The sequence below is a fragment of the Amblyraja radiata genome, chromosome 19 (genome assembly GCF_010909765.2).
Source record: "Amblyraja radiata isolate CabotCenter1 chromosome 19, sAmbRad1.1.pri, whole genome shotgun sequence".
NCBI lineage: Eukaryota > Metazoa > Chordata > Chondrichthyes > Rajiformes > Rajidae > Amblyraja > Amblyraja radiata.
Window position 1 is genome coordinate 32,698,238 of NC_045974.1, and position 72,089 is coordinate 32,770,326.

Genomic DNA, 72,089 nt, shown 5'->3' on the forward strand with positions numbered 1-72,089 from the left:
GAAGAGGATGTGAAGAGCTTTTCAAAAATTCAGTTTTCTTTCATGTCCAAGCATCAAAGTGGTATAAGATTAAAGAAGACAGATTGCCTTCTTAAAGCAATCCATGTCCACTCCTATTTGGAGAGTTATGGAAAGAGGAAATCTTGTGTCAGACTGACTTCCCCTCACCTAAGTATAGAGAAGCGATTACCTTCAACCCTTTACACGCCCCATGATTTAGACATCAACTTCTGATGGAAGAGTGGGGCAGTTCAGTTTAGTTTATTGTCACGTATACCGAGGTACAGTGGAAAGCTTTCAGAAGCTCCATTCGGGTTCCGTCAGGAGGATGACATCCTGAGGGAGCACTGATAAAGAATCTCAGATCTGAAACATTTGGTCTGTTTCTCTCTGCTCAGATGCTGACTAACCTGCTGAGGTATTTCCAGCATTTTCTGCTTTTATAATGGAAGTTAAAGTTGACTTCTTTCAGGAAGTCAAGTTAAGTGCAAGTAAAAGCAGGACAGCCTAATGGTGCAGTGAGTAGAGTTGCTCCCTCGCAGTGCCTGACCTCTGGTGCTGTCCCTGTAAACATTGCATGTTCTCCCTCAGACTACATTGCTTTCCTCTGGGTGCTTTGGTTTCCTCCCACATCCATAAAGGTTGTTAGGCCAATTGGCCAATCTTAATTGCTCTCAGTATGTAGGTGAGTGATGGAACGATGAGGAGAATAAAATGAAAATAGTGTAGGGTTAGGGTAAGTGATTGCTTGATGACTGACACGGACCCAGTGGGCTGAAGGACCCATTTCCATGTTGGATAACTCTGCGAAACCCATGCACATTATACCATGCTCACACGCCCTCAATATGCCCCACATTCCTATCTCTTTCATCTGTTATCAACCTCTAACTGTCTCCATTAACACATTTGGCTGTACAACTGGACCCTACGCTACCCATCACCATAGCAACCCTGGCCACACTAAAACACCAACATTCCCAATGCCTCAGCCAAACCTCAGTGATCTAAAACAACCTTTGCTTTCTCTTTTTCCCAGTTCTGATAAAGGGTTTACAGACTGAAACATTAACTCTGTGTCTGTTTCTACAGATGAAGGTTCAATGGCTGTGTGGTTCTAACATCTTCTGTTTTTATTTAGATTTCAGCATTCTTTTCAACATTTAAAATGTTCAACATGTTTCATGATTGTTGGCAGAAGGATGGGAATTTGATGCTCTGCTTGACCCCCACCCACCACCTGTGGAGGCAAAGGGCATTAGTCAAGATCCTGCGTCAGGTCCTCACAGATGCTGCTTGACCCGCTGAGTTCTTCCAACGTTCCGTTTTTGTTCTAGATTCCTGTATTTGTGGTGAGCTTAAGTAGACACAAAATGCTGGAGTAACTCAGTGGGTCAGGCAACATTTCTGGAGAAAGTGACGTTTCGGGTCGGGACCCTTCTTCAGAGAGTGCGGAAAAAACTGGAAGAGAAAACAAGGATAAATGAGGGCTGGCAGATAACTTTAGGCAAGGAGGTTTGCTGATAGGCTAATTGATGGCCAGAGACAGGTGTGAGCACAGGAAGGATGCACAGTTGTGAACTGTCGAGCTGGTTAGCAGACTTTTAGTGGAGGAAGGGAGAAAGGGGAGGGTGGGGGGTGGAGGGTGGGGGGGAGGGAAGTGGTGAGGCAGGTGTTTGCAGAAGTTCCATAACATTGGAGAATTCAATGCCGTGGCCTTTGGCTCTTCATAGAGTTATACGGCATGGAAACAGGCCCTTAGGTCCAACTTGCCCATGCCGGCCAACATGCCCCATCTACACCAGTCTCAGCAGCCCATGTTTGGCCCATATCCCTCTATACCTTTCCTAACCATGTACCTATCCGAATGTCTTTTTGAAAGTTGTTATATTGTTGGAAGGAACTGCAGATGAAATGTGTAAGAAGGAACTGCAGATGCTGGTTTAAACCGAAGATAGACACAAAAAGCTGGAGTAACTCAGCAGGATAGGCAGCATCTCTGGAGAGAGAGAATGGGTGATGTTTCGGGTCTGGACATGCTGGTTTACACCGAAGACAGACACAAAATGCTGGAGCAACTCAAGGGGACAGGCAGCATCTCCAGAGAGAAGGAATGGGTGAAGTTTCAGGGTGAGTTCCTTCTTCAGAGTGTGATGAAAGACACAAAACATCACCCATTTCTTCTCTCCAGAGATGCTGCCTAAGCTGCTGAGTTGTTCCAGCATTATGTGTCCATCTCTGTTATAGTACCTGTCTCAACTACCTCCTCCAACATCTCGTTCCATATACCCTCTTTGCCCCTTGTCACTTATTTGTCTTATGGATTATTGGGTAAGCATCATTGTGAGAATTGTACATTATCACCAACTGCTGTCCTAATATATTACAGCAAGGCTTGGGGAATAATCTCCAAAATCAATCTCTCTTTGTTTAACCATTTTCTGCTTATCACTGTGGTGTAGGCAAACTGTGGTTCTCTCCCTCTCCCTCTCCCTCTCCCTCTCCCTCTCCCTCTCCCTCTCCCTCTCACTCTCTCTCTCCCTCCCTCTCTCTCTCTCTCTCTCTCTCTCTCCCTCTCCCTCTCTCCCTCTCTCCCTCTCTCTCTCCCTCTCTCCCTCTCTCCCTCTCTCCCCCTCTCCCTTTCGCTCTCGCTCCCTCCCTCTCTCCCTCTCTCCCTCTCTCCCTCTCTCCCTCTCTCCCTCTCTCCCCCTGAGTCACTGTCCCACCCTCAGTACTGCAAGCACAGAGGCAGGAATCCAACTCTCAGATAGACTCAAAATGCTGGAGTAACTCAGCAGGGCAGGCGGCATGGATAGAAGGAATGGGTGGCGTTTTGGGTCGAGACCTGTCTTCTGACTGAGGGTCGAGGGAGACGGAGATAAGGAAGTGTAAGGTGTGAAAACCAGACATCAAAAGGGATGCATCTCAAGTAAAATGTAGAATGGATCATTGTTAGCTGGGAGAAGGTGACAACGAAGCATACAGATAAAATTTAATCAGGGGGACAGTCGGACTGGTCAGAGAACTAGGAAGGGGAGGGATAGAGAGCGAGGGAAAGCAAAGGTAAGTTAGAGAAGTCAATATTCATACTGCTGGATAGACACAACATGCTGGAGTAGCTCAGTGGAACAGGCAGCATCTCTGGAGAAAACAAAATGGTGGCGTTTCTGGTCGAGACCCTTCTACAGGCTGTTTATCTCATTGGATGTTGAATATTTGAAATAAGGATATATTCAGTGGGACGCAGTATCTGTGGAGAGGGGACAATCAACTTCACGTTGATCATCTCTCATTAGAACTCCCATAGTTTATGTACGTTTCAGTTCCATTTGATTTCATTCTGTTTCATTTCATTTCATTTTTTTTTTTTTTTTTTGTCTAGTTAAATGTAGTGTTTGGTGTTTTTTAATACTAGTTTTAAATGTGTATATATGGGGGGCGGTGTGGGGGGGGGAGGGGGAAACTAATTTAAATCTCTTCCCTGTCTGGGAGACCCGACCTTTTCCCTGTCGGGTCTCCGTTGTCGTTGGGGCCTAGCACCGTGGAGCGGCCTCCAACCTGAAAGACCCGGGGGCTCGGGAGAATGCGGAGCTGCGGACTACTCACCATCGTGGGGCTGGCCGGCCTCGGAGCGTGGGGAGCGGTGGTGACTCGCTGCTGCGACTCGACTCCTGGGGCTCGGAGGCTCCAGTAACGCAGCCGCAGGTCCGGTGGACTGGGACATCGGGAGCTCACGGGTCCGGGTGGGGAGAGAGAGACCGCTTCCCGGAGCTCCCGCAACGCGACTTCTCCAGCCCGTGTCGCGGGGTTGGAACGACCCGGACCGGGACCGTACATCACCTGGCGCGGCTTCATGGCCGTGACACTCACCATCGCCCGCCGGGGGCTCCAACTTTGTACTTTCAGACCGGGAGCGGGGCTGTAAATCGCCCCGCGCGGCCTAAAATGGCTGTGGGACTTATCATCACCCGCCTGGGGCTTGGACATCGGGAGAGACATTGAGAGCAGGGGAGAGAAAAGATTTTGCCTTCCATCACAGTGGGTTCACTGTGATGGATGTTTGTGTGAATTTAATTGTGTGTATGTCTGTAGGACATTGTCTTTGTTTGTATGGCTGTGGAAACGAAATTTCGTTTGAGTCTCACTGAGGCTCAAATGACAATAAATTTGTATTGTATTGTATTGTTGTTTTGCCCATTAAAAAACTGTTAAAAGTACAAATTATAGAATTAGTTGAAATAAAACAATTAATAATCAATGTGTTCAATTAATATTTTAATAATATCCACAAAGTGAATGAAGTATGTTTTTAAAAACAGACACACAGAGAGAATATTGAATTTAATTCTTTCGTAATTTGATCGTAATCTTCATATAAAAAGGGTCTTCATATCAAAACGATGCTTATCTAGAATCATAGAGTGATACGGTGTGGAAACAGGCTCTTTGGCCCAACTTAGAAACATAGAAAATATGTGCAGGAGTTGGCCATTCGACCCTTCCAGCCAGCACTGTCATTCAATATGATTATGGCTGATCATTCAGAATCTGTACCCCATTCCTGCTTTATCCCCATATCTCTTGATTCAGTTAGCCCTAAAGAGCTATATCTAACTCTCTCTTGAATACATCGGTCGAGATCCTTCTTCAGAAAGCTGGGGTGTAAACTGCCCAAGTGCCCAACTCTAACGGTAGGACTGCGAAGAGCCTGTTACCTAGGTCCACCCGCCGGCATCTTCCAGCAGAGGTCACTGCAAGCGATCCGAAGCAAAAACTTCCCGCTGCCAAATCTCCTTCTGGTAACCAACAACAAACGCGCAGTATTCGCTTCCCACTGATTTTCACAGCGAGCCACGTCTCAAACTGAGGTTCCCCAATAAACCGAAATCATCCCAAAACAATCTCAATACAGTCTCAAAGATAAAATCGAACGCACTAGGGGTAACCTTTCGATCGATTTATCAGCATCATTCATACATTCCACGCTCTGTTGCTCACTTGGTTTGCGAGTTTTTCCCAACTATTAAAGCTGACTATTTCGGCCCAATGTTCGAGATTCAACATCGTGCACATTGATCGAGGTCGCTTTGAGCTGAAAGTTTCTGGTCTGCTCGTTAAAGGGCGATGCTGTTGTTTTGTATCTTAAGCAGGTGGGAGGTTTTCAGGCGTGGGACCGTGCCAAACCGCCCACCAAGCATCCCCGGCATCCACACAGGGTCACAATTAATGAGTAAACCATCAGTGCAATGGAATTCATTATTTGAAGGAGGCTTTCCGGGAATGTTGGACACAGAAGCCGCATACACGCCGCGTGAAAGAGTTACCGGTCAGTCGAAAGCAACAAGGTAAGTTTACGAGAGAACTTGTCGAACTACCAAATGCTAATTCAGCGCCAAAGAAAGTTGGTGTGATACATGGATGCGGCTCTGAACAAATAATTTAATTTCTATAATGGTTATCTATTGAAAATACGCTATTCCAACCAGCGGGAATTTCAACAAAAATTGTCCTAACAGGTTGGTACATGGAAGTATTATTGTCAGTAACATTTGGCTGTTGTTATTGCTTGTAATGTTGAAAATGTTACTTTGACAATTAAGGTCAATGCGGACTAGGTGGCGAGCGGTGAGTAGCACGGCCCTGCCCATAATTATTAGCATGTGGAGAATGCATACATTTGCAGGTATGCGTACAAACATGTCTGTTTAACATCACCCTCCAAAGCAATCAGATGTGAATTCCAGCGCCTGTAATTTCGCAGTGGCTAAAACAAAAAAGCGAGCTCACACACACACACACACACACACAGTGAGCTCCACAGTTCTTGGCGTTTGCATTGCAAACGTTTCGTGAAGTGGTTTCGACAGATGGCCAGTTGTGTGGGCAAAGAAAGTACCAACAAGCGAATGGCAGGTTCTCTGTGCTCGCTGTGGCAGATACGCGAAACCGCAGCGGTTTGTGGCAACCCAGAGATACACTTCATATAAATTCCACACCATGCCAGCTGGCCTTGGCAAAGCCAAAAGAAAGACCACTTTGCCCTCAGTTTTACAATGATCGGAGATCTGTGCTGTTTGTAACAGATGAAGTGAACCGTTCAATGCTATGCAATCGGGTGGTGTTGGTAACAATGGCCCTGACATTCAACTTTAACCCAGAGAGAGGACAATGAAATTGTGCAATCTCATTCTCCCTACTAATAAATTATTCCCAGGCATTTGCTGAACTTTACATTTGAAATATTTTCTTTTTTTCTTACCTTTTTAACCTTTCCCTTGGCCTGTTTTATTTATGTATCTAATTTTACTATAATTCACTGTATTCCTTCCATTAACCTTAATTGACTGAACCCAATGTTCTGGAGCACCCTTTGCCATTTCAGTTCAAACAAGTTGGATCAAAAGGGAAACAACAAGTGCTTGGAGAGACTCAGCGGGTCGGGCAACATCTCTGGTAGACATGGATAAGCGATGGTTCAGTTATTCCAGCACTCTGTGTTTTCTTTTAGTAAACAGGCATCTGCAGTACCTTGTGTTCTGGATTAAAAGAGTTGCAGTCACAGTGTGGGAATGAATTGTGCAAAACACAATGTGCTGGAGGAACTCAGCAGCTCAGGCTGCATATGTGGAGGGAATATTCAGGCAACGTTTCGGGTTGTGAGCCTTCTTCAGATTGATTGTAGTAGGGGGGTGGGCAGCTGGACAAAAGAGGTGGGTAAGTGATGGGTGGATACAGTGAGAGGGGGGAGGGGGGTTGATTGACCGATGGGTGGAGTAAATTCCAGAAACTAGAGATGAAAAGGAGATAAAAGGGTCAGATAAGGAGAGAGAGGAGGAGTGATATGGAAAGCCAGAGCTAGGGGTATAGGTGGAAGGGGATGGGAGGAAGGCAAGGGGGGAGATAACAGGAAAGTGAGGGACTCCAGGAAGGGAGATAAGTGAACAAACGTGCGGATAGGAGTGGGGTGGCTCAGGCAAGATCGAGGGAGAAATGGGTGCGCACTGAGTTGGGTGGGGGTTAGTGGAAAGTGAGAGCGGGTTGGCAGGCGAGGGATGGCTACTTACTTGTCACTTCCATACAAAGTTACTGATGTAGAGGGCCCCACTAAGGCAAATATATAGAAATATTTTTTAATCTGGAAGTGCTAATGTGATGTACTTTTGAAAATTCTACACTGCAGAAAGATATTGTGAAAAAACTCAATGAACCTACAACATAGTAACTATCAAAAACCAGATAAGATTATATATGACAGACTAGAAATACACCAGTGTGTTGTATCTATTAGTGCCAGGGAAACTAATGTTTAATTTTGAGATAAGACAAAAAGAAAACATGTACAGACCTGTTGAAATGGGCTGCATATTAACATTATTCCTTTAAAGTAATTGCATGGTCAACAAAGAAGGTTAACATTTGCTTTTAATACAATATACACCTCCTTCCTGATGCCAATTAGTGAATTTAAAGAACAGAACATTACTGTTAATATTTGCACTACTCGAACGGTTAACAGTACCTTTGCATTGCAACCCTAGCAAGTAGACAGATCAGGTAGTAGATAAATGTCAATTGGAATTAAAGGGAAAGTAAGGTCCATCAAGTTGGGATGGGGAAGTGAGGCAAGACAAAACAAAACAAAAACAATATATGGTGTGATATTGGGAAGAGTGCCAGAGCCCACAGATCCTTGAAGGTTGGAGTATAAGCAAAAAGGTCGTCCAAGGGGTTAACAGGGTCATAGAGTTATTGCACAGAAACTGATCATTTGGCCCACTGAGTCCATGAAACACACTTATCCCACTTTATTATGATCACCTTTTCACCAATTCCCTCTAGATTTCACCGCTTACCTCCAAATTAGATACAATTTATAGCGGACAATTATTCTACCAAGTTGCAGATTTTTGGGATGTGAGATGGTTTACTTTAGTTTATTGTCACATGTACCGAGGTACAGTGAAACGCTTTTGTTAACTGGAGCACTTGCAAGAAGCCCATGCAGGTACAAGGGGAATGTGCAAACTCCACATGGACAGCACCGGATTTCAGGATTGAACCTGGGCTGCTGGAACTGTGAGGTAGCTCCTAGCTAGATCATCTGCACCACTCTACTGGCCATCACTCCTTCCCTATTCCAAATGCCTTATTTTATTCTCCGAATGATGGAGAATAGACTATGAGAGCAGGGAGTTCATGGTGAGGGTGTGTTAAACATTGGTTAGGCCAGAGCTAGAATTCTGCTCACCACCTTACAGAAAGGATGTAGTACCAGGAATTTTAATGCAAAAAGTTGCAGATGCTGGGAGTGTGAACAAAAATGGAATATGCTGGAAAAACTCAGGAGGTCAGTTGAGGGAGAAACAGACTTAATGCTTCAAGTTTGTCATAAGGAATAGGAGTTGAATTAGGCCATTTGGCCCAAGTCTACTCCACCATTCAATCATGGCTGATCTATCTCCCCCTCCTAACCCCATTCTCCAACCTTCTCCCAATGACCACTGACACCTCTACTAATCAAGAATCTGTCTATTTCTGCCATAAAAATATCCACTGACTGCCTCCACAGTCTTCTGTGGCAAAGAATTCCACAAATTCACCACCCTCTAATAATCTTTAATCTGAATTAGGAAAAGGTAGAAACGAAACATGTCAAATTGCAAATAAGCTGACGGTGGAGAGAATAAAGGGAATGTCTGTGATCAATTGGAGTTGGCAGAAATGATCAAAGTTTAATCAAGCACAGTATTATTGAAATGGCAGAGAGATGACATTTGCCATGGCTCTCTGGCATAAGACCTGTCTACTAATAAAGCAGCTGCCTTTGAACACTTCTGGATAATATTCTTCATTATAAAAACTTTCCATCAGAAATGTAAGTCAGATTTTCCACTTCCAGATGATCTGTGATATGTTGGGCATTTCTGACAATATTATTTCTAATTAATTTTGTTGACATTTTCTTTTTTTCATGAAGTTAACTGGATTCCACTTCCTACATTCCTTTTAACTCATGATTTTTTTTTAAAATTTGCTGAATCTAATTTAGAAAACCGGGAATATCAAGATTTGTTCACATTTACAAACAGGCGAAAATGCTTTATTCCAACTCTCTGTTATTGCTATGTCATATCAAGATGGCGAGACCATCAGTATAAGCCTTAGCAAGCCATCTCAAAGAGTGCACCTTGAAGAATGTACTTATGAGTAACTTTTCTGGTTGCAACTCGTGCTTCTCTCAAGCACAATTCCTTATTGGATGGGTGGCACAATGAACAAGGCACAGGTGGCTTTTAAATGTGAGAATGAAAATCAATTGATTGATCTGTAGCTTCATGGAAGTGAAACCTTTATTGTTTAGGGACTGATATTTGCTCTTTGGTTATTCAAATACCAACATTTGCAATCAATTCAAAGTGTCAATATGTAATACTGAACAATAGATGTTAACGTTATTAGATTTGGATTGTTTATTTGTAATGGATTGGCCACAGATCGAGTATTTGATTTGATGGTTAATTGTCTCGTTAATCTCATTTTAACCATAAGGCTTGAAGTGGCATAGTGGCCTTGCTCAGTGGCACAGCGGTTAGTTCTGCTGCTGCACAGCTCCAGCAATTCAGGTTCAATTCTGACTTCAGACGTGGTGGTGTTGGTCATATTGATTCTCTTCACGAAGTTTCAATCCGAAGTTTCAAGCTGGTTTTAGAAGGCTAATTTGCTGTTGTCATTTATGACTGGTGTAGGCGAGAGGAAAGAGAATTGTGGGGAAGAGTTGGCTGTGTGAAAGGCAGCATGGAGGTGCAGCAATAGAGTTGCTCCCTTACAGTCCCAGAGACTCTGGTTCGATCCTGACATCGGGTGCTATCTGCATGCAGTTTGTACGTTCTCCCCGTGACCTGCGTGGGTTTTCTCCGGGAGCTCTGGTTTCCTCCCATACTCCAAAGACGTACAGGTTTTTAGGTTAATCGGCGTGGTATAATTGTAAATTGTCCCTAGTATGTGTAGGATAGTGTAAGTGTATGGTGGGCCAAAAGTATCATAGCTGGCTTTTGAGTGTTTGAGATTCATACATTTTTGAGCCATATAGTGCGGAGACAGGCCCTTTGGCCCAACTTGCCCATGCCAACCAGTATGCCCCATCTACACTAGTACCACCTGCCTGCATTTGGCTCATGTCCTTCTAAACCTGTCCTATCCAAGTACCTGTCCAAATATCTTTAAAGCATTGTGATAGTACCTGCCTCAATGACCTCCTTTGGCAGCTAACTCTAAGTACCTGCCACCAGTTATGTAAAAAAAGTCTGGTAACATCCTCGTAAATTGTCTCTGCATCCTTTTCAGCTTAACATATTTCCTATAACAGGGTAACCAACTCTGAACACAATACTCTAAATGTGGCCTCACCAACGTCTTGTAGAACTAGTTGCTCATACCCATTAAATATTGCATTATTTATATACATTTTTTAATGATGGAAGGCTGGTAGGTTTGGACATGCATTGTTTCTGCAATTTTGCCCATTTACAGTAATCCTGTTTCCCCACTGCAGGAACGTATCCTTCTAAACCTTGTCTATGTACTGTAAGTGTTTGCCTTGTAGATGCGGTAACTCTGCATGAGTTCATGACTTCCTCTGGAAGCATGTTCCCGATATCAACTATTCTCTATGCAGAAACCTCAACCCTCAGTTCTCCTTAACCACTGTCACCTTACCTTATACCTATGCCCTCTTGTTTGTATTGGGAAATTGCTGGTGGTTTTACATCATTGAGAGAAATAATATTAATTTGTGGTAAAAATGGAAGAAACTCTTTAGGCTTAGAAACATAGAAACATAGAAAATAGATGCAGGAGTAGGTCATTCGGCCCTTTAAGTCAGCACCACCATTCAATATGATCATAGCTAATCATCCAAAATCAGTACCCTGTTCCTGCTTTTTCCCCATATCCCTTGATTCCGTTTGCCCAAAGAGTTATATCTAACTCTCTCTTAAATACATCCAGTGAATTGGCTTCCACTGCCTTCTGTGACAGAGAATTCCACAGATTCACAACTTTGAAAATGTTTATCCTCATTTCAGTCCAAAATAGCATACCCCTTATTCTTAAACTGTGACCCATGGTTCTGGACTCCCCCAACATCAGGACCATTTTTCCTGCATCTAGCCTGTCCAATCCCTTAAGAATTTTATATGTTTCTATAAGGTTCCCTCTCATCCTTCTAAATTCCAGTGAATATAAGCCCAGTCAATCGATTATTAGATCATATGTTAGTCCCGCCATCCCAGGAATTAACCTGGTGAACCTACGCTGCACTCCCTCAATAGCTAGAATGTCCTTCCTCAAACTAGAAGACCAAAACTGCACACAATACTCAAGATGCAGTCTCTCCAGGGCCCTGTACAACTGCAGTAGGACCTCCGTGCTCTTATACTCGAATTCCCTCGCAATGAAGGCCAACGTGCCATTTGGTTTCTTTGGACTTTAGAGATGCAGCGTGGAAACAGGTCTCTTCATCCAACGAGCCCGTGCCGCCCAGCGATCACCCCGTACACTAACACGATCCGACTCACTAGGGACAGTTTACAATTTTGTTACCGAAGTCAATTAACTTACAAAGTTGTACATCTTTGCAATATGGATGGAAACCAAAGCTCGCAGAGAAACTCAGGTAGTCATGGGGAGAACATACATACTCTATACAGATAACACCTGTAGTCAAGGTCTCTGGCACTGTAAAGCAACAACTCTAATGCTGCCCCACTGTGCTGCCCCTTAAATAGCAAAATAAAATGTGGTTAGAACTATGTCTGCTCCTGCATGGACCAGATCAGTAATCATCCAAAAACCAGGACAGTCATTTCTGGCTCTGGTTTCAACACCAGTTGAAAACAATAAAAGGAAAAGTGAATGAGAAATGAGGCAGAAATATTATTTATTCATGGCAATGCTATACCTGTGACACCTCCTTTCAAGAATGTCATGAATTAATAAACTCCACAATTAACTATAAAAAAACATCTTATGAAAGCAGGAGCAGAAATAATTTTCGATCTGATCATCTGTAAATGTTCCTCATTGATATAAAACTGCTTGAACAGTGAGGGTAGTGTATAATGGTCTGCTAATGAGCGGGGTCATTGACCTGAAACATTGAACCCGTTTTCTCTCTCCGCAGATGCTGCCCGATCGTCTGAGTATCCACAGGACTCTCTGTTTTATTTCAGATTTTCAGCATCAATCTTTTTTTCACTTTTCATCTATCATTCCAGCTGAGGCATCATAATGAAGTAAAGTAGACCTACATCCTTATTTTAGAAAATATTCAATAACTGATTCTGCAGGTGAGGTGACTGAGGTGGTGAATCTGTGGAATTCATTGCAACAGAACTACAGAAGGTCGTGGTGGCCAAGTCAATGGATATTTATAAGGCGGAGATTGACAGATTTTTGATTAGTATGGGTGTCAGGGATTATGGGGAGAAGGCAGGAGAATGGGGTTAAGAGGGGAAGATGGATCAGCCATGATTGAATGGCAGAGTAGACATGATGGGCTGAAAGACCTAATTCTGCTCCTAGAACCTAGGAACATGAACATTAATTAAATGTCTGGTTGTAGCTCCATTGACATTCCTCTTCTCATCAAAACAACCTTGCAATGTAGTGTCCCCACCCTGTGTATCTCCATTGCCCTTTCTGGGTCCCAGGTTTGCCAAAGGTCTCACTGAAGAAGAGTTCTCTGCTACCCACTGGTTCCAATATGGATCCTGGTGGATTCTGCATCATTACCAACAAAGGATGGCACAGTGACGCAGCTAGTAGACCTGCTGCCTCACAGCCCAGAGACCCGGATTCAATCCTACGCTCGTATGTTATCTGTGAGAAGTTTACACATTCTTCCTGTGATTGCATGAGTTTCTTCTGGGTGCTCTGGTTTCCTCCCCTATCCCAAAGATGTGCAGGTTTGTAGGTTAATTGGCCTCTGTAAATTGCCCAAGGAGTGAAGGGGCACTAGCCGTATAAAGATGTGATGGATAAACGTCACATTACAGGGCACCTCCTGTCTTCAGGGCAAACCTGATTTCCTTTCTAAAATGAGAACTTTTCTATTCACATAACAACCATATGATATATCTACACTAAATATGAATAAAGCAAACATTATTAATCTGATTCATAATTTATCATGACTGTTTTGATGAACACTTGCACTCAGTTCACCACTGCCTGCTGGATCTCTCAGTTGCTAATCATTTTAATTTCCCTTCCTATTTCCATCCAGACCTGTCTGTCCATGGTCTCCTCACCAGAGTGAGGCCACAAACAAAGTAGAACCTTATGTCCCTGTCCCACTTAGGAAACTTGAACGGAAACCTCTGGAGACTTTGCGCCCCACCCAAGGTTTCCGTGCGGTTCCCGGAGGTTTTTGTCAGTCTCCCTACCTGCTTTCACTACCTGCATCCTCCGGCAACCACCTGCAACCTCCGGGAACCGCACGGAAACCTTGGGTGGGGCACAAAGTCTCCAGAGGTTTCCGTTCAGGTTTCCTAAGTGGGACAGGGGCATTAGCACCTCATATTTCATTTGGGTAGGTTACAACCCAATAATATAAGCATTGAATTCTCCAAGTTCAAGTAATACAACCTCCTACCTCCTAGCTCTTTCTCCTGCCTCTCAACCCAGTGTGCACTTATCTCTCCCACCAGCACCCACAACCCCAGTCACCCTGCTCCTCCCACATCCCCCTGCACACACCTCTCCCATCCCCTCATCCCATTTATCCCCTCTTTCCCCATCCTCTGTAACCTTTCATTGATAACTCTCCCTCGGACTTTATATTTCATTTTAATTCTTTCCACAACTGAGACCATTTTGTCTCATTTTTACCTCTAGCCTTTGTCAATATCCCCCCCCCCCCTGTCTCCACCTACCACTTGCCAAGCTTTGACCCATCCCCACCTCTTTTTCCAGCTTTTTCCTCCCGCCTTCATTAGTCTGAAGAAGGGTCCAACTCAAAAAGTAGTCTGTAGGATCTACTGAATCCCACGACAGAAACCAAAGAGCAAACAACACTTACGTAGCTGAGTCAGACACCTTGTGTCACGTTTATTCCAGAAGCCCCTTTTACCCACATTCTCACCAATCATAACCCGTGTGTAGATTAGGCCAATTAGTGCATCTGATCTTGGATTTGTTATTGAGCTCTTGCGGTTGGACCTTCCCGTGAGACTGCTGGCGAGTCACCGCTTACAGGCTGTATGCAAAACCAACATGGGCGTGAAGGCGCCATAAGCCTGTCCATTCTCTCCACTTAGCACATCTGTCCAGCTGGCTGTCAAGTACCTATCTACGTTAATTCTATTTCCCAGTACTCCGTGTATAGCATTTCTAGTGCTCATCTAAATACATCTTAGACAATATTTCTAAGCCAATTTGTACACACTATTCTTCCCCAAATCTCCTCTGAATCGCCAAACTTTTAAATGAATCCCATACCCTCTGATTATAAGCACTTCTGCTGCGGGGAAAGCTTTTTGCCGTCTTCCCTATCTGTGCTTCTCACAATGTTGCGTACATCACTCAGCTTCATCTCTAGCCTCCTTTGCTTCATGGAAAATAAATCCTGTCTATCCTAACTGTAACTTATCCCACGTCAAATCCTTGTGAATCTACTCTGCACCATTTCTGGTGCAATCACATCCTTTTGGAACATGTTGACCAGAAGTGCACTAAGTGCCTCCTGCTGTGGCCGTATGAATATTTTATATAGTTGTTACATAACTTTCTGGTCTTAAAGTCCGGGCCTCATTTAATGAAGGCAAGTATCCTAGGTGACTTTTTAATTATCTTATTTACCAGTGTTACTGTCTTCATGGATTCTTGGACATGTAAACCAAGGTCCTGCTCCTCAGTATGTTATGGTCCTACCATTTATTGTAGATATCTTAGCCATATTAGTCTTCTCAAAACGCAACAACTCACATTTTTGCTGTATTAAATTCCACCTGCCATTGCTGAGTCCTCACTAACTTATTATTAACATATGTAGTTAAAGACTCTCCTGACGAATAATATCACCAATTTTTATCTTTGAGTTATACTAATCATGTCCCCTATATTCACACATCCAGATCAGTAATGCATTGAATAAATAGTAAGGGTCCTTGTGCCAATCCCTGTATACACCACCAGTGACAAGTTTCCATTTGTAAATGCAGCTCTCGACCATTAAATTCCACGTCCTATCACCAAGCTAATTTTCTTTCCAATTTGTCAAATTGACATGGTTCCCATGGGCTCTTACCTTTCGGACCAGCTCCTCGTGGGACTTTGCCAAAGTTCCTACTAAACTCTATGTAGGCTTCATTAACTGAGCTACTCTAATTGACGCATTTAGAAATCTCCTTGAAAAATTCAATGAAATTAGTCAAACAAAATCTCCCCTTTAAGAAAAAGCCACATTTACTATCCTTGATTAATCACTGAGTCCCCAGTACAGATTAATTCCACCTTCAGAAAATGTTCCAATAATTTCCTTACTCCTGGAGCTAGACTCACTGACCCATTATTATCTTGTTTATCCTTGCTGGCCCTCTTGAATAATGGTACCACATTCTGTCCTTTAGTCAGCTGGCATTTCACCTGTGGCCAGAGGAGATATGTGTAGGAATGAACTGCAGATGCCGGTTGAAACCAAAGATGGACACAAAAAACTGGAGTAACTCGGTGGGACAGGCAGCATCTCTGGATAGAAGGAATGGGTGACGTTTCGGGTCGTGATCCTTCTTCAGAGTTCTTCGTCAGAGGAGATATAAAATCTCTATTTGAACTCCAGTAATATCTCATCAGTTCCTTCAAATCCATCCTGTACGGAGTTCGTATGTTCTCCCCGTGACCGCGTGGGTTTTCTCTGGGTGCTCCAGTCACCTCCCATATTCCAAAGACATGCAGGCTTGTGGATTAATGGGCTTCTGTAAATTATCCCTAGTGTCAGTGCTAGTGTACGGGGTGATCGCTGGTCAGCCAGACTCAGTGGGCCGAAGGGCCTGTTTCCGCGCTGTATCTCTAAACTAAATTAAACTAAATTTTCCTCTTTAAACCCACTAAAACATCTAATACATCCTAATTTTTAGTGTTAATCTGTTCTAGAATTTTACCATCCTGCCCTCCCTAAATTCTCCAACTGTAATATCCATCTCCATAGTGAATGCAGGTGTGAATCATTAACTCAAGATCTCACGCTATTCCTACTGGGTAACACAACAATTCTAAATTTGGCCTCTCTATCTGGGGAATTTTAACACCGAGACAGCATCCAGTTCCATGGCCCAAGGTCTCCTTTGCAAACAGGCAGTGCCTGCTGATACTGTATATTTATATTTGACTTTGCCAAAGCAAGATTACTTTGTGCAGCATATGTGATGGATCTTGTTACAAGTACACTAATAAATTTGACTGGGTAAAGGAGGTACGACCTTTGATCCATTCATTAGGATTACTGATGTTTTTAAATCGGAACTCCAACCTTTACTGAGGTATACTAGCTCATCAATACCTAATAGGTTTTAGGAGTAGGTAAATTGAAAGGTTTACAAGTATGCACATAAATATAGCTCACAGGCTGACCTCGCTGCCCATGTCTTCACAGGTAGCTTGTAATCCATCACTCTTCCTATTACAGTAGTCACTCTCAAGTGAGTGACAGAAGATTAGCAGGTACACAAAAATGCTGGAGAAACTCAGCGGGTGCAGCAGCATCTATGGAGCGAAGGAAATAGGCGACGTTTCGGCCCGAAACGTCGCCTATTTCCTTCGCTCCATAGATGCTGCTGCACCCGCTGAGTTTCTCCAGCATTTTTGTGTACCTTCGATCTTCCAGCATCTGCAGTTCCTTCTTGGACAGAAGATTAGCTGTGGATTGAGATGACCAGGACTACGGTGAAGCTAGAGGAACAGTGCTTCTGTTCTATCATTTAATAAACGGACATGTAATAATTTCAAGAGATTAGCACATGTGGGTGGCACAGCAATAGAGATGCTGCCCTACAGCGCTTGCAGTGCCGGAGACCCGGGTTCGATCCCGACTATGGATGCTGTCTGTACAGAGTTTGTACGTTCTCCCGTGACCATGTGGGTTTTCTCTGAGATCTTCGATTTCCTTTCCTCCAAAGACGTAGAGGTATGTAGGTAAATTGGCTTGGCATAAGTGTAAATTGTCCCTAGTGCGTGTAGGATAGTGTTAATGTGCGGGGATGGGCGAGGACTCGATGTGCCGAAGGGCCTGTTTCTGCACTGTATTTCTAAACTAAAACTAAACTAAAGAATCTAAAGTTCATTATTTTTTCAGTGGGATTTTCAACACCTATCGGCTTGAAGTATATTATGAACATGCATCTGAGACAGCTGAAAATACGGTTACACAAATTTAGCAATGGGAACAATATTTTGCATGATTCCAATATTGTAGGTAAGAAATCTGCTCCAAGCAAAATACCGCAGATGCTGAATATTTAAAATAAAAAAGAGAAAATAAGGATATATCCAGCAGTATCTGTGGAGCGAGGACAAGCAGTTCATGTAGATCACCTCTCATTAGAACTCCCATCAGTTTATGTACGTTTCAGTTCCATTCGATCTAATTCTGTTTGTTTTGCCCATTAAAAAAAGACTATTAAAAGTACAAATTATAGAATTAGGTGAAATAAAACAATTAATATTCACTATGCTCAATTAATATTTTAATAATAGCCACAGAGTAAGTGGATGAAGTATGTTTGTAAAAACATTCAGACACATGACAGAGAGAATATACCGTAGTTCGTAAATAAGTTGAATTCTTCTTATGAAAAGGATCCCGACTCAAAACGATGTTTATCTAGAGTCATAGAGTCATAGTGACAGAGTGGAAACAGGCCTTTCAACCCAACTTGCCCACACCGGCCAACATGTTCCAGCTACACTAGTCCCAACTGCCCGTGTTTAGCCATATCCCTCCAAACCTGTCCTATCCATGTACCTGTCTATCTGTTTCTTAAAAGTTGGGATAGTGTCAACTATCTTCACTGGCAGCTTGTTCTTCCCACCACCCTTTGTGTGAAAAAGTTACCCCTCAGATCCCTATTAAACCTTTTCCCCTTCACCTTAAACCTATGTCCTCTTGTCCTCCATTCACCTATTCTGGGCAGGAGACTCTGTGCATCTATTCCATCTACGTCCTCCACAGGTTATGCCTGACCCGTGGAATTAATCTCGCTATTTGTGTTTTTTTTCCCTCACGATTCCAGCATCTGCAAATCCTTTTGTCTCCGTAATTGTTTTTATGATGACTGCATTTCACACTCTATGATTTAATTCTTAAAAATACATATAAATAACCAATCTTCAATGAAATGCTGAAAGTAGCCCAGTCAGCTGCAAACAGGAGAGTTGTGTGTAAACCCCGGACAAAGTTTCCCAGCAAGGCTGATTCCTTTCTTAGCTGGGTCTTCAATTATAGGGCTGGGCGTTGTTCGATGTTATTTTTCTGCAAATAGCTTTGTTCCTCCCTGGTGCTGGCTGCCCTCATAAATCACAGCAAATCCTTTCTTCACTTTGGCTCCACCCACCATGATTGCTAAACTTTCCTGCATGCTCGGCTTTCTGCAATCCACCACTCATTCCTCTACATCCTATTCAATCTGTCATAGCCAATTCGAACCCACCCAGCACTGTTCGGACCCCACCTAGTTCACTTCCATCCTGCTTCGACACTGTCCCAGACCAGCCCCAGATCCAAGTCTCCAGTCCCCACAGCATAGCTTCCTGAAAGTCTTTCCTCACTTTTAGTTTTCTTATCAGCAGCTGCAATGTGTCACTTTTTGCCTAAAGCTTCCAGCTGTACTCTGAGCCGAAGAAGAATAACAAAAGCAAACAGGGTATGATTTAAGAGAGGGAGGCACGATTGTAACCAGAGGATAAGATTGAAATGACACCTGAGAGGAAAATGGAGGGCAGAGATGAGAAATATAGCAGCAAACATAGATGAACAGAATTGGGAGCATTTAGAAAAAAAAAAGAGAGGAGTCATGGTAAAAGGCAGAACAAGGAAAATGTTTGCACGACTTTACATTCGAAGCTAGAGAATGGAAATAATTTGGTTCAGCTCAGCACAAAATGAACTGAGAAGCATTACATTTGATAGTTTCTGGTAATGACAGACACTTGAATCTGTGGAAGTTGAAATATTGTGCAAAACACAGTGCTGGGGGAACTGAGCAAGTCAGGCAGCATATGTGGAAGGGCTAGATAGAAAATATTTTGAGTTGGGACTGTTTTGTAGACACTTTGTGTTTAGTTTCTCATTATATTTAGCATAAAGAATGGAGATCATTGTCAGAGCAAGCCTCAATGGGGAGATGAGGAGTATTTGGAGTGCATACTGTTGTTGTGTCCTTGGGCAAGACACTTCACCCACCTTTGCCTGTGTGTGTGGATGTAATTATGTGAAGCACTTTGGGGTCAATGCAAGTTGACTAAAAATGTGCTATATAAATAAAGAAATTTAAAAAAAAATTTTTTAAATATTTCTTAAGCGTTGAGTTGTCATGATTTGGAATTCAATTCTCCTGGAAATAGATTGAAAAAATCTGTCAATCGACAGTGGTAAGTGCATTTCAAAAGGCAATATAATCAGGGTTATAGCCTCCTCCAGTCCTGCAGGGGCAGGAGTGTAGAACTACCTGCAAAACCCTTTCAAAGTTTTAGTCCAGGTACAATGTGCCACATGCCATCCCTCAAAATTCCTTGAGGCCTAAATATGTCAAGAATGGGTGGAAAATCATGCTAAATTACCCAAAATTACCACAAAAAATTTGGTGTAGCCACAGCATCACAGGATCATGGGTTCCATTGATCTGAAGAAGGATCTCGACCCAAAACGCCACCCATTCCTTCTCTCCAGAGATGCTGCCTGTTCCGCTGCCTTACTGTTGCATTTTTGTGTCTATCTTTGGCTTAAATAGACCTACGTTTAAGCTTTGGAGTGAAATGCACAGCAGCTGATGGTCAAGAATGTGATGCAAGCTGCACAATGATGATGTAGTGAACCAACTGTTAGATGCAGTGCACCGGTTAACATGTTCCAGACTTCTGCACCAGGTCACAGGGAATGTACTGGACATAAGATGAGATTGTATTTGATCCCTCACTCCACCCCTAAAATCACCTTTGAGAGCTCAAGGCGGCACAGTGGCGCAGCGGTAGAGTTGCTGCCTTGCAGTGCCATAGACCCAGGTTTGATCCTGACTACAGATGCTGTCTTGTACGGAGTTTGTACTTTCTCACTGTGAATGTGTGGGTTTTCTCCGGGTGCTCTGGTTTCCTCCCATACTCCAAAGATGTGCAGGTTTGTAGGTTAATTGGCTTCTGTAAAATTGGTCCTGGTGTATGGTCGGCATGGACTCAGTGAGCTGAAGACCCGTTTCCCTACTGTATCTCAACAGTCTAAATGTCTCTGCAATGTTCCTACTCCAGGGGCTGGATGTTCTTTGTATCTGGTATATCACTTTGATTCCAGGCAGGGCTGACACCGAGCGTTTTGATTGGGTTCATCCTCAATTAAATCGCTAAACTTTACAGAAGATCTTAGCATTTTTCTTTATTTCACTCCATATTTATGTTCCAATTAGATAATCGTTTAATATCCTGTTAAGCAAAAGTACTTTCTACTATTTTTTTCAATTATTTTAATGTGCTTCCACTGTTTTGAAATGCCTCTGGTTGCCAGAGATATTTATACACAGTGGGCAGGCCCTTAACAACACAGCCATTGTTTGCATTTCTGAGCCCTTGTTCAGAGACACAGTATGATTGTGGGGGTAGGTGAGTGGGGTGGGGGGCGGAGGAGAACTTCTAGCACATTGTGACAACTAACCAAGGACAAATGTTTATGATATACTTTGCTTCCAGGCTATGTGCCAGGTGCAGACAAGAGGGACTTGCTTTGTTAGCCAACTTGGTCTGCATGGAGAGGTTAGACTGAGGGGCTGTTTGTGTGCTGTTTAGCGCTGTATGCTGCTGTATAGCAGTATTGTGAGCAGTTTTGGGCCCCATATCTGAGGAAGGACGTGCTGACGTTAGAGAGGGTCCAGAGGAGGTTGGCGAGAATGATCCCAGGAATGATTGGGTTAACATATGATGAGTGTTTGACGGCACTGGGCCTGTACTCGCTGGAGTTTAGAAGGATGAGGGGACACCTCATTGAAACTTACCAAATAGCAAAAGGCCTGGATAGAGTGGATGTAGAGAGGATATTTCTACTAGAGGGAGAGTCTAGGACTAAAGGCCATAGTCTCAAAATAAAAGGACGTACCTTTAGAAATGAGGTGAAGAGGAATTTCTTGAGGGTAGGTGAATCTGTAGAATTCATTGCCGCAGAAGGCGGTGGAGGCCAAGTCAAAGGATATTTTTAAGGAGGAGATTGATAGATTCTTGTATGGTACAGGTATCAGTGGTTATGGGGAGAGGGCAGGAAAATGGTGTAGATTAGCTATGATTGAATGGCGGAGTAGACTTGATGGACTAAATGGCCTAATTTTACTCCTGCAACTTATGAACTTATTTATAACTTACTGAAAACCAACAATGAAATAATTTCTTCTAAGACGTATAGTGGTCACATTTTCATCATTGGTTTCATCCTCCAGCAAGCTTGTTCTCCTGATTGAACACCTGAAATTTTCCTCAGTTTTTTCAGTTCTTCAGGTATTACATCTAAATCATTTTACAATTTGTCACAACTAAGCTAATTAATGGCTTTTTTTTTCATTCACGATTTTCTGGCAATCCTACTTTAGGAAATGTGTAATTAAACTGGAAAAGATGCAAAAGAGGTTTACAAGGATGTTACCAGGACTGGAGGCTTTGAGCTGTAAGGAGAGAATGGATAGTCTAGGACTTGTTTCCACTGGGGCATAGAAGGCTGACCTTCTAAAGGTTTATCAAATCGTGAGGGCCAAAGAGAAGGTGAATCGCCACCATATCTTTCAAAGTTAGAGGAATCCAAAACTAGAGCGCTTTGTTTAAGATGAGAGAGGAAAGATTTGGAAGGGACCTGAGGGACAACATTTTAACATAGAGAGTGGTGCATGTATTCAACACACTGCCAAAGGATAGGAATTACAACATTAAACGGACACGTGTACAGCTACGTGGATAGGATATTTTTGGAGGGATGTGGGCCAGGTGCAGTCAAATGGGGCTGGCTTGAGTAGCCACATTGGACATTGAGCTGAAGGGCCTGTTTCTGTGCTGTTTCATTCTATGATTCCATGGCCCTGGTAATTTCACCTTCCATTTTGCCTCCTCTCATGCCTGGGGAACATTCAGCCCCTCAAGCCTGCTCTACCCTGCAATAAGATGATGACTGATCTGATTGTAACCTTAACTCCTCATTCCTGCCTAAATATGGAACCTCTTACCACATCAATTATCAAGAATCTGTTTGTCTCAACTTCCAACAATATTCACCTTTTTAGGAAATGAGTTCCTAGGATTCACAACCTCCTGAGAGAAAAAAAACCTTGTCTCACAGCTGTCATAGACATGATTGGAGATATGTAAGACTGAAATGTCACCCATTCCTTCTCTGCAGAGTTGCTGCCTGTCCCGCTGAGCTATTCCAAGTTTTTGTGTCTGTCTTTGGAGATATGTAAACAAAACAACCAAACAAGAAGTGGTGTAGAATGACTTGTTTAGTGTTAGCATTAGATGCTAAACAGTAGTGACTGGTAATGAGTTTCAAAACAACACAGTACAGTGATTGATTGGGAGGTCTGGATGTCCCTTGAAAGGCAGCAATTTATTGATTAACCCTAATTGCACTTGATCAGAATGGCTTGCTGCTTAATTTTGGATGTCATTTACCATTAAATCATCTGGTTTTCTATGGATCACAAGGCTAGACCAAGAATAGATGACATTCATCGTAAGACTGCAGGAACATAAGACATAGGAGTAGGCCATAATGTTCCTTGAAACCTCCCCATGATGCAGTGGGATCATAGCTGATCTGATCTTGGTCTTTGATTACCTATGGACCATCAGCCGGACTGTCTTGGTCTTTAATATATTTGACTATTTAGCCTATTGCTTTGGGTCGAAACCCTTCTTCAGATTGGTTTGGGATAACTGTATCCCAATGATATGAATATTGATTTCTCTAACTTCAGGTAACCCCAGCATTCCCTTTCTCTCTATCCTTCCCAAACCCAAGTTGCACTAGCTTCTCGTTTTCACCCAACAAACAGCTAACAATGGCCTGTCTCCTTTATCATCGTCACCTTTTTGCATATCTTTCATTCATTGTTCTTTATCTCTCTACATCATCGTCTATATCTCTCATTTCCCTTATCCCTAACCAGTCTGAAGAAGGGTCTCGAGCCATTCCTTCTCTCCAGAGATGCTGCCTGCACCCCTGAGTTTCTCCAGCTTTTTGTGGCTTCCTTAAGTTAGAATATTTTCTATTTTTATTGTTCATTCCCTAGGTTCATGGCAGAAGAAAACCATTTTTATCAATGATCAAATGTGTTTTAATACACCATTAATTCTAAATCCTTCAACTTTGGAGTTATATGATGAGATCAATCGATCACTTTAATAGTTTTTAAAAAATGCACCTTTTTGAAAATGGGTATATTTTTGTTTTGATCTAAGGCTGCAGATGCACGAATAGGTAAGTTCCCTTGTCAATTTTCAGTTAAATTGTGATTGACGTCAGAACATTATTATTATTATTGCTTTATTTATATAGCACATTTTAAGTCAACTTGCATTGACACCAAAGTGCTTTACATTAATTAAATAATAAATTTACATACAAACCATAGAAAAAGGTTAAAAATAAATAAAGAAAGAAAATGGACACAACACATTATAGAGTTCAACACAAACATCCCCCCACAACAGAATCAAAAATGTCCACTGTGGGGAAAGGCAGCAGAAAGTTAAGTCCTCTTCCTCTGAAACACCCGAGGTCGGGGCATTTGTGGCCTTGCAGCCAGTCCGATGATTTTCAGGGCCCTCTTGCCGTGAAGCTGGAACACTGGCGTCGGGTGAAACAATTCCTCAACATAGTTGCAGCACTTCCTGAGAGGAAGTGTATGAAGACAGAAATGTATAAAATGGGTGGAAACGGAAGCAGTACAGGAGCTTACAACTTTCCTCCCATCCAAACCCTGGTATTCCTTTGGAGAGGCCTAAATAAGAAGAAAAAAAATCCCTGGTCAACTTATGAAGATCATTAAAAAATATATGTTTCTGACTGAAGCAACAAAAAATCTCGATGGCACTCTACAAATCTGTTTATTTATTAACAATTCCGCAGTTTACTTTTGCAGCATGAAATATACTCTTCCTATTAAGTCCTTTTGAAGGCGTGTAAGAAGTTGCTTCCTGTATTCTTTGGTAATCTGTTCCAAAGAAAAAAGCTCTCTCTGAAAAATACTTACCAACATAATGTTTAGTTACGTTTGTGTTTAATTTATTATTGTCAGGTGTACCGAGTTATAGTGAAAAAATTTAATTGCATACTATCCAATTAAATCTGATCATACTATACTTAAGTACAACCAAGTCATTCACATGTACAACAAGTAGTGCAAAGAGAAAAATACCAGAGTGTAGAATATAGTTTTAAAGCATTGTAGTGTAAGATACAGAGAAAATGGTCCTTGATTATTTTGGCTGCTTTTCCATAGCAGTGTGAAGTGTAGATGGTGTGGAGTCGGGTCTGAGTGATGGACTGGGCTATAATATCAACTCTCTGCAATTCTTCTTGTTGCGGGCAGAGCTGTTCCCAAACCAAGCTGTGATGCAACTCGATAGTGTGAATAAAGAGCAGTGAGATGAACTTGTTGTGACAATAGGCAACTTACAGTGGATCAAGGCTCTCCGGGAGACTGGAGTTAATGTGTGCAATGACAAGCCTCCTCTCAAAGCACTTCATGAAGATGGATGTCAGAGCCACTGGATGGTAGTCATTAAGGCGTGCTATTTTGCTTTTCTTTGGAAGTGGGATTATAGTGTTCATCTTAAAGCTGGTTGGGAGGTCAGAACAGAGTAGGGAGAGGTTAAAGATGTCTGTTAATGCTCCTGTCAGCAAATCTATGCAGGTCCTGAGGATAATGCTGGTGACTCCACCTGTGCCACGTTGCTTTACTCTCAGGAAGATCACTTTTATATCCACCACAGTGACCTTGGATACATTCACACCCAAGAAATAGTTGATGTTTCGGCAGCAGGGCTCAGTATCTGGTCCCTCAAGTCATTTAGTTTTAAGACCTTACAACCCTGACTCTTTGTCTGAAGAAGGGTCTCGATCGGAAAAGTCACCTATTCCTTTTCTCTAGAGATGCTGTCTGTCTCACTGAGTTACTCCAACTTTTTGTGTCTATCTTCATTTTAAACCAGCATCTACAGATCTCCTGTATCTGTCAGGTTTATTTGACTTGAATGCTGCGCCTATGAGTGGACTTCACAGTTCATCCAGGGTTTCCAGTCGGTAAACATTCCTATTGTCTTCTTTGGTTTGCATTTCTCTATACACTTATTGATGAAGTCTGTAAGCCACAGAGTCTTTGAATGTGGACCAGTCCACCGACTCAAAGCAATCGCAAAGGATCTGTTTGCTCAGACCAGTACTGTTCAACTTTATATATTGGATCTTTCCCCCTTCAATTTCTGCCTGCATGCAGAGAGCAGAGGCACAGCCAGATGGTCAGAGTTTCCAAGGTGTGGTTGGGAAATGGAGCGATAGGCATCTTTGTGGTAGGCAGTAGCGAGGATGTTTCGACCACTGGTTGCTCAGGAGACATGCTGATAGTATATTGGTAGCACACTCTTGAGGTGGCCTTTTTGAAGTCCCTGGCTGAACAAGGCTTTGGTGTACATTGTTTTAAGGCTATTGGTAACAATGTGTTATTCCTCAAGTGAAAGCTGAGCTTTATCATAGAGTGTGATGTGGACTACTATCAGGGTAGCCAGTAAATTGAATTCTGTTGATTTATATATGTTTGTGTTTCACAAATCACTATCCATCCCAAATAGCCTACCTAAATTAACAGAATGTTTACCAAACTAGTTCTCGAAACTATCGTAGATATTCTCTGTGACATCAATTCTCCAAATCAAACCCACCCAATATAGCTAATATATATTTTTTTAAATAGCCATTACCTTAATGAATGGTGGAGCAGGGTCCATGAACTAGACAGCTTACTCCTGCTCCTGTTTCTTGTGTGAAGTCTATCCCAGTCACCTACAGGCTGAAAATGGGATATCGTATTAATTGCCATGCAATGTATCTCATCTTGGGCTTTGTTATCCCTCACTGGACCTACGATTTACAATAAAACTCCCAAATACAGCCCAGCTAAATGCCAAGTGAAACGTAAACATGGTTTCTTATTTCCTATCCAAGTCCAACAACCTAAAATCTTATGGAATAGAAATATTACCTCTGGAATTTCCTTATATCTTCTGACATAAATGGCAGACAATCCTTTGAAACTCAGAAGCAAGAATGCAATGTTTTTCTTTAAATCACTTCTTTGTTGTGCCTTAAACTTGATCTAAAGGAATAGATTTCAAAATCTACATCCCATTTCCTTCAACATGCCCTAACACTGTCAGTCCTTTTCAGATTAGATCAGATCAGATTAGGTTATTGTCCTATACACCAGGGTTCATTGAAATTCCTTGTTCACATGAAGTTCAGAGTAAACAGTATAGAGTAATCATAAATATAACAATAAATACAACAGCAAATCGTGCCTCACAAATTTGATAGAATATTTTGAAGAGGTCAGCATGAGGGTTGATAAGGATAGGGCAGCGGATGTTATCTATATGGACTTTAGCAAGGCCTTTGACAAGTTCCCAGAACTCAGTAGACAGCTAACCTTCTAGTTCATTCATGGTTTCTGGTCAGAGAACACTTGGATGGTCGGAGTCTGGAAGGTCAGATCACATGGAATCCAAGGTGAACTAGCAAACTGGATTCAACACTGGCTACAAAAAAGCAATTAAAGGGTAGTTTGGAAGGATGAAGAACAGGGCTAGTTTGAAGAAGTCACTTTTAAACTACCCACAACATATCTCCTGTAACACGAGGATCAAACACTATTTGAGTTACTCCAGCATGTTGTGTGTATCTTCAATGCCAGCCTATTATCAAAGATGCCTACTGTTCCATCCTCCTCTCTCACTTTGGAAAATTGGACTAATTGGCTGTGCTCCTTCTTCCTGCATATAGGCAGTGACTGAAGAGCGCAGCCCCAGTGGTGAGGATTGGGCCTGGTCAGGGGAGGCAGAGGAGTGCCTTCATGATGCTTACTCTGCAATATTGGCGGACCCGGCAATGGACCTGAACGGATACACCACTATGTTACAGTGTTCAGATGGAAATGTGTGGAGAAGTGTTTTCTTACCAAGACGATCCAAGTATTCCCAAACCAGAAGCTCTGGATGAACCAGGAAGTCTGCAATCTACTGAGGCAATACTCAGTTATATAAGAAGTCCACATGCAACCTCGATAAGACCATCAAGAGAGCAAAGAGATACTTTCAGTCAAAACTAGGAGGGTCAGAAGGATGTTCAGCAATTGTGGCAGGGCTATTACTTCCTACAAGGAGAAACCAAGAAGTATCTTAAGTGACAGCAATTCATCGCTCCTGGGTGAGCAGCTGATTACATTTTACATTGTTTACCTCACCATCCTACACACTAGAGTCACCTTCCCCCAGCTAACAATGATCTATTCTACATTTTCCTTGAGCTTCATCCCCTTTGATCTCTCATTTTCACACCTTACCATTCCATATCTCTCGTTTCCCTCTTCCCTGACTCTCAGTCTGAAGAAAGGTCTCGACCTGAAACATCACCCATTCTTTCTATCCAGAGATGCTGCCTGTGGCACTGAGTTACTCCAGCATTTTGTGTGTATCTTCAATGCTTTCTATGCTCGCTTCGAAAGGGAGAACATGGAATTGGCCCTCACAGCCCCGATAACCCTGTAATTTCAGTCACTAAGGCTGATGAAAGATCCTTCATCCCAATGAACCCAAATGGCTGTGACGGTGAACCTGGCGACATTTATATATCCTGCACAAACCCAATCTTCAACTTCCTTACTGAGATTCTAGCTTTTCCATACACTTTAAAAGGACTAGTGCCCAAGAAGAGCAAGGTGACATGCCTCAATGACTACCCGCCTGTGGCATGCAGGTCCATTGTGATGAAGTGCTTTGAAAGGTTGGCTATGATGCATATATCAGTTCCTGCCTTTGTAAGGATCTGGACCCACTACAATTCACTTACTGCCACAACAGATCAACACCAGCACCTCTGTCACGAGGGAGTGAAAGAGGGGATTATTCCAGGAGTCTTATAGCCAAGGGGAAGAATCTGTTCCCAAGTCTGGACAGTCAGAAACCAAGGTTAATTACAAATGAACATTTGCACAAAACGTCACTTTTATTTATAGTTCCATTCAAATTACAAATTGGCACTTTCAATTTCCTCAGAATCCGTTGTTCTAATCTAATCTGTTGAGAGGTTCTTTTGAAGGTTTGCAATGCATTTAATTCAGTTACATTTACTACCCAAAAAGCAGTGCTTTATCAGTGTTTGAAAATACTTGGAATGTCCTTTCCCTGAAGAATCAATTCATCAAAATAAATATGTTTATAAATAACAGTCCCATTTTGTGAACACATCTGAATAATGAAGTGTTCTCAAATCTATTCAGCTGAATTCCAAATGAAAACATAAATGGCTTGGAATTAAAAAAATTATCATCAAAAGGATTCAGTTAGTAATCATGTTAGGAATGCATATTTGCATATTTTTAACATGTTCTCATGCTGTTAAAGATTATTTAGCATTGTATGTTATGAATTACATTGTGATAAACCAGATAAAATTAATTGATCTAAAGATCTAATGTCATAAATTAATGATTATTAATACATTATGGCGCCCTCTCATATTCTAACATGTATTATATCTACCTATATCTTGAGTTGCATTTGATTGAGATGTATAATTAGTCACCTTGTACCCAATGTTAATAGAAAGTTATTGATGTAATCCTTGTTCGTGTTTAAATTTTGGAGGGTCAAAATAAGCAAATTTGGATATTTTGAATGAAAAGCTATACTTGGTTATTATTAGAGGGTTTTTTAATGTATACCAAGAACAGTATTATGAGGCTATAACAAAATAAGCTAGCCATGTAAAATATTGTTCAAAGAGTTATTGTGTGTAAGAAGTGTTTAAGAAGGAACAGCAGATGCTGGAAAATCGAAGGTACACAAAAATGCTGGAGAAACTCAGCGGGTGCAGCAGCATCTATGGAGCGAAGGAAATAGGCAACGTTTCGGGCCAAAACCCTTCTTCAGACTGATGGGGAGAAGAAAGGAAAAAGGAGGAGGAGGAGCCCGAGGGCTGAGGTATGGGAGGAGACAGCCCTAGGGCTGAGAAAGGGGAGGAGACAGCAAGGGCTAACAAAATTGGGAGAATTCAATGTTCATGCCCGCAGGATGCTGTTGAGGTGCTGTTCCTCCAATTTTCGGTGTTGCTCGCTCTGGCCATGGAGGAGACCCAGGACTGAGAGGTCGGATGGGGAATGGGAGGGGGAGTTGAAGTGCTGAGCCACCGGGAGGTCAGGTTGGTTATAGCGGACCGAGCGGAGGTGTTCGGCGATGCGATCGCCAAGCCTCTGCTTAGTCTCACCGATGTAGATCAGCTGACATCTTGAGCAGCGGATGCAATAGATGAGGTTGGAGGAGATGCAGGTGAACCTCTGTCGCACCTGGAACGACTGCTTGAGTCCTTGAATGGAGTCGAGGGGGGAGGTAAAGGGACAAGGGAGTAACCATGGCAGTCAGTAGATTTATAATGGATGTCGGTCAGAATGTGTAAGAAGTTGGATGTCTTTCAGGTGTGATGAATCTCTCAGAAATAAGTTGCTTATCAAATCTTAATATCTATGCTCAAACCAAAGTTTAGTGTAGATAAACTTTAGAGTTTAGAGATACAGCATGGAAAGAGGCCCTTCAGCCCACAGAGTCCACGCCGACCAGCGATCCCCATACACTAACACTATATTACACACTAAGGACAATTTACAATTATACCAAAGCTAATTAACCTATGTTTTTGGAATGTGGGAGGAAACTGGAGCTCCCGGAGAAAACCCATATAAGTCACGGGGAGAACATACAAACGCCATACAGACAGCACCCGTAGTCAGGATCGACCCCGGGTCTCTGGCGCTGTAAGGCAGCAACTCTACCGCTGTGCCACCGTGCCACCCAAGTTGTGGAGTTTCATTCCCACAGTTGTTCGGTGTTTCAGCAGAACAGGGAGACAATTAGAAGCGAAAGCAAAAAAATAATGATTTCAAACAATATTGTAAGCCATACACTTTATTAGAATTGGCGGAAAAAGTTAACGCTTGTTATATAGTTTAAGTAGATGTGTGTTACTAAATATCATCTAAAACTCATAGAAGCAGAATTGGAGAGCACAGAAGCAGATCTTTCATCTCATCATGTCTCTTCCCATCATCAAGCACCTATCTCTATTAATGCAAATTATTCTGCTCCTATTTGCATTAACACTTAAATTTGAAAGCCATTTGCCTTTGAAAACAGTTTAGCAGTGTAAAAACATTTTGAGTGATGGAAACAAAACCTTCAATTATATCGTGACACAAGGAACTGCAAATACTGGAATCTTGAGGAAAAAATACAAAGTGCTGGAGGAACACGAGATAGTCAAGAGTGTTTTATTGTCATATGTACAGAAACTGAACAATGAAACTCTCAGTGAAGAAACAAGGAACTTGCAGCAGTGTAACAGCTTTGTAAACACAGCGGGTCAGACAGCATCTCTGGAGATAAGGAGATGTTTCGGGGGAGAGACCCTTCTTCAGACTGAGAGTCCGGGGAAAGGGAGATGAGATATCGACAGTGATGTAGAGAGAGAGATATAGAACAAATGAAAGATATGCCAAAAAAGTAGCGGTAAAAAAGGAAACAGGCCATTGTCAGCTGTGGCCTAGGTGAGGATGCGTATAGGCAATGAGACTCAACAAAACGACTTTGTAGCTGGTCTCTACCCAAAATATCACCTATTCCTTTTCTCCAGAGATGGTGTCTGTCCCGCTGAGTTTACAAAACTTTTAGTGTCTATCTTCGGTTTAAAACCGGCATCTGTGGTTCCTTCCAACAGGTTTGTAAAGACAATACTCAATAGATAATATAATGAACAAGCATTAAAAATGAAGTTCAATTAATAACACCTCCAATATAGTGCATAAAACAAATCAAAGCCCGCAGTCCCTGCTGCAACCATGGCAGTTCGTAGTTTGGAGTTTAGTTAGAGATTGTGGTTTTCAATAGCCTGATGGTTGTTGGGAAGAAGCTGTTCCTGAACCTGGACATTATAATTTTTAGACTCCTGTATCTTCTTCTCAATGGCAGGAGTGAAAGGAGAGCACAACTGGGGTGGTGTGAGTCCTTGATATGCTGGCTATCCTTTTGAGACTGCGCTCCTACAGATCTCCTTAATCTAAGGAAGTTGAGCCATTGATTGGTTTTATTTATGATTGCATCAGTGTTGGATCCAGATCTTCAGATATATGCACATCAAGGAACCTGAGGTTGTTGTCTTTCCACCATCGACCTGATGAAGAAAACAGGTTTGTGGATGCACAACCTTCCTCTTCTAAAGCCAATAATCAGGTCCTTAGTTTTACTGACATTGAGAACAAGGTTGCTGATCTGGCACCAATCATTCAGATGATCGATCTGAATGAATTTAAAATGGAGATGGAACTGTGTCCAACCACACAGACAAGGGTGTAGAGTGAGTAGAGCAAGGGGCTGAGCACACAACACTGAGATGCACCTGTGTACTGATTGAGTTTTATTGATAAGGAAATTGAGGATCCAGTTGCAAAAGGATGCTCAGAGACCCAATTCCATGAGATTGCTAACAATTTGGAGGGGACAATGGTGTTGAACACTGAGCTGTAGTTTGTTGTGTGCATTTTTATTGCCCAAGTGGTCCAGTGCAGAGTGGAGAGCCAGCGAGATTGTTGTCACCCTGTTATCCTCTAGTGGCGGTAGACAAATTTTAGTGGGTCCAAGTTCTTCCGAGGTAGGAGTTGATATGCGCCATAACCAACCTCTCAAAGCACTTCATCGCCATCGGTCAGTAGTCATTGAAGAGTGTCATCTCACTCTTCATGGGCACTGGTATTATTGATGGCCTTTTAGAGTAGCTGGAAACCTCAGACATCAGCAATGAGAGGTTGAAGGTGTCTGTAAGAACTCTGTCCACGTTTAGAATCCATTTCCTCCACAGATTCTGCCTGACCCACTGAGTCCCTCAAGCACTTTGTGTTATGCTTCAATTGGAAAGCACCTTTTGCTTTAAAAAGCTGCATGGTATTTTCAAATATAAATTAGACATGGAGCTAAAGGGCATTAGAACCAGGTGATTAAAAATGCAGTGAAATGGTATTAACTTTATTCTCAGTGTATTCTCTAGAAGATAGCGATGTACATTCATTCTTCTCTGCTTTTTTATTTTGCTTGATTTACTGGGGGGTTGTTTCTGCCATTTAGTACGGGACCAGCTAGATGTGAGGTAACTGGATTTCAAGCATGAGACACAACAAACTTGTGTTAAGCAAATAATCCATTTGCAGCATGCAGCCAAAAGATCTAAACTAATGTTTCGGTTAGAGGGATATATTCTAGCTCAAAACTCAAATAGACACAAAGGTATTCATTGCCTAATTTACAGTTACCTGTTCGACAGATTTCACTGGATGAATAGGCAGAGAGCCTGGAAATAATTGAAGCTGCTGTAATCTTTAATTACCGACGGGGTGATATCTATTTGTAACTTGTATCACTAATTAGGCGGTATTTGGAGGGTGGATTTTCGAGTTGAAGTATAGAATTGAGACAAAGGGAAAGTTTGCCCGCGGGGACTTGGCCGACTTCTGTAACAACCATGTGATCATTGCAACTTAACGCAGCCAAACTTTGGTTTGTGTGTCTGTGTGTGTTTTTAAGGGATTTCAGCGCCCTGACAGCTCGTCTCTCTTGCTCATTCCAGGTCTGGTCCCCAGCGCGGCCATGGGATCCCCGGAGGGAGGCGAGATCGCAGTGTGGGTTTGCCAGGAGGAGAAGCTGGTGTGCGGTCTGACCAAGCGCACCAGCTGCGCTCTGGTGGTGAAAGCGCTGCTGGAGGACCACCTCGCCAACGCCGGCGCCACTAGGCTGCTCCACGCACCTGCCAAGGACTACTGCATCGTGGAGAAGTGGAGGGGCTTCGAGAGGCTCTTGCCCCCTGCAACCAAGTTGCTGAGGCTCTGGGCGTCCTGGGGAGAGGAGCAGCCCAATGTCCACTTCGTCCTGGTCAAGGTGGGCGCTTCCATGGCCGTGCCAGGTCTGAGGAGCGCCGAAGCCAAGGTGATCCAGAACATTGGAGGCCAGGGGGATCTGAGTCCCGCCCAGTACATCCACACTCTGCCGGCGGACAAGCAGAAGAGGATGGTCCGCAAAGCTTTTAGGAAACTGGCCAAGATGAAAAAGCTGAAGCAAGGCCGGGAAGGGGTTGAGACCTTAGTGCATCTGATCGCATCCCAGGACCACACCATCCGCCAGCAGCTGCAGAGGATGCTGCAACTGGACGCCGAGATCGAGGGCTACGAGTCCTGGACGCACTTGGAACGGATACAGACAGAAGGGGAGAACTATGTCCAGGAAACGTACCTGCTGGAGAGCAGGGAGAGCGAGGGCGAGAGGGCACAGGTCCGGGAGTACCTCAACAAGAGGGACTCGACCTTCCAGCTGCAGCAACAGATTCAGCAACACGAGGAAGCCATCGAGGAACTGTCCGCCGAGATCCAGCTGGAGATGGCGAGGCTGTGCGGGGCCGAGCCGCTGGTGCAAGGTGGCCCCGGCTCCCCGGGCAGCGAGGCCGAGAGGGTGGAGAGCGAATTGGAGACGGTCATGGGCATCGCCCTTCAACTGCGCAGAAACGTGGCGGAGGCGCAGGAGAACGTGCAACGCGAGGAGCTGGTGCTGGGCGAGAAGGCGGCCGAGTGCGATCGCCTGGTGAAGCAGTTGCAGTCCCTGCATCTTGCGGAGGAGGCGGAGAGTGGTGCCTCGCTGCCCGCGCCCTGCAAGGATGACACCAAACCCGGTTCCCCCCGAACGAGTCAACCCAAGGGCTGCTCCCCCTCTGACACCAACGACACGGACTCGGACACGGGGATAAGTTCCACGCACAGCCAAGACTCGGAACCTCCTTGCGTCGAGGTTGTTCCCGCATTGAGAGATGACATTGAGTGATCCTGCTCGCTTCTTAGCGAAGGGCTTCTTTGCTTTTGTGTGAGAATGCGACGTTTAAGAACGAGGACATATGGTCCGAGGTTTGGTGTGAATGTGAATGTGAATGCGAAGAAATACTGAGAACGTGTAACTGGATCTCACCGTATCATCATCTCGTTATTTATCCCTTTCTCCATCTGCAAGAAACCTGAACATCCTTTTGGAGATAAGGGATCAGGCAGGTGTGTCACTGGCGAGTCTGTCTGTGTGGGTTCTAACATAACAGGTCCACAGACTAGGAGCTGTCTGTGTCTACTTATTTTTAAGCGGTACTTACCCCCTCCTCATCAGTATGTAGGAAGAAACTGCAGATGGTGGAGTAACACAGCGGGGTCAGGCAGGTCAGGCTCTGGAGGGAAGGAATAGGTGGAGTTTCGGGTTGAGACCCTTCTTCAGACTGAGAGACAGGGTTGTAAGGTCTTAATACTAAATGACTCAAGGGACCAAATACCGAGCCCTACTGCCTGGGTATAAAACTCACACATGAATGGCGCAGCTGGTAGAGCTGCTGCCTCACAGTACCAGAGACCGGGGTTCGATCCTGACCTCGGGTGCTGTCTGTGTGGAGTTTGCACGTTCTCCCTGTGACTGCGTAGGTTTCCTCCCGCATCGCTTTTAGAAATGCAGGGTTGCAGGTTAATCGACTTCTGTAAATGTTCAGGGCATGGACGAGAAAGTGAAATAACATAGAACTAGTGTGAATAAGGTGATCGGTGGGTCGAAAGGCCTGTTTCCATGCTGTGCCTTTCAATCAGATTAGACAAACGATCAAGTCGTGCATTACACAAAAAGGAGTCTGCTTTTGAAAAAGCATAAAAATATTTAAGTTGTAAGAGTAGCACGCTACCCAAATAAGTAGACGATAAAACTGTAGTAACGTTGTTTTTACTGGGAACTTTATAAAATGTATAAAAGCGTGAAAGCACTAGGGATCCGTCCAGTCCGTTACATGTGTAAGACTGAAATATGATTGCGCAAAGATAGTACGACAGTGATCGCAACTTCTACTGAAATGTGGATGGCCATTGGCTCGCTAGGAGCTCATCCGCCCTTTGTCAGGTCTTATCTTTGGACCTGCTGGGGGTCCACAGCCCCCTCCTCACCTGGCAAACCAGGTGGGGGAGACGGTTTAGTCGCCGACTATCCGACCATGGAGCAGGTAGCACGGGATTACATGGTACCTGTGGTGGTGGGAACTCCCCCTGACCTGACCTAAAAAGCACCTTAAAGTAATGTGTAAATGGTTAACACTGCAGACCAAGTAGTCTGTGTTACTTTACAACGATGTACGCAAAAAAAACAAAACATTATTGCAGCCCGTCTAAATATACAGCATATTTCTATGCCCTGATTTGGGCTATAGGCATGAAGAGAGGTTCATGAGAATGCACTGATGAAGTAATTTAGATATGATGTGCTATGAACTGAAACGGACTATAGGGAATTTTATAGCTACAGAATTCAGACATGTTGTTGGTAATATGCTAACAATGAATAACAAAGTCGTAAGACTTATAATGAACTATTAACAAGGACGGACATTTAAAAAAGTGAGAACTAGTTGATTTTCTTGCACTTGTATCTAGGCTCCAATATCATGTATATGAGTATATGACTTTCTGGAGTAAAAACCATATAATGCTGAAAAGTTTCTCTTTGAAGCTATATTTATATGCAGAATAAGACTGTAGAACTATTTATAACACATCAATAAAAGATTACTGATTTGAAAATGGTCATTGTCCAATTTTCAGTATTGATATATTAGAGCAGAGTTTGTCTTTCCGATCTAAGCATTAAACTTCATTGGAACTGAAAGGAAATGCTTTAGAGCTGTGTGTCCGGACTAGAACCTACTTAAGATTGCTTTCTTTCAGTTGAATTAAGAAATAAATCGAACTGCTCTGCAATAGACATGCCACATTTCCCATGTATTGTGTTGTGAAGAAATCCGTCAAGCATTACTTGTGTAAGAGAGATCAGGAGAAAAATATGTTTCATCGTGTGAAGGTTATTATTGAATCCTTAAGACAATTCTAAAACAAATTTTAAACCCTCATTGTACGTTTGTCCATTAAATTCAGTCCTATTGTGGCTCCTAACTGAAGTAAAATGCATGAATTTGTTCACCTATGTATCAGTGATGGTGGTTCAGATAACATCCTCTCCATAGAGGAAGATAACTTCCTCACCAATTTGTATCTTTAAAACACTTATCCTCAGCAGGAAGGTTGTATAGGATGGAACTGCAGATGCTGTTTTACACCGAAGATAGACACCAACTGCTGGAGTAACTCAGTAGGACAGGCAGCATCTCGGGATAGAAGGAATGGGTGAAGTAATCGGGGTCGAGACCCTTCTTTAGACAAGACCCTTATTAACTCTCTTGTACACCATGCAGAAGCTGCCACACTCTACTGGATTCCATCACTTTATTCAGAGTTACCAAGACCAATTTATAACACATAACTTCAGTCGGGTTTACTTACTTTGGATCGGGGGATCACTCAATTTGAGTGCACTGCAAAATATCAACTGCGTATCTCTAATATCTCTACTCACTAGGGTTATCCTGAGTCCAGACTGAGGCTCCATTCCCTCCCTGATTAACTCTGAGCCGGATGATGGTGAGGAATACTAAATATAATTTCAATCTCACTTCTCTTTGTAACTAATATTTCAATTATTCTGGGTGGCTATTATATAATCAGTAAACAATTGGATTAACTTTAACCATTACTATTAAATCACTTCTTGATATTCTTCAGGCCACTAACCAGCTAAAACATAATAATTCATCAGAAAGGCTGAATGATGAATGAAAACATTTAATGTTCTTAAGTTGATATGCAAATTTGGTAATATAACAATTTCCAAAGTGATATTAACTTTGGTAATTACATGCAACATTATATTTAATCAATTTATAACAGTAGAAATCAAAGATAGACACAAAAAGCTGGAGAAACTCAACAGATCAGACAGCATCTCTGGAGAAAATGAATAGGTGATGTTTTGGGTCGAGACTTCTTCAGACTGAGGGTCAGGGGATAGGGAAACAAGATATAGTTGGTGATGTAGAGAGATATAGAACAAATGAATGAAAGATATGCAAAAAAGGTAAAGATGATAAAGGAAACAGTCCATTATTAGCTGTGTTATAGATGAAAATGAGTACAGGCACTGCGACTCAACAAGACAACTGAAGCTGGTGCGATTTGGGTAGGGGAGGGATGGAGAGAAGGGGGATGCAAGGGTTACTTGAAGTTAAACAACTTAATATTAATACCACTGGGTTACAATCAATGTGTGGATTGCTTGTGTCTCACCTGCATCCCTTCCTTTTTTGAATTTAATCTAATCAACCTGAATTAATCATGTCAACTTAACCTTTCACAGTTTGCGGCACACTGCATGCACTATGAGGTTTGGTCTGTGCTTAGTTTACACAACATATGTTGAACTGTCCACGGTGGCATTACTGCACTAAAGCTCACCTTTCATTGTCAACCTTACATGGATTATGTTAGAAATGAAATCAAAGCAGATTTCACTTGTCAGCAGTCAGATATTATCTTCCTTAAAAACCTTTGGCATCCTTGTAATCTGTTCCATTTCAGTGTGGGACATATAAAATAGGGAATTAAAGTAAATGTTAGATAGTGGTGTTGATTTACATTGCTGCATATAATGTTACAAAATACAAACATAAACACATTTAATCTAATACAGAATAATGGTAAATGAAATATTTCAAGCAAATGCAAAGGCAGCTAAGTTCATCCCGTAAGTTCCTGTTGATGCCACTGGCCAGCCTGCCTTGCTTGGCATCCACTCTGAACACTAAAACAAATTACACAACAATACTTTCCCATTTGGATTACATCCTGGTATCTGGAAAATTCAAGGAGACAAAAAGGATATCTTCAGTACAGCAATCCATGGTGCCGAAAATATAGATAATCCACATTTTTTATTCTTACACCAATGACTTACCCCCGGACAACAGGTAAATTATTTTGCCGTTTTATGAGGGGTGGCAATGTGGAGATTAGGTAAATTAACTGAATTCAGAGACTTGATTATTGAACTGGAAGGTAGACAAAACTGCTGTAGAAACTCAGCGGGTGAGGCAGCATTTATGGAGCGAAGGAATAGGTGACATTTCGGGTCGAGACCCTGAGTTTGAATCCCACAACAGCCAGTAGGGTATTTAAATTCAATTCTGGATTGAAAGGTTGGTATCAGCAATGGTGGCTGAGAAACTACTGGACTGCCATCAAAATCCAACCAATTTACCAAATGAAAGTGAAAACAATTTTCTGACCTTATGGCTAATAATGCTATTTGAGAACTATAGCAAAGTGATTATATCCTAACTATACTCGGAGGAAAAATGTCCCTCTATGCCTATGGAAAATTGTCAATGGACGATGAATAAAGGCCTTTGCAACACTATCCACATTCAATAAATGATTAAAAAGTATAGCAGACATGTCTAAAATACTGGTGTTTAAGAAGGAACTGCAGATGCTGGAAAATCGAAGGTACACAAAAAAGCTGGAGAAACTCAGCGGGTGCAGCGAAGGAATGGAGCGAAGGAAATAGGCAACGTTTCGGGCCAAATACTAATCCCCTATGTACTTTCACACAATTAGGATTCTTAAAAAGTGCATTATATCTGCTGAGAAGGAGAACTGCTCTTTTATGTTTTTAACTAAAAGTGCTAGACATATAATTTTGGAAAGAGCAAAACTATAATACATTGATTAACCTCCATCCTGATAATATGTCACTTATGACTAGTATTTATTCTGCAGCTGAAATGAGAAATGAAATAAAAATATTGAGTGAATCACCATTTTGGGCACAGAATTGAACAATAATCCCTGGGAAGTAGTTGAAATGTACATTGATTATTTTAATTTTAAGTGAAAAATTATTCCTATGAGAAACCCAAAGCTTTACACAATCTTAACCATAGCAACTCACTCCTCCCTGTAAACTTGTTCATGATATACTTACTTACTTACTTACTGCCTATTATGCCTCCTGGCATGTAGGGCAGCAATGAAGGTCCTCCACTTCTGTCTGTTCTGGGCTAGTTCTGGACACTACCCCAGGTCAGGTCCATTGTTTTCATTTCCTCCTCTACAGTTCGACGCCAGGTGGTTTTGGGTCTCCCTCTTTTCCTTATCTCTTCCGGTGTCCAGTTCAGGGCTATTATTGTGATGCTGTCTGACATTCATCCTGGTACCTGTCAATAGCCCTGGAAGTCCATCACACCCAGTAGTGTTGATTCCTTCAGTTGCTGTTTCCGTAACATATTTGTTTTACGAATCAGGGTTGTTAGCCCTGTGCTCGACCTCCAACCTGGAGGACCAGTGGATCGCTCTTCGTCTCATCTCTACCCTTCGACCTGTCCAGCATGGGAGACCCTAACAGGAGAAGAATCTCCTGCAGGCATAGCTCTAGGGGTCACTGAAACTCACAAGCTCCCCAACCACGACAAGGTTGCATGACATGCCCCAGATAAATTACATGGTTCAAGGAACATTAAACACCTTCCAATGAACTCTGTGCCAAAAATAGGCCTACGAATTGAAAAGGTCATGAATTGTAAAGAAAATATTTCGTTGACAGTTTTTATGTGTATTCGATCAATTTCTCTAAAGAAGCTAATTGTGTACTCCGTCACTTTCTCTGAAGCAGCTAATTGTGACAACATATGACTTTTGTTGGAAAAAGTTATAGGCAAATTTTTTTTTTTGTATTTTGTTGTTTTATGCAGTGTTTTCTTTACCTTTGTGATCGGCTTTTCATTTATTTTTTTCAAGGAATTATGTTATGAGCTGAACAAAAAAAAAATTCAATTAAATAAAATTGAAACTATTTTCACAAACATAATGTAATGGTACTTTGGTTATTTTTCTTTGAAAGCCACATTATCACAAAAATAATTCAATCTAAACTAGATTGTAAAATGGGCAGCTGAATATATTTATGACGAATTCCTTTTGATTCTGCATTCTGCAGATACATCTGAGAGAGGTTAGGACTAATGAAAAATATGAAAGAACCAAGTCAAGGCAAGTATTTATTGTCATGTGCACAGGTATGGTAAAGTACAGGTACTATGTAGCAGCATTGCAGGCACATCGACCCAAAGAACGAGCAAGGTCATAAATTATATTTAAGTTATGCATGTGAGCAAAAAATAAGATTTTGCAAAAAACAAAGCAACTGGACACAATTGAAAACAAGTCCATCCATGGTAGCGCAAGAGCAGGTCCATAATGTTCTGCTGCTGACTTAAGACTAGTGTTGTGAAGGTCAGTTCAAGGCCTGATGAAAATCGGAATGTAGCTGTTCCTGAACCTGGTGGCGTGGGACTTCAGGATTCTATACCTCCTGCCCGATGGTGGTAGCGAGAAGAGAGCAAGTTTAGGCTTCTTGATGAGAGAAGCTGCTATCCTTGAGGCAGTGCCTCATGTAGATGCTTTTGGTGGTGGGGAGGCCTGTGCCCATAATGGACCAGGCTGAGCCAACCACTCTCTGCAGCCTCAAGTGTTCATGTGTATTTGAATTGGAACACCAGTCCATGATGCAACCAGTCAGGATACTTGCTACAGTTTATCTGTGGAAGTAGTTGGTGACATGCTGCATCTCTTTAAACTTCTAAGAAACTAGGTGCACTGGCAAGCCTTCTCTGTGATCGCATCAAAGCGCCGAGACCTGGATAGATCGTTCAAGATTTTAACAATTAGGAATTTGAAGCTACTGACTCTTTCCACTGCTGACCCACCAATGGAAGCTGGCTCATGGTCTCCCAACGTCCCTTTTCTGGTCAACGATTAGTTCCTTGGTCTTGCAGAAGTTGAGCATGAGAATAATATTGCAACACCACTCAACCAAGGGTTCTCTCTCTCTCTCCTGTACACTGACTCATCATCACCAATGTTTCGGCCATCTACAATGGTGCTATCAGCGTATTTCTAGAAGGCATTGAAGCTGTGCTTAGCTACACAGCCATGTGTGTAAAGAGAGTAGAACTGGGGGGGAAAGAATGCAGTCCTGAAGTCCATCTGTGTCGATGGTCAATGAAGATGGTGTGTACCGACTCATATTGATTGAGGTCAGCCTTTAGGCTTTAGAGATACAACGTGGAAACAGGCCCTTCGGCCAATTAAGTCCATGCCGACCAGCGATCAACCCATAAACTAGCACTATCCTACACACTAGGGACAATTTACCACTTACGTAAGCCAATTAACCTGCAAACCTGCACATCTTTGGAGTGTCGGAGAAAACCAGAGCACCCATAGAAAACCCTCGCGGTCACAGGGAGAACGTACAAACTCCATACAGACAGCACCCTTAGTCAGGATTGAACCCAGGTCTCTGGCACCGTAAGGCAACAACTCTATCACTGTGCCACTGTGCCGCCTTAAAGTGATACCAACAACTTCGCAGGAAAACTAATTTCAAATTACAGTTTTGTTTTGTAGCAACTGAAAAAAACATTCTCTTGAATTTCAGCAGATCAGGGCCAACGTTATAAAATTATGGGCTGTGACTATAACTAAAGCAAATATTCTCATTAGATACTTAATTGGTGTTTATGGCTCCTTGCTATTGGCAAATTGGCTGCAATAACCCTATGTTATTACGACTACTGAAGTCGCAAACTCTGACCCATAATCATTAAATTTAATGGACATTTGTTTTCGAGTAGGAGTAAAAATTATTTTCTGTTTGATAATTTCTTTAACACTTTTTAAATTTCCCCTACTTTATAACAGCCGTAAATGGATTTTATGCCCAAAATATTCATTTAGGAAGACATTTGTTTCTTTCAGACGCACAAGGTAAAGATTTAATATGTTGAATCATGATGGTGCCATTGCCCACATGATACATTTATGATTTGTGAAATGATTGATTTATGGCCTTCCATTGAAATTTAATGAAGGACTTCATAGTTCAGTGACTTCTTACTGTGGGTGTTTTTTTGAAGTCCTGCGTGTAAAAACAAGAAGCAACAACATTCAAAAGGAGGGTTTAGTTACTTTCATATTACATTAATAACTTGCGGCAAACCAAAACTGGAGAATATCTTTGTTTTATGCAGAATTGCTTTCAACATTTCAAATGTTGATTATCTTATTTCACAGAGCATGTTCAGTCACAATCTCATCTGGTTTACGACTGAACACTTGGTCCCCGATAATGTCTGGAATCAATTAAAATTTCTTTAAAAAATCGCTCATCATTTCGTTGAATTTTGTGGAGGGAAATAATTATCAAGTTCCAGACTGATTTCTTTCTTTGCTTAAAAAAAGGAAGGCACACTGATGAACAACTCTAATATAAGCCTTTTGAAATAGTGTTCAGCATAGTACTTATAAATAGACATTGTAATCAAGTGTGGCAACAGCAGATCAAATTATATAAAATTATACCAAATGAAAGTTATGTTAACAATATGCTAGTCTGAAGAAGGGTCCTGTCCTGAAACGTCACCTATCCATGTTTTCCAGTGATGCTGCCTGACCTACTGAGTTACTCCAGCACTTTGTCTTTTATCAATATGTTTAGTTGTGACCCAAAGTAAAATTAACTAACATTATTCCATCATGGTGTCAAGCAATGTCACACTTCCCATCATTTTATATTTGTCACAGCACAGAATGAGCTTTGAACTTTTTTTCAATATCAAAGTGGTTCTCAAGACCACTTGGTATGTTTTCAATCTTGGGAAGTTCCTTCTCTCCATACTTTGTTTTTTCCATCACTGATATAAGTTAAACTTCGTCTCATCTGTCCACAGGACTTTTTTCCAGAACTGTGGTTGTTCTTTTAAGTACTTCTTGGCCATCCTATTTTTCCAGCTAACCAGTGGTTTGCATCTTGCAGTTTAGCCTCTGTATTTTTGTTCATGAAGTCTTCTGTGGACAGTGGTCATTGACAAATTCACACCCGACTCCTGAAGAGTGTTTCTGATCTGTCGGAAAGGTGTTTGGAGATTTTTCTTTATTATAGAGAGAATTCTTCTGTCATCAGCTGTGGAACCGCAGTTCCTCCTCATTTCCATTCTAAAGATACATCCCACTCGGGGAAACATCCTCTCCACATTCACTCTATCCAGGCCTTTCACTATTTGGTAAGTTTCAATGAGGACCCGTCCTCATCCTTCTAAACTCTAGCGAGTACATGCCCAGTGCCTTCAAACATCATGTTAACCCAATCATTCCTGGGATCATATTGGTAAACTTCCTCTTGACCCTCTCCAACACCTGCACATCCTTCCTCAGATATAGGGCCCAAAACTGCTCACAACACTCCAAATGCGGTCTGACCAGGGCCTTGTAGAGCCTCAGCATTACATTCCTGTTTTTGTATTCTAGCCCTCCTGAAATAAATGATAGCATTGCATTTGCCTTCCTTACTACTGATTAGACTTGCAAATTAATTTTTTGAGAATCTTGCACCAGCACTCCCAAATCCCTTTGCACCGATTTCTGAATTATCTCCCCATTTGGAACTTGCTGAGGGAGAAAGGTAGGATGCAGTTCACAGTTGATTCTCCTTCAAACAAAAGTGTATAGAGAGGATTGGACCTGCAGTTGAACAGAGACAGAAGAAGGATACAGGGCCAGTGGTGGGCACCACTTTGTATGTCAGAGGCATCATCATGAGTGGAGGTGTAGTCAAAGATAAAGACAGTAAGGACTGAATTACAGTATGAGGTGTGAGAGGGACTTTGATAAAGATATGATCAGAAGGCCTTATCAAGGATGGCTGTAAGCTTACAGATGGTTTGGAATGAACACAAAAAAAACTTCATATCATAAGATCATGTAATAGGAGCAGAATTAGGCCATTCGGCCCATCTATTCCGTCATTCAATCATGGCTATCTCTCCCTCCTAACCCCATTCTCTTGCCTTCTTCCCATAACTTCTGACACCTGTAATAACCAAGAATATAACAAGGTCGACCTGAGAAATGATGGACGTGACAGACTCCAGTTCATGTTGGTCCTCTTTAAGCAAAGCAGAGGTAGGACATGCGAAAAGGCCACATGGAAAACTCTCTGTATGATTAGAAACAGGTTTGGTGAAAGGGTGGTTGTTTTTGACAATTATATTAGACCAGAATAACTCCAACTCCTATATCCACCTATCACTTGACCTGTCCCAACCTCTCTTCCAGCTTTCTTCCCCCTATTAAATCGGTCCAAAAAAGGGTCCCAACCTGAAATGTCACCTATCCACATTCTCCAGAGTTGCTGCCTGACCCGCTGAGTTACTCCACCATTTTGTGTCTTTTTCTCCAGAATGGCATGTTCTGCGGATGGTACGACTGTCCCGACCGCGGCCTTTCTGCAACTATGAACCTTGGACCTGCAAGAAAAAACCTATGGCCTCTTTTGCTGCACTGTTAGCGCTGTGCTATTTTTCCCACAGCGGCTCAAAGTGTAGTTATTCTGAGAATTATGAGAGAATCAAAGGAAATTCTATGTTTGGACAAACAAATAGGAAAGAAAGGCTCATTGCCAGAATGGCATGGTGCAAGAGAATGACCAGAAGGCCATTTCTACACTTTGTAACTTTGATTTTACTTATTAAGATAGATGCTGCTTGCACTTTAAGCAGAGAGCAACACACACATTTCTGGTTACACAGTGAGAGGGGACAGGCAAACAAAAAGTACTGCCAGGATGATCTAGATCACAGGAAACATAGGCCAGGTGCAGGGAATTAAAGAACTGGATGCAATTAAATGGCTTTTTACAAATGTTCTGGATATCCATGTTCGATCAAGGTGGCCTTCTTCATCCTTTTATGGGAAAACTTGGGGCTTCCTGGATCTGATGTCTATGTTTGTCCTATTGTGGCCAATCTCACCATGATTTTCCCGACTCTACACTCTCGCCGGCTTTGATGCAGTTACATTCACGGCTGTAAATGCATAAGGTTGCTACTGGCTTGCTGGGCATTGCCACCACATGAGCCAACTTTGCCTCCACTGATTCCAAACAGAATAAACTTTGTAGCAGATGAAATGTGTAGGAATGAACTGCAGATGCTGGTTCAAACCGAAGATACACAAAAAGCTGGAGTAACTCAGCGGAACAGGCAGCATCTCTGGAGAAAAGGAATGGGTGATGTTTGGGGTCGAGACCCTTTTTCAGACTGGTTAGGAATTAGGGAAATGAGAGATATAGATGATGATGTAGAGAGATAACAAACAATGAATGAAAGATATGCAAAAAAATTACGATGATAAAGGAAACTGGCCATTTTTAGCTGTTTGTCAGGTGAAAACGAGAAGCTAGTGCAACTTGGGTGGGGGAAGGATAGAGAGAGCGAGGGAATGCCATGGTTACCTGAAGTTAGAGAAATCAATAATCATACCACTGGGCAGTAAGCTTCTCAAGCAAAATATGAGATGCTGTTCCTCCAATTTGCTTTTAGCCTCACTCTGACAATGGAGGAGTCCTAGGATAGAAAGGTCTGCGTGGGAATGGGAAGAAGATTTAAAGTTTAGCAACTGGGAGATCAGGTAAGCGGACGGAGCGAAGGTATTCAGTGAAACGATTGCCCAGTCTGTGTTTGGTCTCGTGGATGTATAAGAGTCCACATCTTGAAAAACAGATACAGTAGATGAGGATGAAGGAGGTGCAACTGGGTCCTCGGGGCTGTCGGGGTCCCTGGACAGAGTCGAAGGAGGATGTATAGGGACAGGTGTTGAATCTTCTGCGGTTGCAGGGGAAGGTATCTGGGGAGGGGGTTGTTTGGGTGGGAGGGTACGAGTTAACCAGGGAGTTGTGGAGAGAACAGTCTCTGCGGAAGGCGGAAAGGGGTGGAGATAGGAAAATGTGTCTGGTGGCGGTATCCCGTTGGTGGTAGCAGAAATTTCAGAGGATTATGTGTTGTATGAGACGGCTGATGGGGTGGAAGGTAAGGACGAGGGGTACTCTGTATCTGTTGCGACTCGGGGGAGGGGGAGCAAGAGCCGAGCTGTGGGGTACCGAGGAGACACGAGTGAGGGCGTCATCTATGATGGGAGCGAGAAACCCCCATTCCCTAAAGAAGGAGGACATCTCGGATGTCCTGGTATGGAACACCTCATCTTGGGCGCAGATGCCGAGTAGATGGAGGAATTGGGAGTAGGGGATAGAGTCTTTGCAGGAAGCAGGGTGGGAAGAAGTGTAGTCGAGATAGTTGTGGGACTCAGTGGGATCATAATAGATGTTAGTCAATAGTCTATTTCCTGTGATGGAGACTGTGAGATCAAGAAAGGGGAGGGAGGTGTCGGAGATGGTCCAAGTAAATTTGAGTGCAGATCGGAAATAGGTGGTGAAGTTGATGAAGTCCATGAGTTCTGCATGGGCGCAGGAGGTAGCACCGATGCAGTCATCAATGTAATGCCGATAGAGTTCGGGGATAGGGCCAGTGTGCGCCTGGAACAGGGATTGTTCAATGTACCCTACAAAGAGGCAGACATACCTGGGGCCCATGCGGATGCTCATAGCTATGCCTTGGACTTGGAGAAAGTGGGAGGAGTCAAAGGAGAAGTTGTTGAGGGTGAGGACCAGCTCCGCTAAGCGGAGTATAGTAGAGGGAAATTGGATGGTTCTGCGGTCGAGGAAGAAATGGAGAGCTTTAAGGCCTTCCTGGTGGGCATGGATGTGTAGTAGCTGAACGTCCATAGTAAAAATGAGGGAGTGGGGGTTTGGAAAGCGGAAGTCATTAAAGGGACAAAGGGCATGTGAGATATCATGGACATAGGTCAGGAGAGATTGGGCCACCTGATAGGATGTAGTTGAGGTACGTGGAAATCATTTCCGTGGGACATGAGCAGGCAGAAACAATAGGACTGCCAGGGCAGATATATTTGTGGATTTTGGAGAGAAGGAAAATCCGAGCTGTACGGGGCTGGGAAACAATAAGGTTGGAGGCTGTGGAAGGCAGACAGCCAGAAGTGATGAAATCAGAAATGGTGTTTCAGATTAAGGCCTGGTGCTCATCTGTGGGATCATGGCCCAAGGATAAGTAGGAGGAGGTATCTTAGAGTTGTCGCCTGGCCTCAGCCCGGTAGAGGTCAGCGCGCTAGACTACCACGGTACCTCCCTAGTTGGCGGATTTGATTATAATGTCAGGGTTGCTGCAGAGTGAGCGGAGGGCTGTATGTTCAGAGGGGGTGAGGTTAGAGTAGGTAAGGAAATGGTTTTACTTTAGTTGTATGCTCCATCAGCCACAGGGAATGGGAATTTTGGCACGTTCAATACAACCAAAAGATTCCACTCCGTAAACATGCAGCTTCTATTCAATAACAAAAGCTTCATTATCGACGTGTGGGAAAGACTCCTGAGTAGATACAATTATGGCTTCATCCTTTGGTTCTTTAATCCCTTTTCACTTGGAGGCAGGCTTAAGAAGCAGCTGCAGGGCATACCTACAGTTAACATTGCTCAGGTCACGTGTCAGAAACCACAACAATGATATCCTGCAATGCTGGAATAACGGCATAACACCAGTAAATTACTAATTGGTAAGTGTCTGGGTTGCTGAAGATTCACTGCAGGTCCTTACATATGCAACAGCTAGCATCTGCAGAATAACCCCCTCACCCGTACACTTGCTAGGAAGTGGCCATCCCCAACTTTCTGCAGCTTTCTCCCTCCTACTACAATCATTCTGAAGAAGAGTCATGATCTGAAACATCACCTTTCCATGTTCCACAGTAATGCAGCCTGACTTTCTGATTACTCCAGAGTGGCAATGGATTGTAATAGACTGCAGGCCTTTCTACACATATGAAACTTGAAAGTGCACGAAAAACCTATGGCCCCTTTTGCTGCATTAAGAAAATGCTGTGTTATTTTTCCACCCAGTGATGAAAAGTGCAGTTAATCTGGTCCTGAAATCAGCCCTGCTGAATTCAGTGTTTGCAGCTTGCACCATTTCTATTAATTATTATGGTTTTTGTAATTGATCATAATTCTTGAGCACACCATAATATTCTTGGTAGAATAAACTAAAACTTCAATATTGTGCAGATGAGTTTTGTGTGTAAAATATTTAAAGGAATGCCTATGGCACGATTTTCTTCAGGTGTTGCAATTGTTCCCTGCCACAATTTCCCAGCAAATATTCACTGACACTCTTTGTAGATTAGATAGATTAAATGTACCCTATTCATTCATCCGTAGTTAGTGACCCTGATAATCATATATCATCTGTCACATAGCATAACACCTTTATTGTTATAATACAGCTCATCTTCCATTTCATCATGAGCAATGTACTGAGAATCTGAGCCCTACTTGCAAGTGCATCAGCTACTTTAATAAACATATAACATTGTTCAGTCAAGATTTTCTTGTATCTCCATGATATTGACTTACTGTGCACAAAAAAACCTCTCAGTTCCACCTGCGGTTATTTTTCACTGCCACATTTTAATTATGCTTTGTGTCTGTAGTAATCAGCCATTGTAATACCCAAAGGACGAATTCAGTTACAGCTGAGTGAAAAGTTAAACTGACTTGCATAATCCTTCCTTATGCATTATATTTGTTTGTAAAATTTTGTTGATGTTTCAGTTCCTGGCAGGTGTAATTAAGTGAATATTGCAGTATGTTTCATGGTGACAATCTCACTTCAGCAACGTAGAGCAGATGATACCAATTATTATTTAGTTCAAATGCTTAATTTGAGGACACGTCCTTTTCCTTTGTGGTAGCAATCCATGTGTGTCAGAAGAAGAAAGCTTTGTGACTCCACCACAGATAGTTTATAGCATAATTAGTCTAAATCTACCGGGCTTGTATCCATTGGGAGTGCCCCCGAAGCAGAGTAACTAATGGTTCAATAGTTGTATATGTAGGACACATTTATGAAAAATTCACCTACTTGAATAGTTACCCAGATGTCTCCAGAAATCTGGGAGTGCGGATGGGAATTCTTGTGCACAGGATTCACATGGCTTGTGCTTGATGTTTGCTGCTATAATGTGAATTTCCAGCATTCTCAGTTGTTTCTGGGCACATTAACACGTCATCTCCATAGCTCTGTCTCCAATTAAAGCCCTCCACAAGTATGCTCTCCATGCAGAGAATTGGAATAAAATGCTTTATTATCGAATGTTTCAAAGAGTTTCTGTTTGTAGCTTGTGGGATGGAATATCTGAAACATAGAATTTACATAAGTTGAAATAAGAAAAAAGAATAAAACAAGTACAAAAGGCTTTTCCCCCCACATTTCTGATTCTGGTGTGAGGTTTTCCTTAGGGAATCTGCAATACACTATCAAGTGCTTCATTTTAACAAAGTAAGCAACAATAGGAAATTTAATCTGCAAGACCTTAGATGATTCGGGCCTTTCAAACACTGTAAGTGCACTTAACCCAAAAGCTTCATAGTTATGTCTGAGTGTAACTTCACTGTTCGAGGATTAACTCTCTGCCATGGACTCTTGGGAAACATAAGAAGCTCCAGATTCAGAGGTTTCTTTTTATGACATCCCAAATAACTTGTGAAACTTGTGAGACTGAGTCGGCCACAGCCCAATAAAGATTTATTGTACAGTGAAGAAGTTTGCTCAAAGCACCCCTAGTCATTTGACATTCAGCCAGAAACATTGGAATTCAATGAGTTTGTATTTGCATCACAACTGGTAGCTAAATAAATCATTATCACCTTCATACATCAAATTACCTTTTTTCAACCAACAATGAGAATTTCTATTTGTTAACAGCAAAATGTATGGAAGAATACCGACCGTACTCCAGTGTGGTATTTATTTCAGTCATGTGATTGAACATAATTTTCCATTCCTTAACTAATAAATTACATTCCCTAAGTGAGCACTTTAACAATAATGTACATAATTGTTATGATTGAAAGTAATAAAAAAATAATTATAGGGTAATCTATAGACTATAGCTTGAAAATTAGCAAAGTGTAGGCTGAAGGCAAATGCAACTCATTTTTACTCTAATCGCTGGATGAGAAGAAAATAAAAATATGAAGTTGGTAAGCCACTGTTAAAAATTATATATGTAACATGGTAGCACTTGTGATACATTGATATATTATTGGTTTAGGCAATTAACTTACTTTACTTGTTATGACACAGAAGGGGGTATTCAGTCTAGTGGGTCTATGCTAGCTCCACCAGAGTAATCCCATTAGTCTAATGCCCCTGTCCCACCTAGGAAACCTGAACGGAAACCTCTGGAGACTTTGCGCCCCACCCAAGGTTCCCGTGCGGTTCCCTGAGGTTTTTGTCAGTCTCCCAAAATGGTTGAAAGTGGTTTCCGCTTCTTCTATGTTCCGGCGATTATTTCAAAAAATTCAAAACCCGGCCGCGACTAAAAATAGGTTGCCGTTTTAAAAATCGGTAATTTTTTTAGTCGAAGCCGGTTGCGATGCTAGTTGAAGGTGGTTGCCGGAGGTTGAAGGTGGTTGCCGGAGGTTGCAGGTGGTTACCGGAGGTTGCAGGTAGTGGAAGGTAGGACATTCCACTTCCTGCAACCTCCGGCAACCACATTCAACAGGCATCGCAACTGGCTTCGACTAAAAAATGACCGATTTTTAAAACGGCAAGCTATTTTTAGTCGCGGACGGTTTTGAATTTTTTGAAATAATAGCCGGAACATAGAAGAAGGGGAAACCACTTTTGACCATTAGGGAGACTGACAAAAATCTCCGGGAACCTCTGGGAACCGCAAGGAAACCTTGGGTGGGGCGCAAAGTCTCCAGAGGTTTCCGTTCGGGTTTCCTAAGTGGGACAGGGACATTATTCTCCATCATATTATTTTCCTGTAAACCTGCAATTATTTTCTACCTCAACTCCCCTTTGATTGTTTTGCACCTATATTAGAGTCATTAATGGTAGCTGATTCATCAACCTATTTGTCTGGGATGTGGGAAGAAATCAGAGCACAATATGGTAGAGATAGACAGTGGGTAGGAAGGAACTGCAGATGCTAGTTTAACCCGAACATAGCCACAAAAGGCTGGAGTAAGTTAACGGGTCAGGCAGCAATTCTGGAGAAAAGGAATATGTGATGTTTCGGGTCGAGAGTCTTCTTCAGTAGGTAATGGGGATATCTAGGTGGTCTTGTGATGACGGCAGGCATTGGACATGGGGGATATTAATAATAATAATAATAATAATCATATATTTTATTGTCATTGCACATAAGTGAGATTTGGTATGCAGCTTCCATCCGATGTCAGAACTTAAATAACTAATAACATTTAGATTTAGATACAGATACCCCGAGAACATGGTTTGTAAAAAGAACATTAAAACAGTAGAACAGTCAAAACAGACTAAAGTGCAGATGTGTCTGTGTGACGTGACCATCCGAGGGAGACAGTCCATGGGGGTGGGGGGCACTCAGCAGGTTCAGAGTCGCTATAGCTCTGGGAATAAAGCTGTTTCTGAGTCTGAAGGTGCGGGTGTAGAAGGCCATGTAACGTCTGCCGTAGGGAAGTAGTTCGAACAGTCCATTACAAGGGTGTGAGGAGTCTTTATGGATGCTGATGGCCTTCCTGAGGCACCGTGTGTGGTAGAAGCCCTCCAAGGCTGGTAGCTGTGTCCCAATAAACTTCTGCACTCTGTGGACGACGCGCTGAAGAGCTCTCCTCTCCGCCTCCGCGCAGCTGAGATACCACACAGAGATGCCATACATTAGTATGCTCTCTGTGGTGCAGCGGTAGAAGGTTGTCAGCAGCTGTTGGGGCAGACCAATCTTTTTTAATGTTCTCATAAAGAACAGTCGTTGCTGTGCCTTCTTGACCAGCGCAGCGGTGTTGGTGGACCATGTGAGGTCCTCTGAGATGTGAGTGCCCAGAAACTTAAAGCTGGACACTCTCTCCACACTGTCCCCGTAGATGGAGATTGGGGCGTATTCTCCATTATGTGACCTCCTGAAGTCGATAATCAACTCCTTGGTCTTGGAGGTGTTCAGTGTTTAGCAAGCTTCAGAAATATGAGAAGTCCCAGCTTTTTTCTCGGCACATGAAACAAGTTGGAGGTTTCCTGAGACCCAGTGGTATAACTGAGGTTACAGAGCAGAGCACTATAGCCTTACATGAACATAAGAGGTGATATTGTTGCTGGTGGCATGACTAGAGACATCCAAGACATATGAGATGTCGGTGAGTCACTGGCAACATGAATCGCAGGTGAAATATTTTACAAGAAACTTGTAAAAGCCCTGAAGGAACTTTTTAACCCAATGCATTCAGAGAATTTTGAGAGTTACAAGTTTAGCACACAACACTATTGATCAGAGGAAATAGCTGATATATATGCAGCAGTTTTTAAAATATTGGTTAAAGGGTTCAGGTGTTGAATTGCTCCAAGTACAGGCAAACAAATTCAGGCATAATTGAATGACGCACTTGATGAAAGTGTCCAGAATATTATCCAGTAGTGTGGAGATGGCCTCGCCCAATGTGAACCATCTTCTCCCAGGACACACTTGTAATGTGCACACATGAAACAAACCAACAGAGTTAGTACCTGCAGTGTTCTCTGGATGTGATCTCCTCCACATTGGAGAAACCAAATGCAGGTTTGGTGTTTGCTTTGCAGAGTACACACATTCAATCAGGATCGACCCTGAATATCCTATTATTTGGCATTCCAATTCACTATCCCATTCCCACTCTGTCCTATCTGTCTATGGTCTTCGCTGTTGTTATAATAATGCCCAGTTCAAGACTGGGGAACAGCACCTCATTTTACACCTGGGCCCATTCAAATCTTTCAGATTCAATACTAAATTCCACAATTGCAGATAACCTGTTTTACCTGTCTTTGTTAGAAAAGGCCACATGATTTTGGCTCAGTTTTCCTCTCTCCATCACTGGCAGTACAGGTTCTGCAGTCTTACATTTCACATGTTCTATCTTCCTTTGCCTGTGCTCTCACTCACCACTGTCCATATTTCAAACCTTTTATGAACAAACCACATTCTCCCTCCACAACTATCCTCATTAATCCATCTGGTGTCTATTCTGCTTTTCTATTTAGGGAAATTGTTTTGAAATGGATTCAGTGGACTAGGCCTAGATTTACTTAATCCATTTCAATACTATGTTGCCAGAGTGTGACAGCAGAAATGGGAATGGACTTATGGTTGTATTTTGATCATTAAAAGCAATCCAATGAGGAGAGTTAACTACTTCATCAGGGAGAGCCAAGAAGATGAAAATGTCCATTATCTGAAATTTAAAAACTGAAAACACTGGAAACACTCAACAGGTCAGGCAGAATTTATAGAAACATAAACAATGCTAAAGTTTCAGGTTGAAGGACTGGTCTTGAAGGTCAGATTTTGGAAGAAGTGAGAAGTCAGGTTGGAATTGAGATGCCCATCCGAGTGAGAGCAGAGATTAACTTAGGAAGGATAAATGTGTAAAAGGATATGATTGTGTTTGTAGATTTGAGGAACTGCAGATGCTGGTTAAAAAAAAAAGTTCTGGAATAACTCAGCGAGTCAGATAGCATCTCTGGACAGGCAATGTTTTGAAGGGTCCCAACTCGAATTCTCACCTATCCATGCTCTCCAGAGATGCTATCTGACCTGTTGAGTTACTCCAGCACTGTATGTCTTTGTGTGGTTGTGTTTATGATGTTTAGAATTATTTGGACATCATTTTTTTCAGATTCTGTGCATTACTTGCAAGGCCAGAACCATTCCGACTTGCCCTTGAGAAAATGGTAGTGAGTTGCTTTCTTGATGTAATCCTTCTGGTGAAGGAACACCCACAGTGCCAAAGAAACCCACGGTTTAAACCAGCATCTGCAGTTCCTTCCTAAACATTTTATTTGCTCCTCTGCAAAATCTCCTCAAGGTATGTCTACTTTGAAGAAGTTCTCTCTCCGACGAGAGTTCTGCAACATCCTTTCTCGCTGCTCCTCCTCTGTGTCTCACTTCAGGTAGCCCTGGCATTCCCTATCCCTCCCCTACCCAAGTCACACTAACTTCACGTTTTCACCCTACAAACAGCTAACAATGGCCTGTTTCCTGTATTTTGTTACTTTTTTGCATATCTTTTTTTAATTGTTATTTATCTCTCCACATCATCATCTATATCTCTTGTTTTCCTTATCCCTAACCAGTCTGAAGAAGGGTCTTGACCCGAAAGTTCACCCATTCCTGCTCTCCAGTGATGCTGCCTGTCCCACTGAGTTACTCCAGCTTTTTGTGTCCATGTTCGGTTTCAACCAGTATCTGCAGTTCCTTCCTACCCGCAGTGCTGTTGCACAGTGAGTTCTAGGACTTAGACCAAATCACGACCAAGGACTGACAAATTATCGGTCAGAATTGTATGACACCTGCAGGGAAACCTGCAAGTGGTAATGTTCCAGTGTGCCTTTATCATTAAGTGTAGGGATGTTGTTGGATCATTCTCCTCCAATATAGAATTAATAATAAATAATAGTAAGATTAAACGAGAACTTAACAGTTTGAAGTTTGATCTGTATTTTATGAGGAGTTACGATGAGGGATTATGTGAAGAACCCGTCCAGCACGCGACATACTTCAAAGCATCAAAGTGTGGAATTACAGAAAGACACAGTAATTGAAATAAATATAGTAAAGAAAAGGAGAGCTTAGATACCAGTTTGATCTCTATTATTGAGGGTGGGAGCGGAGGGCACGTAATCCCTCATCGTAACTCCTCATAAAATACAGATCAAACTTCAAACTGGTAAGTTCTCGTTTAATCTTACTATTTTACTTCGGAGTCACGTGAGTGACTACGTGAAGATTTTAAAGCTCTGTGATTTCAAACCGTGTAACAGTTCATACTTCACTCGCTGCCGAAGTCATTCGAGGGAGGAAGTATGTTAACGTAATCAACCATGAATCTGTTTGTAAAACAATAATGGTGTTATTAACAATAACAAGACCAAAATGCTCCCCCGGGCTTAAATTATATATTTGCAGATTCTAATACTTTTTCTGCAAATGATACAGGTTCTGACAGCGGCTTGTTATAAAAGTTTGGAACGTATACTCCCTAGACCACCCCGCTGTAGCCAGGATGTGGTCCATAGGCACGTCCATCCTCTTAGTCACTGATGTGGATGCTGCCCTGGTGAAGTAAGATTTATACACGTTAGTATGTACTCCAGCAACTCCCAGTACCTGCTTGAGCCACTTGAGATAGTTTGGCTCGTCAGCCGACCATAAGGTTTCTTGTGGCTGACCCATAAGGCTTTTTCTCTCCCTCGAGGATTACTTATTGTGTCGATGTAGTTCAATAAGTGGGTCATGACACATAACCGTGGTTCAGGTGGGTAAGCCCGGAATTCCATGATTAGATCTGATGTTCCTGGTCTGCTCTGTTTGACCAGCCCCTAATGGTAAATGTAACATGGTCTAGTAGACCATATTGTCCAATTGTAGTAGATGGAGGAAACTGGACTCTTTGTGCTGAGACAAGGCCATCAGCATGACCGTCTTCAGGGTGGGCTGTTCCAGGGTGAGGAACCTGGCTGGTGACCATCCCATAAGGCACGTCAGGTCCACACTGACATCCCAGATTTGGGTGTACCGAGGTCTGGGGGATTTGCCTCTCCTGAATTTGATCACCAGCGGGAGGTACCCTTATGGCCTGTAGTCCTGGTGCCCGAGTTAAGTAGGCTGACAGAGCATTTCTGGCTGTGTTGATGGCGCAGTAGCTGAGTCCTTCATTGTGGTCCTTCACTACCAGGAACTCCAGTACAGGTTTTGTTGTAGTTGAATATGTAGTACCTGTATTTGAATAGTATCTTCACACTTCTTGATGTTCGCCAAGTAAGTTCCCTAATGGATATGCGATGGGATGCTGTCATTGTATCGATAGCGTTATTTTGACAATCCAGGCCCAGCAGTGGTCTTCCCAATTCTGCAACCCAGTAGTTTAATTTATCGTGGCATGTGCGTAGTACCCGACTGATGAGGCCGTAGTGCCTGACTGATGAGGTAGGAAAAAAGGGGGAGAACATAGGTTAGATCCCCCCCCCCAGTTCAGCGGGAATGAATTCATTGCCACTGCCTCAAGTTTGGTTTCATGCGATATACATCGGTACGTGGTGATTCAATTGAAATACAGGGAAATCGATATCTGGTGTTCCATATTGCTTTGTAATTTCAGCAAATACTTTGGTTTAATATGTCTGTTTACAGTATTTAGCTCACCTGGTAGGTAAGTTTGCTGATGGTCGAATATGTTTGACGACCTACGGTTACCAATTGTTAAATAAATTGTCACATGATATCGATTTATTCTGCCCAAGTGGTTGGTGTATGCCACCACTGTGATGTTGTTAATTTATAAACGAACATGCAAAATGGTGCACTACAGAATAATATGCTTTACCAATAGAACGTACTCAATATTTCCAACTAGGTTTTACGCCCAGTGTCTATAGTGATGACGACTCCAGATTAGTCCATTTGCCACCATGTTCTGGGTGTGGGCTTTTAGTTTAAAACATTAGCACCTTAGTATTAATGGAAAGATTCAAGTTATGTAGCTGGAAAGGCTGCTACTAACTCCCAAATACTCTAGCCACTGTTGTGTGTTTGGTTGATTGATACCATTAATTGTTACAGGTTGTGTCATATGCTGACTCTCCTATGGCAATGTTATAGATGAGTGGGTAGAGTTAATTGAATACCAGATAGTCAATAGTTGTGGATGGTGTCAACGTAGATCTATCTGGATAGTATGACAGGCTCGGCTAAATAAGTATGGTAGCTAAAGCTGTTGATTAGCTATTCCCATGGATATGTCGTCGTTAATATCATAGAGACACGTCATGGTGATTTGTTCCTTAATAGTGTCAGGGTTGGTTTGGATATCTGGGAACAGTTTGGCTTATATTAGCCATAGTTGATAATTTATACTGCCATAGTTACCCCATCCAGGTAGATAGGTATCTCCGAAATTTTATGAATGGGTACTGAATAGTATGCATCTTTTAAGCTGATGTCTACCATAAAGTATCCTAGGAAATCCATGGTTAGTAGTACAATATTCCATAAGAGTGTAACCTGGTGAATACTCAAGTGGTAAAGTCAATGACGGTGCGACATTCACCATCTTTGGTTTTTTTGGTGCCAAAGGTTCATATTAGGTTTTTATGACCCCTTGTATATCAATGATGGTGCGACATTCACCATTTTGGTTTGTTGGTACCAAAGGTTCATATAGGCTTCTTTATGACCCCTAGTATTCTTTTCCAGTTTGCTAGTCCCTCATGTTCTTTTTAGTGGGAGGGTAGACCCCTTGGGGTGCATGCTGAACTGGTAGTATATGGTCCTTAGATAAGGGACGTATCAGATATTAAACTGAAAAAACAGATATTATACTTGATCTTAGCCAAAAGGCCGAGAAGGGATGGGTTCTTAATTCAATTTTTATCCTTGAATACTTTTGGTATATGACTACCAAGTGTGATAGTTCTTCATGTCCCAACCCAGGTGTGATTTCCCACCCCTCTGTTAGTACAAACCCTTCACATTTTATGTGATGGTAGAAACCATACTTATCTGGCTTCAGTGTTGTTTAGTGGTGTGTTAATTTCTTCGGTTTCTGGTTCCTTGTCTGTAGGGATGGTGTTGTTGGGGGGTGGCGCATTTTCCATGGGGCCCGCTCTGGACCCTGGCCTGAAAGGGCTTACTGGGGGTTGGCATGCGGGCCCCAAGCTTTCACGAGTGCTATTAAGTAGACGCCTACTGGTGGACGCGTAGAGGTACTGCTGTCTGGTTTTGTGTGGTGCTCATTCCAGGCCCTGCCCTCTTGATGCCAAATATTTTGGATACTTCGTCCAGTTTCTTAGGCTTGGTTTGATAACTTAGCCAGATAGCAGGATCTGTGTTCAAAAGGGAACTGCAGATGCTGGAATATCGAAGGTACACAAAATTGCTGGGGAAACTCAGCGGGTGCAGCAGCATCTATGGAGCGAAGGAAATAGGCGACGTTTCGGGCCGAAACCCTTCTTCAGACCGATCTTAGCAGGATCTGTGGTTGTGAGGTCGGCGTTCTCACAGTCCTGTGAATTTTTTAGGTTGAGGGCAGGTTTTATAACTTCCTGAGAAGTTGCGGAGCATCTGTGAACAGTGGGGTCAGGTGTTTTGCCATACTACCCTGCCCCTCTGGAATGAGCATGCGAAATGACAGCCGACGTCAGGGGTATCAAATGCGATTTAAGATATTTGGGTTTTAAAAAGCTATGCTCAATGTACCCCCCAATAACGGTGGGCACTTTGAGTAAATGCAATTTAGGGGAGGCGTGATGAAATCCAACGCCTCATGACTACCTGTCTTGGAGAGGTTTTTTGAAAAGAACAGGTAGTAAGTTGGCCGTCAGTTGAGACTGAAAAGCCATCTCGCTAGTGGTGGAGCCACATAGCGGCCACACCCAGCAGTTCTTCCTGATCCTGTACCTCAAGCATACTCCCGATGTTGTTCAGCCAGTGACCCCTCTTCTTGACCAGCCCAGCCCTGGTTGCCATCGATCCCTCGACAAGGGAGATGGCCAGTGCTGTAGGCACTGGAGTGGGAGTGTTATGCTCCCTTGGCGGACTTGCCCCTGCTCCTGAGGCAAGCCTCGCTGGAGTTTTTGGCTCCATGACCTTCCTCTGGCTTGGAGAACAGACACTTACTTGTTCTCGTTTGATGTGCCGAGTCTATCTTCCGTGTCTGTCTCCAGCCCGAGGTTTGGTTGCTGGCTTTGCTGCTAGAGGCTGCCTGCCGTTTTCGGGCGGCATTTTGCGGTTCTCGGGTGGCGAGTCTCCTTGTCGGGAGTATGCAGGGATTACCGGCCGGTTTTTGAATTTCCCTCCAGTCCGCTGCTGTTGGTCAGACAGCTGTTAGCGGACTGGGCATCGGCGCAGTACCCTGACTGTGGATCGCAGCGTGTGCGGTCCCGGTGCCGCCTCTCCCCCCTCCACTGACGGAACGTTCCTTCCCTGGAGTCGAACGGGGGCCGCTTCCCTCTGTTCTGCTTTGCTGTCTCCAGTTCCCCTGGAGCAACAAAGAAAAGCAAAGTCGTGAGTTTAACCTGTAGGTAAGTACTTACCTAGCGGTCCGTTCCTTCAGGCTTGTAGCGGGAGCGCCTGTAGTCCCGTTCGTCGCTGTTGCATCTGCGTGAACGCAATGCGCGTATGCGTGCTGGATGGGTTCTTCACGTAGTCACTCAAGTGACTCCGAAGTAAAATTGTAACTGGTGTAGCAGTTAATATGTATTCAGTTTTATAGTTGACTAGACCAAGTGGGATCCGTTGGTTGAGCGGTTGCGGGGGAGAGGATGGCCTGCGGCGTCACACACACAAACCACCCCCACCCCCCCACACACACACTCACTAATCCCCCCCTTGGTATTATATTAATATTATAATTAATATCAATTAATATTTAATTGAGAGAGAGAAACAGAAGGAACTGCAGATGCTGGTTTACCTAAAAAGACACAACGTGTTGCAACTCAGTGGGTCAGACCGCATCTCTGGAAGACGTGGATAAGTGAAATTTTGGAGCAAGACCCTTCTTCAAATTTATTTAGTTACTTACATTTAGGTCCCACAGATGCCTTAGAGGGATTTGAATACCTCTCTCTGGTTCCCTGCACTATCAAGCACATAGTTTACCGATCAGGAACATTGACCTGTGGAGTAAATCTGACAATTTCAATTTGGAAAATATCCAATTTTGAAATGTTGTTTTAATTTAGTGGTTTTGGCACACAGTGACCATGGGGCACTTGGAATCCTTGGCATCAAAGGTGGATGGTGCTGCAAGGTTTGCAGTATAAGAGATCAGTTCCCCATCTGCTTGCTTCCATTCACATTCTGGAACCTGGTCTATGGTTCTCTTCAAACTGATTTTCCATTGTTTGTTTCATAATCATGACATAAATCCAAATTGAAGTCTGCAGACTTCATCTAAATATATTAAACCTGGGAGCTTTGTCTAACAGCAGTCAGGTTCTGGGACCTTTACAAATGTAATGTCAAATGTATTATAATGGAGCAGGTCAATGAATTAACTTCCCTTCCCATTCCAAAACTGACCTTTTTGGCCTGGTCCTACTCCACAGTCAGTATGAGGCCAAACGCCAATTGGAGGAACAGCACCTTTTATTTCTCTTGGGCAGCTTACAATCCAGGATTTGAACGTTGATTTCTTTCATTTCAAGTAACACTTTTATTTGCTCCTTTTCCCCCTTCCCCCGCCCTATCCACTCACACATAGCCCTCAACTGCGCAGGCGCAGCTAGAGAGGGAGGGGGGTAGAGAGGGAGGGCATAGAGAGGGAGGGGGAAGTGAGGGAGGGGGTGAGGGGGGTAGAGAGGAAGGGTAGAGGGAGGGGTCAGGGGTAGAGAGGGGGGGAGGGAGGGTAGAGAGGGAGGATGGTAGAGAGGGGGGAGGGAGGGTAGAGAGGGAGGGGTAGAGAGGGGGAGGGAGGGTAGAGAGGGAGGGGTAGAGAGGGGGAGGGAGGGTAGAGTGGGAGGGGGCGTGAGAGGGAGTGTAGACGCTTGAATAACTCTTCCTACCCCCTCCTCTTCATCAACCCCCCCCCCCATACTCCCTCCTCAACTCCCCAGGAATTTCTTCCTCTCCTCCACTGCCCCAATCGCTCCCGCACCTCTTCGAGTGGAGCCGATGGAGCTGGGCTTAGCCGGTCCCAGCCGAGCGGGGCCGAGCAGAGCCGAACATGCGGGGGCCGAACGGGTCCCAGCAGGGCCGAGCGGAGCCATGCAGGGCCGAGTGGGGTGGAATTCTGGAGTTCCCCTCGTAGGGGGGTAGAGAGGGAAGGGGAGATGGAGGTAAGGGGGGTATTGGGAGGGTAGAGGGAGCGGGAGGAGGGTAGAGAGGAAGAGGGGCAGAGAGGGAGAGGGTTATAGTCAGGGGAGGGGGTAGAGTGGGGGGAAGGGAGGGATCACAGCGGGGCCAAGCGGGTTGGAGTGCTGAAGTGCTCCTCACGCCCGGAGTGTGTGAGAGGATTGTGATGTCAGTCCAAATTTCTTTCTTCAAAATGGGTGAGCTTGAAGAACTTTAACTTTTTTTAACTGTTTTAAAAAAATTAGTAACTTAGGAAATATAGGTTGAAATGTGACGGGAAGATATTTATCGCGTCCACGGGAAAAATGTCAGTAGCATGTGTGAAAATGGGAAGGTTGTAACCTAGCGTTTGGAAGAAGATAGGAATTAAAGAGATTGACAGAAAGCTGACACAACGCTGGCCCACACAGACACAAGAACAAAGTAGATAGATAGATAGATAGATAGATAGATAGATAGATAGATAGATAGATAGATAGATAGATAGATAGATAGATAGATAGATAGATAGATAGATAGATAGATAGATAGATAGATAGATAGATAGATAGATAGATAGATAGATAGATAGATAGATAGATAGATAGATAATATATAGCATAATGTTGTATGGTTCTGCTATTGATAATGTAAGAATTACCATATGGGTTGAGTGATTAGTTAGTGTGAAGCCTATTTGGAGAGGTGATTTCTGAGAATTATCATTGCCTGATATGCATACCTCAGATACATTAAGTTTAGCTTCTAATGAAAAATATATAGTTGAGTGATCTATGCAAATGAGTAAATATATGCTCAGTATAATTAGTCAGTGCTATAATTTCACATATAGATAGTTAATTGTTTGAGTAGTTTTTTGATAATTGATGGTTTGCATAGGTTGTTCTCTTTTAAGGGGAAGTAGTGTTAAATAAATAAATAAGAGTTTACTTTTCTGGACTATTGATCCAGAGATACGTTCAAATCCCTCCATGGCAGCTAGCAAATTTAACGTTAATAATTAAATAGATCTAATTTTTTTTAAATTCCAACCCCAGCAATGTTAACCATGAAACTACCATTTGTATTAAATAACTGTCCAGTCAAGGAAGGAGATCTGCTCTCCTTGTCAAGTCGGACTTATATGTGACTCCAGAACCATGTGGTTGATTCTTAACTGCCATGCCAGTTCAGATGCAATTAGCAATGTACAATCCTCATAGTCGTTGCCAGCAACATACACATGCCAGAGATTAATAAATTAAAAGCATCGTGTGTACTAATGATTCATTGTTGTACCAGCCACTGTTGTTGCTTAAGTATTGACTGCTTTCAATGAAAGCTGTTAGTGCCTCTATAATTGTCACGCCTCCCATGAACAGAATCACAAAAGAGCCAACATACATTATACAACCCACTTGTAATTCTACACTTCCCTGGTGTAATTCAACTGGGTTTTCTTTAATGTTTGCTCTAAGTGGCATCACTTAGACTAGACATGGCTAAGAATAGAATGCTTTTTGTTGAAAGCAGCCATCCTTAAACCGTACAACTGAGTCCGATATCATTATATGTCAAGGTCACACGAGGTTGTACATTCAATTCGTCAAGGTACGTTCACACTTTTACACCTACCCTTTAACAGGTAACATACTCAACCAATCTACTATCTGCATTGTTTAAATTACATCGTCATATAACTTTTTATATACAGAATTATGCAATTAACTAATTATGTATTACGTATCTTTAATGTTACAAACATTTACTCAGTTTATCAGCTTTCTCCTCCAGTTAATTCTTCACCTCAAGCTGTACTCAACTGCTCTGAAGTAGGCAATAGGAACAGTGACATTTATTTTTTGCATGCAGTTCAGTAAAAGTCTTACTATACATTGGCACAACCATACTTTAAGTACAGGAGTGTAAGCATAATAATTGCACTGACTCAGTGCACACGAATCACCATATTTCTGGTACCACCTTGTACCTTTCAAGTTAAAAATGAGAAAAAAGTGGTCTTAACGTGGCAATAAATGTCCGACTCCTGGCGGTGTCATTGGTTCAGTGTTACAGGGGTTGGCCTGGCCAGGCTATGTTGACGATGTCCTCCACCATTGCTCCGCTGCTCCCTGCTGCTGAAGGTCATGTCTGATCTGCACACCCGATTTCTGTGGGGTCTCCAGTAGGGGTCCGATCCAATTAAGCCCCAGGCACATTGACCTACGAACACAGCATTCCTCGCCTTCATGCCAAAGGGATCCTCCCACAGCCACCAATCCCACCCCAGAGTGTCTCCAAGGTGCGGGAGGAGACCATCCAGCTCATTCACCGGCATCGTTCCTCTCCGTCATCCACCATCACCATCTTGCCTTCTGCTATCCATATCCAAAAGCAGAACAGTCCCGGTCATGTAAGTCTGAAATAAAAATAATGGGGGCTGGAAATATTCAGCCAGTCTAGCAGGCTCTTTAGAGAGAGAAGCAAGAACTAATGTTTCAGGCTAATGACCATGTTGCACTGCTGTAATTATAAATGTAATTGTTCCATTTCAGGATATATGACAATAAAAGACTCTTGACTTTCTTAAGTCTTGATGAAAGGGGCTTTGGAGTTTAGGGGTGGGAGGTTGGGATGGAAGAGAGATTAGGGATCACAAAGAACATTGGCTATATTTTGGCTGAAAAGATAGTTGGGCCACTCAAAAATACTGGCTGCCAAACAGGATTGAGGAGAGAACACAGAACAGGAAATAACTCACGTCCCCTAGTAATGAACCAAATAAGCTGTGTTCCTTTTTACCTCGAGCAAAGCTGGCATCAAACATCAGGTGAGGTTTGCCTACACTGGCCATTACACTCAAGAGCCTCAGGTGACAAGGGCTTGGACTGCACATTGAACATGCCCAGTGGTAGCCATGTTCCCTGTTACATGCATGAAGTTTTGAGAAGTCGGTCCCTTATATATTAAATATCTGATTGTATTTTTATTGACATTCATTTGAAGTGCTTTGCATTTTAGTCTATCCACTGTTGAAATTATTACCTGTAACTTTACCATGTCTGGATATAAATAATCTGACATTTTCCCAAGCAACCACCAATTGTCCACACCCTAAAATCCAGATGATCAAATATTGCATGCATCTGAATGTATCCCTACTTTCTATTTACCCTTATAACCATTGATGAATTTGTTGTTCGGCACAAAATGTCCATTTAAGCTGTTTACCATCATATTTAAATCTCTTCATGGTTTCATCCTTTCTAACTGCATTTATTCTCAAGATAAACCACATAATCTGTCTGCACTGAGACCACACCCATTTCCATCTTTGCAACTTCTGCACTTGCCTCAACTCATTCCTTCATTAACATGTCTTGATTTTCTAGTTGATCTCTTGCCTTTCACTCTCTATGATGAAGAGATGAACACAGACAACTTGATTGGTATTTATAATTGGTTCCAGCAGGGGGCCACTATATAACAAACAGGAAAAGGGAATAGGGCCCACACAGAGCTTTGTAAACTGAAGGCAATTGTAGTGGTTCACAATCATCTTGGGTCTATTTGGCTAACACTGGAAAGTTCCTGGGATTCGCCTTGGACCTCCGTAACTCGTGGACACACTGCGCCAAAGTACGGAGCTGAATACTTAGCAGAAATGCCAGAATTTAACATATTCATGAAGTTCCATGATTTGTACTTTTTGTAATTTCTAACAATTTAATTAACTAAGTGAATGTCATACAGTACCAAAGGAATAATTGGGCGAAACCCTCACAAGCTTGATCGGGCAACCTAGTAAATCACAGCATAATTGCAGGAAATCTACTCTTTAACTGGCAGGGTGGTTTCCTGGAGAACCATGGGTCTCTGGCCAGACTGAGTTCATGGCACCAGCTGTTTACTCTGTGGTTTTACAGGAAGTGTGATACAAACTTTGTTTTTGGATTGATCAAAGTGGCTAATTAGTCAGGGAAATACAACTCAAGTATTTTCATAATGGCGATAATGTTGACATTTCCACAAAGAATAAACTAACAATGTAATATGAGCACAATTCAGGCATGTGGAATACTTTCATCCAAAAAAATCCTTTTGACTCATCTAAGTAGTACTACTCAAATATATGCTAAGGTGATCATTACCACAAATAGTAACATACAATGGTATTAAACTATTAAATTGGAGGGTACCCAAATAACAAATCATTAACTGCCAGTAATATACTTATTGAACCAGGACATTTATACAGTCTATTATAGAGCATAGCAGCAATAATCACATTATTAATTTGTGTCACGACTTGTTCAAGAACCAACAGCTGTACAAAGAACTATCTTCAAAACAGTGTAGGAAAGAACTGCAGATGCTGGTTAAAATCGCAGGTAGACACAAAATGCTGGAGTAACTCAGCGGGACAGGCAACATCTCTGGAGAGAAGGAATGGGTGACGTTTCGGGTCGAGACCCTTCTTCAGACTCTGTTTAACTTTAAAACAGATTATTTCTTCTCCATCGTGAAGACAAAGAGTGGTTTGATGTCACTGGAGATACTTGTAGTTGACTTTTTCTAATATAGTTAAAAGGAGTCATGCCAAGATTAGGGAGTTAAAAGTTAGTCAACATTTTCCAGGAGTCCAAGTGATTTCTACAGTAGTAATAAATCTTATATATCCTTGTATTTTGAGTAAATGTTGTACATTCTAAAAAAATCCCTACAAAACCTATCTTTATAAATGATATAGAAACAGTTACCATTTTCTGGGAACAACAGAACTTGTGAGCATCGTTTTTGAAGAAATAGATATGATTTATTTATTTTGCTTTTTGGAATTGTATTTTTGCAGCAAATTCAGGAGCAGGCGATGCCTTGCCCGGGTCACCGCGCTGGAACTCTGGTGAGCTGAGACCGCCGAGAAAAACATCGCGGAGCTGCGGGTTTGTTGAGCGGCCAGCTGCTGGGCGGCGGCACTGAACTTTAACATTGGGAGCCTGGGATCTCTCGCCGAGATCGCCAGTGGTGGAGCTCCATCCAGCGCGGCCTCGTTAGCTTTGGAAGCCACGGTCTCCAGTAAGGAAGCGGCCGTTCCAGGTGTCCCAAGCCGCTGAGAGGATTCTCCCGATGCCGGAGCACCATCACCCGGCGAGAACGGCCTGGAACATCGGGCCCCGTAGCGGCGACTGCAGAGGCCAAAATAGGCCCGACTATGGGTGGACATGGGATGGGGACTGGACATTGTGCCGCCCCTCGTAATGGGAACCATTGTGGGGGGATGTTTTTTATGTTTAAATCTCTTTATTATTGTTATGTCTGTATTCTTTCTTTTATGTGCTGCATTGGCAAGAAGCATTTCACTACACCTAAGTGTATGTGACCAATAAATAACCTTTGAACCTTTAGGTACAATTTGAATTGATTCATGTTATTCTGCAGAATATCTCTATCCCCAACTTGTATTTTGGACTTGCACACTATAATTTCCATTATATAGTGGCATCTTATTGGAATATCCTGTAAAATGTAGAGACTTGGTACAATAAGATGGATTTACTTCCTCGGCACAGTTAAATAGTAAGTTTGAATTTACCCAATGCAGTTCCACCATTTTCCCCATATATTTCTAAATGCAGACCGAAACCTCAATGGCATCGCTATGTTTGGCATTAAGAATCATATAAAAACATTCAAACATTATTAAAAATCAATGCAACAACGCAAATATTTTAAAAATCTATTTGAATCTTTTATAATGTTAAAAAAACTGGAGAAAATGTTGCATTTTATGACTCAGGAGGGGTAAGTGCATAGATGATTTCTGTAATAAAGTGAACATGTGTGTACATGTCACAAGCTCGCCTTATACATACATTATGATGATCATTATGAGTGAGGAAGCCTGCTTGTGTCACTGCTTGCCCCAGCCTAGTGTACATTATTGCTTCAGTAAATGTAAGTAAATTTAATTAACTAAAATAACAAATGACCTCACACTTAGCTAAGATCTTTGCAAATGTTTCTCACAATTCAAACTAACTGAGTTGCTGTTCCTGCACTTGTTCTAAGCTGGCACAGATTCAGCAGGCAAATTCCCCAGTGTAAGTCGAACAACGTTGCCACTGCAATCTAATGTCAGACTGCAGTCAGGAAATTTCTGACAAAGAGTGACCAGTATGTTCAGGGTTGTGAGGTTTCCGAGGGAGGAGGGAACTTGCTGTTGTTTAATACTGTAGTTCCCTACAGAAATATTCCACAGTAAGTCCCACTTAAATAGCCATGCTTATGCATAAAATAAATCAATATTTACATTTATATTTGCACTGGAATTTAAGAAAATATTTGTACATTTTTGAGAGAAATTGAACTTGTTCACATCAGATCTGACCAACATGCAATACCCAATTGATTAATAATTAAAATATTGATTGTGTTCTGAGGGCTTAAAAGATTTCTGTCAAAGGGTGGCACAGTGGCGCAGCAGTAGAGCTGTGGCCTTACTGCGCCAGAGACCAGGTTTCAATCCTGAGTACAGGTGCTGTCTGTATGGAGTTTGTAGGTTCTCCCTGTGACTACGTAGGCTTACCCTAGGTTCTCCGTTTTCCTCCCACACTCCAAAGACATGCAGGATTGTAGGTCAATTGGTTTTGATAAATATTGTCCCTAGTGTGTAGGATAATGTTAATGTACGGGGATTGCTGGTCGGCACAGTCTTGGTGGTCTGAATCTCGAAACGAAACCAAAAAGTTATTTTCCAGGGACTTTCTTTCTTCATTTAAAGCGTATTGATGGTAGGAATATAGTAACACATTAAAAGTTGTCAATGGATCACTGAGCTACATGATCAAGTTGAAAAGTGAAACAAAACATCAGTGGAAATTGGGGACCATATATGTTGCACAGTTTCCATTATTTCTATTCTAAGTGAAATGCTAAAGCACGTGGAATTTCAGATACGCACCGGGATACACAATGGCATTCAACTCAGAACCCCTTTCCATTTTCAATGGTGCATTACTGACGTGTACCATTGTACTGAAGCAGCCTTCCATGGTATCAATGGGGTGTTCTCTTTCATGAATGAGGTGGAAGCGGTGGGGCAGGAGAGGGGTTTACCGGGCCAGGAATCTAACTTGGGTAATTCTCCTATCAACATAGTTACTTACAGGCAATCCTGCATAGTCAGCAGCTAATTTTTCCCCAATACCAGGACACCCCCAGCCCTCTTCATCAGCCACTTGTAACCCTTGCCTCATAAACTTGCTGATTTATGTGACTCTGGCTTTCAAAAGAGTATTGATCATTCCTGCCACTCCATTTATCTTGCTGGCCACTGATCCTACCATAGGATCACCAAGTCCAATCCCAAATTACATCTCACCTCCCCCACAAACAACAAAACCTCTTCCTGACCAAAGAACTACCCTGCCAACCCTGTAATCCTCAATGGTAGGAAGGAAAATGTGTCCTCATTTAGTAACACGAAACATACAACATGGCAGCAGCTGCGTGTTTGTTCTACATTGCTTGTATAATTCACTTTTAACACAGTTAAAGGAATTGCATTTTGAAAGAGAAACACATTTTTAAAACAGAGTACAACATGCAGAGTACCACTGCCTAACACAGTGTCCAATAATATATTTTCTTAGTCCTAAAAGATTTAATGAAATAATATTAAAGTGGGACTACAAATGATCAATTTTGTTTTTGAGTCAACAAAGTAATGTTTGTAAAGGCATTTACCTCTGTTTAGTCCCAACTGTACAGTAGGGCGTGACTGCCTGTATAACAAATGGCATGTGCATTTTCCAGAGACTCACTGCTTCAAAACTTTTCAATCCCTTTTTTTTGTTTTATCACCTCTCATAAAACAGGTACAACTGGATTTTGCTGAATACTAAATTAATTCCATTTTCAGTATCAGTTGCCAGCTCTTAACAATTCATTTTACACAGTATTCTTGCAGCCACTTGAGTTTAAGAGGCAGCTGCTGAATTATGAGTAGACTGTGTGCATGGCCTTTTAACATATCCTGTAGAATTCTTAAGGGATTGGACAGGCTAGATGCAGGAACAAAAATCCAAATGTTGGGAGAGTCCAGAACCAGGGGTCCCAGTTTAAGAATAAGGGGGAGGCCATTTAGAACTGAGATGAGGAAAAACCTTTTCACCCAGAGAGTTGTGAATCTGTGGAATTATCTGCTGCAGAAGGCAGTGGAGGCCAATTCAATGGATGTTTTTAAGAGAGGGTTGGGTATAGCTCTTAGGGCTAAGGGAATCAAGGGATATGGGGAAAAAGCAGGAACAAGGTACTGATTTTAGATGATCAGCCATGATAATACTGAATGGCGGTGCTGGATCGAAGGGCCGAATGGCCTACTCCTGCACCTATTTTCGATGTTTCTATGTTTGATCAATGTTTTAGCTGAAAATATATATAAAAATAAGTGTCATAACAAACCTGATTTATTGATCCAGGTCTGCCTATTTCTTTGGTTGTCTTTTTTTGATGTATGTGATAAGTTGCAGAACGATAACTGTGGGAAACTGCACCTTTCACATTTGTAAAATAAACCAAACTAAAAAATGCTCCTATTGAGAAAATGTCAACTCAAGCATATTTACCTTGGACATATATTGTTGTGGTGCCAGTGCCAAGATCTCTTAAAGATAACTTTTTTTACCTACCTGCAATTGCTCCTTTGCCACTGCATCACTGGTGCAGAATCCCATCTACTTCTCATCCATGTTACAACCACACAGCAACTTCATTCAACACTGCCCCATTTCCATGAGTCCATCATTCATTTTTCCAAACCTTTGCTAACCCCCCACCTTTCCATTGTCTCTCAATTGTCAGATTCTATATCAGATAAACAAAAATTCTATATTAGATAAGCAGAGAATTCCATCAACTAAATATTGGAAATGCAAAAAAAAACATTTTTGGATCTCACAGAAATTATGTTCACCAGCCACCAACTCAATTGTTCTTCTAGGTATCAGAACAAAATTCTTTATAACCTTGGTGTTACAGTTGGTCCCGAAATGAACATTTGGCCAATGTGTCTGTTTCATCGCTAGACCACCAATTAGACTAGCAAGAACAGAGAAACAAATACGAGTACAAGCAAAGACATCTAGAGACAAATGTATATAGTTCCCTGAAAGTGGAACACAATTAGACAGGCTGATGAAGAAGGTGTTTGGCATGTTTGTCTTCAAACAGTCAGGGAACGAGTACAAGAGCTTGGATATCATTTTACAACTGTACAATATAGTGGTGAGACCACCCTTAGAGTATTGTGTGCAATTCTTCTCACTTAGAGGAAGGATGCCATTAAGCTGGATAGGATGCAGAAAAAAATCACTAGGATAATACTGGGACTGGAACGCATGAGCTGTAAATAAAGATTTGATAGCCTGGGGCTGTTTTGCTCTGGAACATAGGAAACAGGGGTGACCTTATAGAGGTTTATAAAATTATGAGAGGCACAGATAAGGTGAATGATCACAATCGTTTCCCCAGGTCCTGGAAGTCCAAATCTAGAGGGCAAAGATTTAAGGAGATAGGGCAAAGCTTTAAAGTGGAATTGAGGAGGGATATCTTTTCCTGATGCTGAAGAGTTTATGCCAGATGAAGCTGGACAAGTAGGTGCATTTACAACTTTTAAAGGAAATTTGGACATGTATATGGATAGAAAAGGTTTAGAAGGATATAGGCTACATCGAAGTAAATGATGTGCCTCTGTGCATTTTAATATATTGAAACGCACAACATGAATACTGTATTTGGTTACTGTCATCTACCTTCATGGGATTTTTCCTTTATCGGCAGTTCAGCCAAGCAGGAAGAGGGTACTGATGACTCTCAGCCTAGTATGTCCTCTATTCTTGCTTCAGGTGTCCATCTGCCATTGCATGCTAATTGGTGTAGATTTTACTTCGGAGTCACGTGAGCCGCATGTGCATCATTACGTCAGACGCATTGGTACAGGCGGCCAGTTGGAGCAGCAGAGCTTCTCCAGTGGGTAAGTTTAAAACTCAAGGTAAGTGGACAAACTTATCCTTGAGGCCGCTTTCTGTGTCGGTGGTTGTGCACCAGGAATGATGCAGAAAGCAAGCAAGGTGAGGGCGAGGCGACCCGTGGCAAAAAGTATGGAGGACCGGGAGAATACGGTCAGTGGATGCCTGCCTAGTTCACCAACTTTGTCGCAAGCAGGGGGGCTTGCGAGTGCAAACTCGTTGCCTGAGAGCAGCGTTGTCGCGCCGGTAGGGCGCAAGGCCACATTCAAGTCTGCCAGGTCTATAGACCCAGAGTCGGGCCAGGAGGTTTCACCTCCAGGAGAGACCGTTTGCTCACGGCTCTCACTAATCGAGCACCTGTTGGAGAGGTTACTCCAGAAGGACGCACTCCGGGAGCAAGAGTGGTGTTCTCGCCAGGCTGTTGGAGAGCCTGTGCCAGCAGCGCCTGTAGTAGGGCTGCAGAATCGCCCCCTTATGGAGGAGGAGTGTGTGCCGGGTCAGGAGTATGCTGATGCCGAGGTGATGGCTGTGTATAGCCCTAAGGGTGAAGAGGTCTTTGTGCCTAATCTGGCTGCTAAATTCGCATTTCCCGAAGAAGCAGAGGAGCCATTGGGGGAAGAGCTGGCAACCACAATCAATTATATGCTCTCCCACCAGCTCGAGGAGCTAACTATGGATCATACTGCGAGAAAGTATGAAACCCCGGTCAACTGTGGGTTGCTGAAGGTGCCAGTGGTCAACCATGTGATATGGGGCC

General features: G+C 42.6%; 1 protein-coding gene and 1 pseudogene across 2 annotated transcripts; one reads left to right on the plus strand and one right to left on the minus strand.

The window, feature by feature from the left end:
• The first annotated feature begins 4,783 nt into the window (after positions 1–4,783).
• On the plus strand, positions 4,784–36,188 carry rassf9 (Ras association domain family member 9). 2 transcript variants are annotated; one of them, XM_033038195.1, is made up of 2 exons: positions 4,784–5,401; positions 33,176–36,188. In XM_033038195.1, the coding sequence occupies exon 2, from the start codon at positions 33,196–33,198 to the stop codon at positions 34,414–34,416; it is 1,221 nt and encodes a 406-aa protein (XP_032894086.1). In that variant the 5' UTR covers positions 4,784–5,401; positions 33,176–33,195; the 3' UTR covers positions 34,417–36,188. The 2 variants fall into 2 exon arrangements, with proteins under 2 accessions (XP_032894086.1, XP_032894085.1); XM_033038194.1 differs by having other exon boundaries at positions 4,784–5,345.
• A 21,580-nt stretch (positions 36,189–57,768) lies between these two features.
• On the minus strand, positions 57,769–57,881 carry LOC116984279 (annotated as a pseudogene).
• Positions 57,882–72,089: the final 14,208 nt, after the last annotated feature.

Excerpts from the sequence above, each read along its gene's own strand:
- rassf9 (XM_033038195.1), top strand. The coding sequence starts at position 33,196 with ATGGGATCCCCGGAGGGAGGCGAGATCGCAGTGTGGGTTTGCCAGGAG.